This window comes from Amblyomma mixtum, chromosome 2 (genome assembly GCF_055824585.1).
Source record: "Amblyomma mixtum isolate Tamu chromosome 2, ASM5582458v1, whole genome shotgun sequence".
Lineage (NCBI taxonomy): Eukaryota > Metazoa > Arthropoda > Arachnida > Ixodida > Ixodidae > Amblyomma > Amblyomma mixtum.
This window is the reverse complement of record NC_143013.1, coordinates 248,911,486-248,973,873: the sequence shown is the minus strand read 5'-3', so window position 1 is coordinate 248,973,873 and position 62,388 is coordinate 248,911,486. Positions and strand designations below refer to the sequence as shown.

Here is a 62,388-nt window from a genome sequence, read left to right as displayed (position 1 = left end):
ATTATATCCCACGTTATAAACTCTCCTCGTGAGCTGTAGCACCACTATTTCCACAGCAGAAAATTACATATATTACAGGAACGAATGCAGGAGCTGTAGAAGTATAAATATGTCTACCAAACCTGCTACAATATTACTTTTATCATTGTTCTCGTAACGTTTCAAGAAGTATATTCGGCAGAAATGCTTTGCAGTGTTCGTTTAATTATTACGCTGTACATCTGAGAGAACGTAGTAGTGAGAAATCAATTTTTTTCTAGTTCCTCATGCGTTGCGAAAGAATTTGCTATTGCTTTTCAGCAACGCGATGTAACTGGGCGTGGCTATTTTCTTTTAATTTAGCCAAAGATTTCAAGTACAGCGACAGCGCATGCTATACACACATTTGAGATTCGTGCTACTGCCTCCGCTTTGGTTCTAGCTCACACGAGTTCTGAAGTTTCTAAAATGGGAAATAGCATTTCCGTTGAAAACGAAAGCACTTATCGGGTTTCCTCCACAATATATCAAGGTAATATATATGGACTCCAAGGAGCATTTAATAGGACCGGAGAGGAGGCTAGTAAGCCAGGAAAGGTGTTATGAAACGATGTGACACCACAGCTGCTGTTGTGCAATGCTTGTTTACACCACGGCCTCCTGTGCTATTTTAAGATAGGTTTAGTGCTGTTGCTGCCACCAGAATTATTAAATAATTGACTATCTGCAACCAGCTACTTACCAGTAAAATATTACTGATGCAGTCAATAACTATCCGCTAATCTTTACAGCTATGACTCATCTTTTCAGTACACATATACAGAGAGAAGTTTTTAATGAAAGTAAAGGTGGATAGGTCGACTGGGAGTAAGATGACCATGGCTTGCTACTTCACACTGGGGAAGAGGGAAAGATAAAGTAAGAGGTAAGATAGGGTGAGAATAGAGGGTGGTGTTTTCTTACTGCATAAAATACACGTATACAGGGAGTGTAGAAACCATTGTCCGTGATGTCTACTCTCCCTGTGTCTGCGTGTTTTACGTGCGCTGGGAAGATGAGTCAGAAAGTTACAAAGCATCATCTAGCGCCTGTCCCAGCGTCCGTGGTGTCCACTACTCCTTTGTGCATGTATTTTGTATGCGCTGGAAGGAAGAATTATAGGGTTATATACTAACAACTAGCCCAGCTGTCTATGCTTAGTGAAATCAGTACGTCATTTAAAACGCACAGCATGAATAGCAAGTAGGATATAGGACATCGTTTTAAATATGTTGTTATTGCCTTCTTTGGCTTGTCAAATTTGCTGTCCTTGGGGAGGTTGACGAAACAATTCAGAAATATTTTGTTATACTAAAACCAACCGTACAGCTCTATTTTTTGTCTAGAGCAGGATACTCCAAAATTTCACAAGAAGGACGAGAAAGAACACAGAAGAAAATAAATACTGACAAGAATTGTGCATTTGCTTTTGTGTCTTTATTTTTCACCTCTGTGACCACAAAACGCATTTTATGGCAAAGAGCAGCTTGATGTCTAAAGGTTGATGACTTGTTTCCGTACTTTTGATATCGAGGCTTGTTCTTGTATTGGTAAGGTTTGTTTCTGTAGAAAAAAAAGCACACAAATGAACAAAAACTTGAACAATTGCATTCTTTAGATACAACATTCGAACACAGTAACTTCGGTATTGTGATGCATATTACAACACTGTCGCTTATGGTAGAGATATACAGTGACTGCGGGGACTTAAGTAACGACAGAGTAGTTCACTACAATGGGCAGTTTGGCAGCAAACACCTACTTAAGGGGAATCATGGATATAGGAACCTAACTTTATCTGATGCGTGTACTTAGTGGCAGCTATGGTGTTCGAGCCTGAACCCTCCTTGACAATATCGCAAATGGTTCGTACAGAATCGCCTAGGTTGTCTCTGAAACAAGGTCATCTAAATGTTCGTTGCGGTTTCTTGGCTGCTTACCACTTCTTCAAGAAGGTGGGGTACCCGAGGGCGTTCAGTCCGTAGCCGTAGTTGAGGCCGTACGGGCTGAGGCCGTACACGTAGCGGACGCGCACAGGATGGGCGTCGACCCGGTGGCTGTAGCTGACGCCCGTGGTGCGGTAGCCGTACGGGGTGGCCACGTTGTGCACGGTGGGAGACACTGGCACTGCGTGGCGGACGGCAGTGACAGCGGCGGCTACGGGGGCGGCGTGCACGGTCGAGACAGTGCGCACGGTGGGGTAGCCGGCCACCGGAACGCCGTACGTGGGAACGTACACGGCGAGGGCATTGCCCAACAGAGCGAAGAGGAACAGGACCTGCAGGCAAAGTGTGGCGTGATCTACTTACGAAGGTGGAAGGAGAATGAATGGCCAGAAAAGGAGTTATTGAAAGAGAACATGAGAGGTTGGTAGACTAATTACCCAGCGGCGACATGAACAGAACTTAGGGAATCTCTTCACCATTAAATTTTGGTTTTTGTTTCTGGGAATGGTGCAGTAGTCTGATTATCCATACACTCTTTCCTACACTGTTTTCAATAGGGAGAACTGAGTGGGAATTCCGAAGTATCAATTATATTTCAGGTGCACTAGAATTTCACCGCTTCACGAACAAAGGAATCGATTGCTGCGCGCGGCATTAAGACGTTCGAAGTTCCGAGATTTTCGAGTTGAAGACAACGTAGTGAGAAGTTACTTACGGCAATCATGGCTGAATTGATTAGTTGCAGCTCTGAAGGGCTGGAAGAAATGATGCTTTTGCAGGGACGCTCAGCCCAGTTTTATACTCGGCGTCAGGAGGGAGACATACCTGTAGTATGCGCCGACCTGTATTTCTTCGTTTTTTTTTTTCCGCGCTATCCCAGGACCTGCTGGCTAGGGGCGGAGTCTGTCTTACTTGATTATGTTATTTTGCACTGAGATTACTGTCTCCCTACGGTTACTTGCCCTTTTTTTTATTAAGAGCAGGAACATTCTTTTCTTTGAATAAGAATGCCGAATTTAGCCATCGCCTCTGCAGTTATGTGTTGGTTCTGTCACTCTCCAACCTCGCAGTGAGAATCTTTGAGCGCGGACGTAGAAAAAAGATCATGGTGCATTTGCAGGTGCTTCGGGAGATATATGCAAGCCGTTAACGAGTAAAGACAAGTTTCGTACCCTCGAGTTAACCTCTCAAGGCCAGCTTTAATTTATTTCTGTACTCAGAGGCAGTGTCACCCGTCGTGTAGCCTTGAACTTTCATCGTGGTCGCGATCTGCATTCCGGCGTGCTTAGTTTAAAGCGCTTCCAGAGCTCTCGCGTATCTCTACGCCATCATTCTTGTGTTCGGCCTGCATTGATGTCGACACACTTTCAGCTACGCGGGCGTTACCGACCGCTCTGGTGGGACGCTTGGGCGTGCATTTATTTTCCCTGTGTGGTGACGCCTATGTGACAATTTCTAAGAGCTTGTAACATTAGGTTTTCGAACGGGCGTGAATATATTCGCCTCCTCTGATCATTGTGCAGCAAGTGTCGCTGAAGGTTGCAATTATGACCGCGCGAAAAAGACACAATTGATTCTGGCAACATCAGCACGGTGTTTTTGTGAAGTATAAGTATTTTACTACGAACAGGCAGGGAATTTAGAAATAGCCAGTGAAATAACTAGCTTCTACGAAAGAAAACAAGTCATATGTGTTTAAGCGCTGAAATATGTTTTTTTTCCTCCATCATCAAGTGAAATTCCTCGCTGTTTAAAATGAAGAGTAGAGAGCTGGAATTGATGAACAAGACAGTTATCGCTTTCGTTCGAGTCTCGAAGATTACTATTTGATGAGGGGCTTAAGATGAGGGCCTTATAGCGCATTATTTGATGCAGGGACCCATTAATCCTGTAGCGTTATATTGTCAACGCGGAGCTTTAGTGTCCGGTAAAGTTTATTTTCTTTGTAGAAAACCACGTATATTACGCAACTAAATGGGTACCTAGGACTATTAAATGCTTCCACTAAATCTGCAACTCATATGCGCTGTATATTGTTGTCATACTATTTCAACAATAATACTACGCTTGAAACACTCTACAGCCACCATTTAATTATTAAACCGTATATCTGAGGGAATATAGCAGGAAGAAATTAGGGCTTTATATTTTCACCATGCATCCCGAATAATTTCTGCAATTTCTTTTCAGGAACTAACACTGTCGTTGAAAAGGAAAGGGATACGTGGTATTCTCCACACTGCAGATATACGGCACTACGGGCATTTCATTATACCTGACAGATGTTTCCTAGAAGAAGCTTATCTTGAAACTGAGCCAGAAAGCATAGAAAAATGACAGAAACCGCACCAGTAGGATAAATGCAGACTTCTTTGCAACTATAGAAGCCTTAGAATCGATTGGAACAAGGTGGCGTGTTTAGAGATCAACCAAAAAGAAGAAAACATAATCCTGCCAGTTGCCATGGCGGGAAAAATGGAGGTTCAATGGAAGCTGTATCACATTCGTGACCGCTGAAGCAAGTTTCGCCCATTAATCATGAACTAATAAGAAATTTCAAACTGTCCTGAAAAGATTAAATCCGGTCTTACTGCTTTAAAAGTGGCTGGTCAAGACCGCATGATAAAAAAAATCTGAAAAGCAAGACCAAAAGCAAGCAAAGCAAGACGAAAACGTGCTCACATTGCCGTACGTGTTCACCGGTAACTCTGGAGTGCAACCACTGTGTGAAGGTGTATGGCAATAATATATAACAAAGAAATGTTTTCGGGGATAATATTTATTTGGTGCGCACTTGTCCCCCATGACACTCGAGCGGTTAAACGCAAACACGTGCAAAATATCGCAGCTTTTTCACAGGCATGTACGTTTGTGCCGTTAATGATCTATCACTTGGTCCAACCCGCCATCGCAGCTTACTGCCTATTGCATTCGGCTGAACATAAGGATGCGAGTTCGAATCTTGTCCAGGAGAGCCTCCCTTACAGGCAGGTTGGTTGGTTGGTAACAACTTTATTTATAGTCCTGCAGAGCTTTCGCCGACAGGGCCTTAGGTCTCCCACGTGGAGATGTCGAGGCAGCAGGTAAGATGTAAAAATTCCGTGTTCTGTGCGATGTTAGCTCACGTTAAAGAAACTGAGGCAGCCGAATGTATTTTGGAGGCCTCCACTGTGGCGTCTGTCATAGCCTGTGAGAAGGTTTGGGGTGTTAAAATTTCTCATTCGTACCTTACCATTTGGTGGACACTGAAGTAGAGATGTTGTTGCATAAGCGGCCTTTTCAGTACAAAAAACAACGGTATAAGACGAGGTAAAAAATCTCGCTCCACTTGACAGTGTACTGCAAAGAAGCCCGGCACTGAACATTCAATTAGTCTCCAAGTTCAAGCTCTTTGAAAAACGACGGCCGGTGCATGAATAAATTTAATTTTTGTTGTTTATTTTAGATGTCGCTTTTTCAACGCGCAAAACGGGGCGCTCCTGACCAATAGTTTTTACTACAGGTCTGCAGAGTGCATAAAATGTATTACGCCATTGAGCAAACTCTTAGTGTAAAAAGGATGTGGTAAGAATGAATTTGAACATATTGTATTAATTTCATATTTATTTCGTATTTTTTGTAGGTAGTAATTAGCAGAAACTTCTTTTCTAATAGCTTTAAGCTTCCTGTAAACAAACCTAATGTACTAAGAAAAGTAGAGCCGTTTAAACTTCCCAAGATATATACACACTATGGAAAAAGGTGCCGAATGTTCTACATCCCCTTCCTTTTAACCAACTTCCAACAAAAATACTGTCATTGCAGACTCTCAAAGATGTCAAATCACAAGTAAAATCCTGGCTAGTTATGTCTAAAACCTGTAAAACGGCACACTGACATAATGGCTCGAAAAACTCTGAAGGCCTTGTTGACGTGTTATGAAGCACGGTTGATTTTTTCTTTTGTTGTAACCTCCTAATCTATGTAATTAACCTACTTTTTCAGTGTGTGCAAGTGTGATTGTTGTTCCTATCAATATATGTTTGTTTTTCTTTTTTTTCTCTATTTTATATTCCAAACCATGTAATTTTGTCTGTACTGAGTCTGCACTTTTTTTTATTGCCGTGGCCCGCCCACAAGCGCCCTGTCTTGCGCTGCCGCGGGCACATATACTTCCATGTGTAAATATGACAAAATAACTATGTGTGTATATGTATATGTATATGTATATGTATAGGTCCCTGTGCCTTAATTGCAATACGAAAGCTTTCTCAGTATACCAGCAAAAATATTTTGAACGTTCTTACAAATACGTAAAAGTGCACTTTTGCCCGCTCAGTATATTTATAATGCATTAAAAATATACCACAGATATACATTAAATTACGTTAAAAATGGACTAAAAATATACCTTTACTCCATGAAAAATATATTTTCTTCGGCGTTAAAATAGTCTACCATTCGGCTTCACCGGATCAGACCGGTTAATGTTGTCAGCAGAAGAACTAATGACTGACCCGGCTATAAGCGATAAGCATAAACAGCCCATCCCTGAGAGACGCGGAGTTCTCATCAATCGAAGGTCCATGACATTGCAAACTCATGAGACGGAACTGGAGCAAGAAAGATGTCGCCTCACCGCAAATACCGACAGAAACTTGCGCAGAAACCAAGTGCTCCGACAAGTCCCATCGTTGGCTTGCCTTATATCCTGTATATACCAACCGAGAGACGACGCATTATCTTTGGTCTCGTTCGAGTCTGGGGGCGATCTAGAACCGAAGTACTGTCCGAAACTTGCGTGAGGCGTAGGTATGGAGTCGCACTGCGAACCAACAATAAAATTCAGGGGGCACTTTGGCTCTCTAAAGTGCTGCAAGGCGAAAGCGTTTCCTGGCGCACTGTTTGTTAGTAGTTACTTTTTATTTTTCAGATTTTTTTTAAATTTTTTGCTCCTTTTCTTACTGTTATTGTTCTTATTTTTATTTTCATCTTATTTTTATTTTGTGTTTATTTTTGTTTTTCTTATTTTTATTTTTTTCTTTACTTTATTCCATTTATTTTATTTATGAACCCATGCATTCACTAGATGCGCCTTTATTCATGCTCGAACCTTGAGCCTTCGTGGCGGAGTAGTAGCGTCTCCTCTTCAAATGCCAAAGGCCCTGGTTCGATTCCCACCCTCGGCGCAGTTTCTTTTTAAGCAGTGACGCCGAAAGGCGGACAAATCTGCCGACACGGCTGCCGACGCGTCTGCTAACGACAGTATGAGGCATTAAAGGCTTTTTCCTTAATACTCAGGCGTCTAAAGGAGCCGGTCGGCCTTGCCAGTCGGGATCCTTTCCGCTGGCATGTTCGGGCCCGAAGGTGCCCAAGGCGCCCCTGCCGGTATAATGCTATCACGTTATCTACACGTAATGTAAATAAGTGGTGATTGCCTTCCCGCTAGAAGTTACTATAAACAGAAGGACGACAGGAAAGAGAGAGTTTTCACTGTTCCCCGAAATGTCATTTCTAACCCTAGATTCTTCCACGGTAGCTTGATGTGTGAAAAAAATATCTGTACGCTAACTCCCCGTTTGTTACAATTGAAGTATACTTTGGAAGAATTAATCTATATTTGCGAAAGTAGACTTCAAAAACATTGACAACATGCGAATGCTATTTCCCGAAACTTGATTTCGAGAACTAGACTCTTCAAAGCAGCTTGATGTGTGCTGCGAATGTGCTTACGCGGACTTCCCATTTGTTAGAATTGAAGTATACTTTGCACGAATTAATTGCATATATACGAAAGTACACTTTTAATACATTGACAAGATGCTAAACCTGCATATATATTTTTCACATATTTGAAACGTGCTCGAAGTATGCTTTCATTTAGGTATTTTTGGCAAATTTTAATAATATATTTCGGATACCAAGCATGAAACTTCAGGAAGCTATTTCCTACATAATTTTAGGTCATTCATGATTACAAAATTCGTTTAAAATACAATATAAATATCCCACCGTATATTCGGAACGTATTAGTATTCTAATAAGGGAGTAATTACTCATTGACGTCCACCCGAGCGCAGCCATGCGGCTACAAAGGAAAGCTATGCAGCTTTCAAAGAAACTTCGTAGTTAAAGAAAAATTCGTCCTGGTCCGGGGTTCGAACCCGGGACCGCCGCTTCACTGGAGCAGTCGCTCTACCAATTGAGCTAACCGGGACGGCAAGCTCATGGTAGGGCGAGAACGAATTGATCAATAACTCGAAGTGGGAACAGTGTTGGTCAAATGTTTAGGAGAATCCCCCAAGGTGGAGTAGTTTTATAATAAGGGAGTAATTACTCATTGACGTCCACCCGAGCGCAGCCATACGGCCACAAAGGAAAGCTATACAGCTTTCACAGAAACTTCGTAGTGAAAGAAAAATTCGTCCTAGTCCGGGGTTCATATTATTCTCTTTATTCTCGTTTTATTCTCTTTAGTATAGTTAATATTCTCTAAGGGAAGACAGTTTCAAATAAAGTTGATGTGGCAACCTTCCATCCAGGATGAAGAACCGTCACTGAAGTTGTAGCTTTAGCTTAGGGCGGTTTAGCTCGGGCCTAATCACAATTTAATGTGTGCGAGCACGATTAGCTCTAGTTTTTCATGCTTTATCTTCACTTTATGCTGTTTTGCTCAATTTCAACTACAGCTTACCTTAGTTGATATAGCATATGATGGAAGTTCGCGCGATTTTGCATCACTTTAGACTTAAACTGCAGTAGGATTGGTCATTATCTGCATGCATACATTTAGGGATTCCCATCCCGCTCCTGGCGCAGTGGTGCGGCGGCTAAGTGACGCGACACTGCCCTGCGATGGGGTGTGCTGCGATCGGTGGGGCTTTTGAGACGCATGTCAGTAACTATCGTCTGCCACGGTGGGCAGTTTACTCACTATCCAGTGGGCAGGTTGTGATGAAGTCGCAAGGTCACGTGACCTGGGTGGCCCATCTGCCACTCAGGCGGTTGGCACTTAACTCTCGAAGTCGCGGAGGAACCGGACAAAGATGTAAAGGAAGGCTTTTCCGCGCAGTTGAAGTCTCAGTGCGAGCGCACCAAAAAAAGTCGAGGATCGCAATGTGAGCAACGGCTTCCTTGCGTCGTCGTCAGCACGTCTGTTCGCTGAAGTTAACTCGATGTGTCCCTGATTTGGAACGTATATTGAGCACCTGGTGATGGTTCACTTTCTTTGAAAGCCAGCATATGCACGATCAGGGGAGCAGAGTTGGCTGATGAACCATGGCGCGGCGACATTTCTCATGCAAATAATGGCTGGCTTAGTTGAACGGTCAAACAATGGCTCACGGACTCAATGAATTCTTTCCGTTACTTCACGGTGATTACTTCACGCACATTGACAATGTTGCCAGTATCGAGACACAAAATTGCTGATGGTTTATCTTCAGTTAAACCTGGTGTGTAACCGAAAGCTTCATTCCCTTGGCTAAGCCAAGAGTGCTGCTTGTGGTTGAAGAAATGACGAGACTCATAGTTTGGCTTAGGAGAGACACATTTATTCTTTGCTTTTGAATATTTCTATGAAGGCACTCCGATGGTCACTGAAGTAGTGCGGCTTGATGGTTACCTGGTTGGTAGAGAATGCCGAAGCAAGTGCAGGCTACACTAAGGTGGCCCATAATGTCATAAAGCTCTCACTACTATAACCATATAGCTAAACCACCAGCAATTTTTGTTTCACCTTCACTTGACCTGGACTCGTGACCTTATGGGTCACATTTGTGTAGCAGCATAGCAACACATGATGGCTCTAGTGTGGTTTGACCTCTGAATTGCTTGAAGGCGAAAACCGCAAGCACCGCGAAGAAAGCCCTAGATATCCCGTAGTAAAGCTTCCGCTTAAAAAAAATGGATTTCTGCAGTCTATGTTGAGCACAGAACAGAGAGCCACTAATTTTTTTTTTCAAACGACTGGGCACAAACCTCAGAATGATAACGCAGCCAACGGTAACAAAGCTTGGGTTGGGAAATTAATTTATGATAAAAAGACAGTTATTCTATAGAAGAAGAATTTTCAGGGGCAGTACGTCGCGACTAGCGCAAGGAAAGTGCGGTTGATTCCTTGTGCAGACGGAACTTGTATATATAGTGTGGGTGATTTATTGAGAATAAAAAAACGGGTTTATAAAAGCCTATACAAACGCACTTAAGAAATTCCGCAAGAAGACTAAGGCGTAATGCGCAGAATATGGTCGCACTCAAGCCAAACAAACTCAAGGAGGAGTAGTGATGTGGCTTTGCGCCTGTTATTTTCCAGTCCTTAAACCAAAACACAAATGCACGAACAAAAAGAGCTTTGTCCTGTAGTGTAAAACCCCGCTGTCCATCACTTAGAAATTGGAGCTTTCTTCCGGTGGCGGCGTTTTTATCTGTAAAAAAAAAAAGATGGAGATGAGTAAAAGAAGCGGTGAGCAACATCACATCATTAATGCATTAACATTAGACGAGTTCGTGCAAGCAGATTTGGCGACCACTGTCTCTCAGTAGCCAGGGGAAGGTAGCCCGCCTACCCCGTTGTCGAGGTGGTAGCCTACACACTGTGCTACGAACTGAGTATACCAGCTTAGTATGACACCTCGTATATGACCACCTTTCATGAGTTTATCTCGGTTATAACGAACGTTAAGAGCCGCCTAGGATACAACGTACTTAAATGTGTTACCCTTGGATACACTGAAACTAAACATGCCACCTCGGATATAACGAACGTTTGTGTGTTAACTTGGATATAACAAACCTAATTTTGCTTCGGATAGAACGAATTTTAGTGTGCCAACCTTGGATAGAATGAACGTTTGGCTGCTAACGCAGTCAAACGACCCACCGAAGATCGCCTAAGAGCCTTTCATTAAGGTGTATTGTCGAACATACAGGCATGGGACACAACATTCACGATATCGACGTGAATGAAGATCGACTAGGCCGAATAGTGGAAATACTAACTAATGTTTGCTCTCTCTCTCTAATCTAATGTCTCGCACTTTACTACACTGAAGCTTCGCTACTGTGACCCGCGTCATAAAGTAAAGTACACGTGTCTTAATGTACCCATACCCGGTGTGCGAAGCCATTATTTACATTGAATGTCCCTCCCTATGAAATCGTACGAAATAACATGTCAGTTGTTTATTTTCCCACAGCGTAGAAAACGCACGGAACGAATTATAAGCATCGTTTTATATATTTTGGAGCATCTGTAATGAAGATTTAAATGTTTAGACGCCATAAAATGTTTTTTTTTTGGCACCGATTGGCCCATCGCGGTGGCCTAGTAGCTGTCGCGTTCGGCTGCCGAGCCCTAAAAAACTAGAGTGAATTCCGGCCACGGTAGCCGCATTTTGTTGGAGGCTAAATCCGAAAACAATCGTATGCTGTTCGACATGAGTGCGCTTTAAACCGCAAAAGGTCGAAAGTCCGTAGCCGTTCATAGTCGTCTACGGCGTTAGTCATAAACCATGAACAACATTGGAACGTTAAACCCACCTAACACAGCATAACATAACACGTAGCATAACGTAAGATAACTTATAGCATAAAATGACCTATCACAACATAACATAACATAACATACAATAACATAACATAACATAACATGACATAACATAACATAACGTTTCTACTCAAAGCGACCAATAGATATAGCTTTGTTGTATAAGTTCAAGTAAAGCAAACATTTGAACCGTATTGTTTCCTGCGACATTGTTGTATTTTCATTGCGGTAGCTATTGCTTTTACATCAATGTTAGCGCCAGCACAAAAAAGCTAACTGGCGGCGAAAATGCAGGGCATGCTACAGCATGGTGACACGAAATGCGAGCCAATAAACTGCGGATTACTCCTCAGTAAAAAGTACCAGGGTCGTGCTGTGTCTGACTGAGAGAATTATTGTTAGGGCAGAACTGGAGGGTGTCCTCAGCCTAAGGAATTTAGGCTATGATTCTTGAGTTGTGTGATTCACAACTGAAAATTCTCTTGTGAGTGTCGCTTAGATAATGGTCAGTACATCAGGCTTGTATTGATATTTGCGTGCCACACTGGGTCTCATGGCAGAAGCGCTTATTCATGTCGACTGGCTTGAAATCGGCAGTACTTCCTTGCCGCACACTTCGCACAAATACCCCGCAATGCCTGTTCCGGTGCACCTGATATATCGCGTGTTCCTTTGACGCGGTAAAGTAATTTACTTGATCAATGTTTATAAAACTGCTGCTTAAATAAGATGATGGTGTTCAGCAAGCGTTATCGGTGGTTACCGCCTCCTCCAGACGCCGCCGTAGCCGTAGTTGACTCCGTACGGGCTGAGACCATAGCCGTAGTTGACGCTCAGCGGGTGGGCGTCATACCGATGCCTGTAGCTGATGCCGCTTCTGTAGGATCCGAACGGGGTGTCTATGTCGTGGTAAATAATGTTTCCCGGCTGGGCGGAGTAGGAGGCCCCCGACCAGCCGTACGTGGATCCGTACACTGCGATCGCGTTGCCCAGCAGAACGGCAAGCAAACACAGCACCTGCATAAAATTGCGTTCAGCGGTTTATTCAAATTGGCGACTTACGGGAAAGAAATAAGACACATCAAGTAGAATGTAAATTGGAGATGTATATTTTGAAAATAAAGCCGGTTACCTTGAGTATTTTATTAAACCGCTGATTACCGTTATTTTATTTACGTCCAAGAATTGATGAGTAGAAATGCATACACATGACGCGCGTTTTGGTGCGCGGAACTGAACAAGCCTATGTAAAATGAAGCAAATGACCTCAGTATGTCCACAGGGTGTTAAAAGAGCACTTTTTTGCCATAGCATTGTCAGCGGTATAGTACATCGGAGTACGGTCATGGCCTGATAACTAGCAGGTGGGTTCAATAATATTGAACAGTTAAGTTTTAAACTATTGCTGCTAGATTTTTTTATTGACAGGAATGTAGTCCACCGTAAGTAATACCCGTATCAGTTTTTGGAATTTCGAAAATGTGGTTACTCTCGGCGCAGTGACCCAACCGATTCGGGCTACATCGCGCGAAAGTACATAAGCTTTCGAGAAGATTGCAGGCAAAGCAGCCTCTCCTGTGTACGTAACTCTTCGAAAAAGGCAAAATTTGTTGGGTGACATAGCCGAGCGTAACAGCATTTTCGAAATTATAAAAATAATTTACGAATTTTACCCTCTGCTTTTCGAACCCCCGCTCTATTGGTTTCACCGCTGTGGGACACAGATACTGCACATCCCCTTTCCTCAAAAAAATCTCCGCCACTCCCGTAACCGAGAGTAGAGTAAGCACGAAATATTTACGGGCATAACACGAAGCGTACGCGGACACGACGAGACGCAGGCCTGACAAGAATGTGTACGCAGCGCGTTCGAAGCTGTCTAAAGTGCGTAGAGGCGAAAGCGTTTCCCGCACCACTTTGCCTATCTATAGTGCCTAGAATATACTGGCAGTATTCTAGGCACTATAGCCTATCTGACACTGGTGACGTCACCACTGCATTACGTCACACATAATTGATGACGAAGTAATGAAAAATTACTAATTAGTGACCAATTAGTGATTAATGACTAAATACTAATTAACTGCTAATTAATTAGCTTAAGCCTCGCCTTTAGGAGTGGAACGCGATAGCGTGTTGTAGCGCTGCCAGGCAGTCCACGGAACGCCACCACGCGTTCGGCGCGATGCCTTGCCCTTTGAACGCGACGCTTTTCGAGGAAAGTAAATTGCCCAGTAATTCTCTGTCATCTCGGTCGACACCCGAACCGCACTGTACAGGAAGGGAGGAAGACACCACCCGTTCGGCGCGATGTCTTGCCCTTTGAACGCAAGGCTTTTTGAGGAAAGGAAATGGCGCAGTAATTCTCTCTCATCTCGGTGGACACCCGAACCGCACCGTATAGGAAGGGAGGAACGCCACCACCCGTTCGGCGCGAAGCCACCAGCGCTTGTATGCCGGTGCTGTAGGAGGGCTTAGAGAGTCTCGTTAAATCTCGTACGGTGCCCGGATGTTCTCGTTTCAGTGCCCGGATAATTGGAATTCAGTGCCGGGATGAGTGGAATTCAGTGCCCGGATGTTGGCTCTCGGTCTCGGCGTGACGTCACCACATTGCCGACAATGGGAGCTAAAAGCATTTCATGCTTAAAAACTGATATGGATATTACTTACGGTGGCCTACACGCCTGCCAGTCATTAAGGAGCCTAACGATAATAGATAAGAACTTAAGTATTGAATGTTAGTTAACCAGCGTGGTAGTTAGCACATCTTAGCCATATTCCGATGTACTGCACCGCTGACAATCCAATGCAGATAAAAGCGCTGTTATTACTCCAATAGCCGATTTTTTAAAAGTGTCTAAATTCTCAGGTGAAACAGCCTGTATAGACGTCTGAAGTTGCCTCGAAGCTTATTTCACACATTTTCGCCTGCTTTGACAAAACTGCACAGAATATAGCCTTGCATGCTGCTTCACCAGACTCACACATACCAACACGTAAAAAGATGATACAGAGACGCTGTAAAGCACATTTTTGAGATACAAGGGAAGGTAAAGCAAGGTACTGAGTAAGTCGAGTGTTGTCTACGTACTTAAAAGAGACTTCAAGAGAGGAAAATATGTTTCATCTTTGAAAAAGACTAACTCAAAAATACTAAATAATTTTCGCTTCTGTTGTACTCCTAGTTTCGACAATGAGTGCAACCAGTTTCCGGAGGATTTACCGGTAATCATATCAAACAGATGCTCATCACAACTCGACGAACGATGGCGACTTCCGGAGCCTACCGCTGCCGCTGGTGTTTACAACCCCCGTCAATGCTATACAGCCCAAGGAGTTTGCTTGTGAGGCCTGCCGCATGTCTTTTTATCGATCTTCGCCGACGGTAATCTTTCGAAAGAGGAATAGCTCTGCGTCCTGAATCCTACAGAGGTTTGAAGGAGCCACGCTAGGCAGCCACGCTAGAAGAAAACCCTATGGGCTGTATACTTTTGACTTGGGCTGTACATACACCCGCGCGAAGCGACGAAACTTGGCGGCAGAGGAGCAGGTTTCAGCAGTGTTGCTCGGTTGCGGCCGACTCTTCGTTCATTCACCATGCGTTATATGAAGAGTACACCTCCGCTAGCGCATCGTCTTCAAGGCTTTACGCAGCATGAAGCTCTACAAAAGGATAATGGAAATCCTTCCTTGGTATTAATAAAATCTGTGGGCCTGAGGAAAGTCCTGAGACTTGTAATCAGTGAGAGACGGAACTTAGAATAACCATTTCTGTTCCAGAGCTCCTGTTATGCCTTAACTTAACTGTGTGGATGAGGTTGTAGAGCGTCGACCTTCTCCTCGCTAAAACCGCCCTTGAAAAAAGGTGGCAGGGTTTTAACGTGGTTTTGCTTTGCTGGGTTGTCGGTACGTCTGGTGACGATATTAGACTGTGATTAAGGTTGGGCTGATCCGATCTGCTCGCGTCGCAGATGGAAATCGATGAAGGCGACGGACTTGCATTCCACAGCGCGAGAGTGTGTTGCCGTTTAACACGAGGCGGGATCGGCTGAGGCGATAGCGTAGTTCCCTCGTGCAGTGGCCAGCGAAGATGGCCGAGCGTTCGAAACCCAGTCGCGGCAATATTGGTTTTATTTCTGCATGGGCTTTCGCCATGCTAGATTTTGCTCAGGTCACCTTCAAGGTCAAGCTTCACACAAACTCGCTGAGCCGTTTAGACCTCGTGAACGAGTGCTTTCGCACTAAAATAAACTTTGCTGGTTAAAAATGATCGGAAGTGACGTATGTACCCATAGCGCCATCTCTTATTTTGTATTTCGGCGAGCCACTTTCGAGCGATGGGCGAAATTTTCTACAAATGCGGAAACTGAGGGACGCGATGTGCGGTTAGGCGGCCCTCAGCTTGTCGCGCGAATCTATTGCGGAGCGTGTCATCGCGAGAGATTATCGTCTCAAGCGCTTAACGGTTATAATGAAAAGACTAATTTAGACTTCGACGCGAGTGTACTTACCTCTAAAGGTGTTCTTTTTAAACTTGTCTCTGTGAATGAATCGACTCTGCTCCTTAAAATATTTGAACCCCTCTCCTTATGCACTTCTGCACTTCTGTTGTCCCAGGGCAAACATAAAATATGCATTCTTGTTCAGCTACAGCAGGGTCGACCTGTATGACTTAATGACGTTGTACATTTAAACTGGTAACATCAAGAACAATATGCCTAGTAATAATTTTTTCACATGGTGTCCTCACCAGTAAAAACATTTCGAATAGAACCTGTGGCTTGCTTTTGCCAGGCATGGAGGTTTCTGCGCATACATTTGCTTGTAAGACATGTTTTAGTGTGGCTTCTACAGCCCTAATGTAATAAGCTAATTAGGCAGGAAAAATTCGTCGCAAAGCGCAGTTGTTGTTTCTGTCAGGTTTGTAGAGTAAAAAACTTTATTTTGTTAATGACCTTCAACGCTTGAGCGTTCTTTGCGCAGGTATGAGGCCTGACGCCTCCAAATTACTTTATTGTGAAAAAACCTTTTAACTTTCCTGAAATACGCATTAATTAATGTATTAGTTTGACAGCTGAACTTTATTCAAGCAATTTTGTATGACTAGTTGATTTCTGTGGGGGAACACCATACAGATGTTTTTGCAGTTTTTGGCTTCACTTTGTCGCGAGAAAGCCACGAGGAAAGCGTACCGGACAATACCTTCGCTTTGCCTATTGCATATGTGAGGTTACCGCAAATAAATTTACACTGCTATCATATACATATAAATTAAAACTATATCTGAGGTATCAAGCATCGCAAGGTCTTTAATACGTAGCAACAAAACAATGCCTGAGATGAACACTTGCGCTGTGTCGTCCGTTTTCTTGTCTTTTGTGCTTGTCTTCGTTCGCGCTGTTTATTCAAGATGAAATGTACGGCATAGCGTATGAATGTTAAGCTGAGTTGAACGCTTAAAATAATTTCAAATTTGAGGTAATTATGCAAAATCACTATCCAGTGGTTTTAGTGCCTTCTCGTGAATACCAACCGTTCAAACTGTGACAAATAAGAATTGGGTTTTCTAATTTCAACACATTTTTTTAAGGCCTAAGGAAATTCAAACTGCACGAAGGCAATGTTCCTTATTCACTCGTTTTCTTTAGGAGATCACTTTCCAAGGATTTTTCTTTTTTGGAACCACGCTGATGCTTTGTTATGCCCGCTTTAAGCAGTACATGTTTACTCACTTGGTTACTATATATATATATACTTTACAATCTTAGAGAACACTGGTAATGTATTATATCTTCCAAATTGGTTGCGCAACGGTTTCCAGGTGTTGTTAAATGACTTTGACCGTTTTAATTAACTCGTGCTGCATAATTAGGAAAAAGTGAGACTGGTTTTTTTTCCCGTGAATATATAATGACGGTCCGCTTTTATGTTCGTCATGAATATTCCAGAAGATAGAAACAGGAGATTTCTAGAAGAGCTAATTATCCATTTCCATTTGGTTTGGCGTGACGTCACTGTGGCGCAGTATCTGAGGATAGCGGGAAGCGGCCAATCGCAGAAATCAAAAAGTCGTGGGCCCCGACGTTCATGATAGCCTTCGCCGCTCGCCGCATTCACCTGCTCACCATTGGTTGTGCTGTGAAGTCAATGGTGAGGTCCGATAGCCAATGAGCCAATAGTCCTGTCGCTTCCCACGGGCGTTTGGAAGCCTAGGCTACGTCACCGAAGAACAGTCACTTATGCCGGGGATCCAAATGGATCATAAATGAAAAATGGATAAAATATCCTGATAGGATACGGCCCCACGCTTTTAAACTGATTGTATAGAGCAGCATCAAAAAGGTTTCGTCGTCTATCAACAACTACTGTGAAGATGTATGAAGCTTTCGCGAAATACGAGGGGGTACCCAAAAGAAACCGGACTTATTTTTGTTTGAACTTATTTTTTCACATTTTCAGCACAGACCTTCAATATCCTTCAAAGTACTCTCCACTTACAATGATACGTTTGTCGAATCTTTCATTCCATTTTTCAAAACATTGTTTAAATTCATCTTTTGTGGTGCTTGACAGTCCTTCCGTCGTTTTTTTCTTCACCTCAGCAACATCAGCGAAACGCTTTCCATTCACCTATTTTTTCATTCTAGGAAACAAAGAAAGTAGCACGGTGCAAGGTCGGGAGAGTATGAGGGTTGAGGAATAGAGGTCATGCAATTTTTGGTACAAAATTGTCATAAAGACAGGACAGTGTGAGCAGGGGCATTGCCATGATGGAAAAACCAGTTACCCGACCGCCACAAATCTGGCCACTTCCACCGCACACTGTTGCCCAGTCTTTTCAAAACATCCAAGTAGAAAGCCTGGCTAACTGTCTGACCCTGAGGAACAAATTCTCAATGGACGACTCCTCTCACGTCGAAAAAACAAATCAGCATTGTTTTGAGGTTTGATTTCACCTGGCGAGCTTTCTTGAGGCGAGGTGAATTTGAAGTTTTGCATTGGCATGACTGTTGCTTTGATTCAGGATTTAATTCAGGAACACTTGAGTTGTCACCATAGCATCGTCCTTGAACGTCTTTCTGAATATTTCACGAGTTTCCGTTCCACTTTTGTCGAGAAAAAATCAGAATTTCACCGGCGCACGCTGTTCATGAAAATCAGCCATTACAAAAACGACGCTCACACAAAACAGTCGTCACTCTAAAATTCTGCCTAAACTAGCCTGACCTCCTTCAGCGACGGCACTCGGCTTACTGACTCTGAAATGTTCGTTCTATACACTCCTAGCGGCAAAACGCGGTAAAACAGAAGCTGTGCCGATTCAAAAAATTATTCCGGTTTCTTTTGGGTACCCCCTCGTACTTGATTTCAGTAACGTCTATGTAACCTCTCATACTGGAAACAGCCTTTATGAAGCTGATCACGAACTATACTGCACGCGATTTCTCTTCTATAGGGACACGCTCTTCTCTGTATGGGGTTCTAGATTCATCTGATTCTTCGCACAATAGCATGCGGTGTGTCATAATTCAAAACACGGAAAGTGCGCCATTTGTAGCGAGTAAAGAAAAAAAAAGTCGATTTTACAGCAAGTTTCGGGGCATCTAATGTCTAGTTTGGCTCTTTCTTGGTGATAGGAACTGTCAGTGGTACTCACGGCCTTCATGATGGACAGTGTTCCTCGCAACTGGTTTCTGAAAGAAATGGCACCACAGTTGCCGCACTGCGACTTCTTTTATACTCATTGCGACGTAATGTGTTCGCTTAGATCAGACCTGCGCGGTTATCACAGGGCTTCTGTAATGATAGCTCATACGAGCCGATGGTCTCATTTGGCTTCCTCATTCCCTGTCGACACAGTGACTGTTAGCGTGGCGCATTTTTTTTTTTTTTCATGGAGGCTATGGAACCATGAGCGTTGGCGAGTAGCAATGCGTCATTTGAGGTTTGTTGCGACAGCAATGTGCCCTCTATCACAGCTGCCCTTTGTTTGTTTGTGATGTTTGTCGTATGTAGGCTTCACAGGTGCATCCTCTTAAGCAAAAGCCATTTGGCCAGTGTTCTGTGCGAGGCTGAAACCGGTAGCAGGTAACGACGCGTTGACGAAAGCGAAGTCTTTTCCCGCAAAGCAGCTCACTTTTTTACCTCCGTATATAGCCACGGCCACCCGTCGAGTTGCCTTGAACTTTCCGTCGAGTCGCTATCATCCCATCTTCTGGTCATCGACCGGCGAATCGTGCTTGTTCTGACGTTCGACTGCCATCTCCCAGTCGCTCTCAAGTAGCTCCGTCTTTGGTGTCGACACACTTCGAGCGATTCCCGTCATAACGACCACGCCGTTGTGCTGTCATTTATGTTGTCCGTAAGGGTACGCCCCCTTTGTGCGTTCTTTCGCGCTAAGCCCTCACGACCAGGATGTGAACGGAGAGTTTCGTCTAATTCGGTAGTTGTATGTCTTTGAAAGGAATTCCCCGCCAAATGGAGTCTGATTGAGGTGACGGGAAGCTTGGAGAGACCGTTGGCGAAGCTTAAGGCGCTTTTTACGGAGTTCTAAAGACACTGATAAGCCCACGCTTAAGCCCGGAATTACTGCTTGCTGTTAGGTTTAGGCATGATGAATTACAGCTGTTGACGCAATTTATGACTCAATTGGGGGGCTGCTACCGGAACTCGCTAACTTGTTGCACAAGTTTGGTTGCGTGTAATTGAGCGCGCACGGAACGTATGATTTACAAGTGCCAGCACCGAAAAGTTCCATGAAACGCACAATTGTGGCAATGGTGTGAACGAATGAATGAAAGAGCGAAGATTTATGAAGACGAAACGAATAACGTCAGCCGAAATCGTTATAAGAGGCTCGTAAGTTGAGGAATGTCGAAACGGAGCTCGAAATAAGAAGTCGTCCATGAGGGTTAGCGCTTTCAGCGCACAGGTTGGCGTATTTGGCACAAATAAAACGTATAAAAATATTTGATTGCTCTTGTTTTCCCGAATGTATTGGCGTAGTGGAATCTGAGCTTTTTGAGTTTTGCGAACGTATGGCTGAAAGCGAAAGTCGCCTTAGGCCGCGGTTCATCTGAATGCGTCTCTATGGGCCACCGCGCAACTTTTTTTCTGCTATGAAGTGCGAACGATTCGCAATTCATCAAAATGATCTTCTCGCAGTAATTGCACAGTGCACAAATACTCATCTTTGAGCGTGTCATGAGAACTTGTAGATAATTACTAGCTTGCAACCACTACTCTTTATTTGGAGTTGTAACTGCGATTTCAATTTCTTTATATGACATAAACGTATCATAGTTTGTATGTACCTGTCCATTTAGGAATTCATGCTTGAGTGTGCACCGAGCAATGCCAATCTCCTGGTGGTCGGCACACCATAAAATTGGGCAAGGATTTAATTGGAGTCGCCTTGCGATTGTGGTTTTCTCTTTTTTTCTTTGCGATACACTACTTGCGAGGCGTTGGTTTCGCTTTATGCATTCTCCACGCTGCATATCTACAGGCCTTAGTAAGGTCCCAGCCCCCGACTCATTGAAGCCGGAGTGAAAGCTTCAAGCCGGTGGCCAAAAGGTTACAGCTGTTGTCGAGTTTTGAGGTGTAAGGAGCGGGTGGAGTAGGTACGGTTTAAATAATTGGTAGCGCACACGTAACGTTTTAGGAGGATAAGTTAGCAGTTTATGAAAGCTGAGAACAGAAATGGGCAATCGGTGGCCAGACCTTCAAAAATTAATTAAAGCGGAGAAAATGTTATCTGCGCTGCTGGTGTGCTCGCCTGTACTTAACGTCATTCCGTTTCTTACAAAGAATGCTTTTACAACTTACGCTTTGTTTTTGCTTGTTCAAAGTATTTGCTAGATGTTCCCAACAACTAGGCATGCCCAGGCAGAGACACTTTCTTTTGAAGAAGAGAACCTTTTTAGATACTTTTCATTGTCAAGAAATGTAAATCTCAGTTTTAGCTAGCGCATACAAAGGAAACAATGCCTCAATACTACGTTTTGGAAGCAATAAAAGGCTGAATCCAAACAAAGTGCATGTTTGATAACTAACGTATTTCATCAAAACGCAGCACGTTTACCTTGGCGGCTGTTTTATTCTAATTAGCAAGAGCTAGGAGGAAGTTTAACACTATATCTTGCTGGGCTAGTTGTTGGAGCATTGTCGAAAAAAGATAAAAAAGCGATAAATTTATCACAAACAACACTGAAAGATGGTCAGGATGGGCGCTGACTCCAACTGCGTTTATTGAAGGCCACATGTTGCTTAACGTGCCGGAGAACATAGAACATTGTTAGAAAACGAATCAGATTCGTTTGAAGACCTACCAATCATTGCGGCTCTTGCATCGATAAAAATGACAAACAAAAACTGGGAACCACGACTTGGGGAGACCAAAATTCTAGCTAGCAGTAAAGACAGACTAGCTTGCGAACTAGCAGAAGCCTTTTTTATCAAAGAGATTGATTCATTGATTGATTGATTGACTGATTGATTGATTGACTGAACAACTTTCATTTCCATCATGGAAGACGTCTATCCCGCCCCCGGCACGCAGGTCTGGGAGACGGGGAATTGCGCATCCGCGGTTAGAGGCTGGTGGGCAGTCCTTGACTGGTAGCGGCCTCTTCCGCCAGATGGATGGTGGTGCGCTGGAGAGGCGACACGTGTGTCAGCACCACTTCTATCTGTCTGAGAGCAAGGGAATAAAGATTGCTAAAAAATACGGGATAGTGAGCAGTTTTCATCTGTGCTGTGTTTTATAGTGTTTTTTTTTATCATAATGGAAATTCGCATCTGTTCACCTTCTTAGGGCTGTATATATGCAACATGTGACCTTCAATAAACACAGTTGGAGTCGGCGCCCGTCCGTCTTTCTGTGTGGTTTGTGTTAAATTTAGTGCGCTTTTTACCTTTTGTTTGACTTGAAGATAGCCGTCCAAAAAAAAAAGCATTTTAGAGCCATCATATTCGGCGCATGTTTCTTAGGACGGCCTCTTATACGGGTCTTAGTAATGTAACATTTTTAGAAAATTCCATGGTAGCTTTGCTTTGTTTTTGCTATTCAGTTTTTCAAAAGCGGCTCTGCGCTCGAAGCTACTAAAGATTAGAATACAATTACAATGCTATTCTTACAATATCCAAATGCCTGATGAGGTTAAGGTGCTTCTTACGTCCGGCCACGCGTCTGAAGATTTGAGATTACGCGGCGCTTCTTTGCGTTCCAATGCGCCCCACAGCTCTTGCATGCAAGGGGGTTCTTGTAGGAAGCGTGCGAAATACTTAATGTACCATATGTCTTTCTCGGGTTTTGTATAACGGGATACCTTATATTTCAAAGTGACGCCCGTGTCCACACCCCGCTTGAGAATTCCCGCATCTTGCATCGAGACGACCTGTGTGAGGTAGCTAATGTACAAGAGGGAGTTGGAGATGTACGCCTCTTGTTTGTCTTTTTTTTTATTGCTACGCATGTAAACTCGTTAGTGCATGCTTTAGGAGCTTGCGTGTATTTTCTCACGGCAGTTTATGTTTGCTTTCGCAATGCTGACGTACACGTCCAAGAGCCACATTTGAGTTGCGGAACAAAGACCCTACCTTTACCTTTTGGTTGCAGTCGTCGACGCTTGTTTCCAGGACAGCATGTTATCTGAGCTCTGGTCCCATTTAACTTTGAACACTTGTGCCCTTCAACGTAGAATGTGGTATAAGAATGACTAGTTGCAGAAGTTATTTCTGAAATTGCGGTACATATGCGGATGGCAACCATTGAGGGACAACCAACTAGGTGGCTCGGAGGCCATGATATTCTCTGCTGACCACGAGGTACGAAAGGGTAAATTCGCACATGTACAGACTTCAGAAAGACGTTAGCGCAAAAAACGGACAAGGGACAGAAAGAAAGGACACGTAAGAAATTCACGAGCGTCCATTTCTCTGTTTCTTGTCGGTTTTTTTTTTTTGCGCTAACTCCTCTCGAAAAATGCATCACCAACTAGCCCGGCAGCTTGCTCTCCTGAACATACTTCAGTGTACGGTGAAGAATATACTGAGTGGTTGAACTTAAAGCGGAAGCATACTTTCTAGAATGCCTGATAACCAGTGTTGTTTCGCCACAAAAAAATCACTAAATGATTGGACTGCACAGCGTGCCGCCAACATAGCTTACATGTTTTCCAAGTGTTTCAGCCGGTTGCAGTAGGAGATGAGCTTCATAACAACCATGGGAGCAGCGTATTTTATCGGCGAAGGTATGCGGTTTGTATATCAACTTAGTAAATTCAGACCATATGTGTTGCTCAACTAAGTAAAAAATAAACATTTTCAATAAGCAAACCAGCGCAACGCAGAATGCCCTTTATAGCTGCATTGATCGAGGCGTAGACAAGTGCTTTAGTTATGTACTTTCTTCACGGTCCAGCAAAGTGTGTCATTTGTGTTCACTCAGCAGCATCGCGAGTCCGCCTTATTCTGCGAAGCTCATTGCCGCAGCGGGAGCGGGGATGATATTGCAGGCTGTTAATATAAAGTACCCTGGCTGCGTGAGGAAAATGTTTAATTAACACTTTGCCATCGATAAAGCGTCGTTGAATAACTTTTCTTGGAACACTTCTCGCCTCAACGCATGCTTTATCACGCTTCCTCATTTGACGCCTCCGCTTGCAACTTTGCCGTCACTACGGTGTTGGGGCGGGTTTTCTCGGTAGCTTGTCTAAGGCTGGGACGCATGGGGTAATCTATCGAAGCGCAACTATATATCATTCTGACTCTTTTAGCCCTTTTCAGTCCACCAGGCACAACGTTAGGCCTCTGCTGTCGTTGAGGCCGGCCTCTCGCCACATATCGGGACGAACGAGGAAGATAGTCGAAGAAGAATTGGTTTATTATGCCGGCCCTAATAAATATGCTATGAGCAGTGCGCACTCTGTCTTGTATCGCTTTTCAGGATTAATTACGATGTTGCTGCTTCGCCTTAGGGTATGCGCAGATATATCGTTCCACTCTCAAGTTGAGGCTCACCGGATACTTTTTGCGGCCAGCCACATTGCATTAACGAATATCGGTTCATAATTATTCCGAAATGCACCTCGCAAAGAACTGAACGGTGGCTTTTTCATTACTAGAGGAAAGTAAAATAGGTCTTCTATTTCCCAAGGTGATTTATTTAGGCAACGCCGAAATGCGGAACACTCAGAAAGAAACTTCATCCAATGCTTCTTTTACTTTGTAAAATTTGTTTTGTAATGTGGGGACTCGCTCAGTTAGTATGGACGGCCACAGTCCTTGTTCCAGCAGTGCTGCTCAGCAGGCCGGCGTTCGCAAGCGCGCACCCGAGCTTCATCACTTCTTCTTCTTCTTCACCTCTTTTGTCTTCCTTCTTCTTTCTCTCCTTCGACGGCGCTAGCCGCTGGGGTAGCAAACCCCCAATTCACTTACAGTTTGTTGGGTTCTTTGTGGCCCCATACGGCTTTTTTCGCAATATATGACGCATTTATTTGAAGTAATCGGGAGTTAAAAGTAAGCAATTTATTTATAAAACTGGACTTAGACTCATGAAGTAAGTGATAACGTCGAGTGCAAAAGGGACTCTGTGTCCACCGTGAATGACCGTGTGGTTTAGCCTCTTTCTCTCTCTCTCTCTCTCTCACACACACACACACACACACACACACACACACACACACACACACACACACACACACACACACACACACACACACACACACACACACACGCACACACACACACACACACACACGCACACACACACGCACACGCACACACACGCACACACACACGCACGCACACACACAAACACGCACGCACGCACACACACGCACACACACACACGCACACACGCACGCACACACGCACACACACACACGCACGCACACACACACATACACACACACACACACACGCACATACGCACACACATACACACACGCACACACACAGACGCACACGCACACACACGCACACACACACGCACACGCACGCACACACACGCACACACGCACACGCACGCACACACACACACACGCACACACACACGCACACACACACACGCGCACACACACACGCACGCACGCACACACACACACACACACGCACACACACACACGCACACACACACGCACACACACGCACGCACACACACACACGCACACACACTTGTCACTAGTTTCCATGCGAAGACGGTCTTGGTAAGCGATACTTGTATTTTCTATTATCTTTTGAGCCTCTTTGCTTTCTGAGTGCTTACTCTGTTCATATAAACTAACCGGAATTTCTGTTCAGCATTTCTATAAAGAAAAAACCAACGGCTGTATCTGTAAATGACGTCGAGAGGCTAAAAATGGATTCAAACGAATCGCTGCTTTTTTTTCGGCAATATCTATTTATTCGTCTGCAGTGGAACGAAAAACAAAGAGACGACTAAGACATTGTCGTGGAGAAAAAATAGCCTTCGTATCCCTTGATCCAGCAGAAGACGTGGTTGAGTCATCATGCTGGGCTACTTGTGTTGTTTCTGAAAATTAATACAAGGCAAAAATAAGCAAAACACGGAAATATGCTGAGTTGCAAATAGAATACGTTGTGCAACTTATATACCCGTAGCTTTTTGTTGTTTTAATTTAATACAGGGACTTCCATTACCACTGCATGAAAAGCAGGGTAATGCTCATACCAAACAGCGTGTAGATAGCACACAGAAAAGATATAAACGTCCCTCAGTAATCAATGGTTCTGTGCTACCTCGGAGACTGTGTAAAGCTGAGAAAAGCTCCAAATACTATTGCGAGGGATTTTTCATGCAATTAAATTTATTCTTAAAACACTTTCCAAAACCAGTATGAGGTGTCGGAAGGAGCATACTACTGGCTCACAAAGCAGCTTCTGGCTCCGCAGCAAACATATTTATTCAGAGAAACCCTCCCCTCCACCCTTCCGCGTGCGCGCACCCCAATACATGCATACAACACGCCCTTTATACGAGGAACGCCCCACGCGCAGTACATTGCCCCGTGGTGGTGACGTCAGTCCAGCAGTCAGGAAGGCCGTGAAATGCGCCCAGAAGAAACTATTGTGCTGACTTGCCCTCACAAAGAACTTAACAGCTCGGCGGCGTCAATAGCAACAAACGTGCTCGGCGGTCGTCGAAGAACTGTCACCACCGCTGTCGGCATGCTCAGTTTAAAGCTGGTGAAGTTTGGAGACAAGGCGTTCAGAGAACCTGAAATAATACCGAACCTAGAAGTAGCTGCTGCGAAGGGCTAAAAATAATTGCAGATAAGTCTAGAGGGGGGGGGGGGCGGAGTCTCCGGGCTCCAGTGGCCCTCGATTCTTCAGCAAACTTCGCCTAATAATGAAATATCATTGACCCTGTGACCCACCCTAAGTGCCTGGAGCCAGTTAAAGCGGCGTATGCACGTCATTATACACCTATATTAGATTTGATGTGGAGCGAAGCCACTATAAAGGGCTACACCGCGCCTTCTCCTAAAAAGCTTTCGGCCAAGCAGAATAGGTGCCTGTGACTGATGGCCAGATAATAAAAGTGAAGACGTTCCTTCACTTCCTAAGACCAGAGGAGACGGAACATAATTCATCCAGCCCTCTAATTGCCATGGCTGCTGTGTGCGTTGGACAAACATAATTTATTACGCCCAATATTTTCTGAAAAATTAGCGGCCGAATATATTTAAAAAGAGCGTCTCTGTTATCTTGCTCATGACCACTTCACAAGCAGCACACCTCAGAATTTAGTTGATTTAGAGGCATAGCTGTGTAGACGTTCGCGCCGCTTACCACTTCAGGATGGGGGCGTATCCGTAAGCGTTCAGTCCGTAGCCGTAGCTGAGGCCGTATGGGCTGAGGCCGTACGTGTAGCGGACGCGCAAGGGCTGAGGTTCGACCCGGTGGCTGTAGCTGACGCCCGTGGTGCGGTAGCCGTACGGGGTGGCCACATTGTGCACGGTGGGCTTCACAGGCACCACGCCGTGCACTGCAGTGACGGCGGCGGATACGGGGGCGGCGTGCACCGTCGAGACAGTGTGCACGGTGGGGTAGCCGGCCACAGGAACGCCGTACGTGGGAACGTACACGGCGAGGGCGTTGCCCAGCAGAGCAAAGAGGCACAGGGCCTGTAAGGAATGTTTACATATTTAGGTTTAAATAGGGCATCCATAAATGAAGAAGAAACATTTTGATTTTGCGGGTTATAATATCGTGAGGTAGTATAACCTTGATTTCATGTGGATGTAAGAGGTCGGCAACTTCAGAAATGAAATCCCCGAATGAACGATTGATTCGATGGATTGCTTTTGCTGCGTTGTGAATAAAAACTTGCTATAAAGAGAAATTGCACACAACAATGTTTTTTTCCAAAGCTCTGGGTGCGAACGAAAGTAAAAGAAGCACTGTATTAATCTCATTTAAGCGTTGGCACGCGGACACTGAGAGATACGATATTTACAATCTGGTCTTAGGTTTCTAGATGTTGGTTTTGAATAGGCATATATGCATTCAGAACAAACTAGAGTGGTGGCTTTACTGAATTCCTCATCCTATACATTTGGCCGAAATGCAAGCTGTAGTGAAGAGATCCAGATTATAGATTTTCTAGCGGCTGCAGCCCTTTAAGTTTCACCGAAATTAAATTTATGAATGTTCATATAGTGCTTCTTCTATTGAAATGTGGAAGCTTTACCAGTACTAACCCAGGACCTAATGCTTTGCACATTAACACGACAGCCACCGCTCCACAGCGACGGAATAAAAATAAGTGGATTTGAAGACGAGAAGCATACAGAAATGTTTAAATTGAATCAGCTGAGTCTATAGATGAATTTCATTCCATAAAAAAATCGTTATGGCTAAGGTGGCAGAAATAATTAGTCTGATGTTAGAACTAAACGCAAAGGAGCCACTTACGGCAATCATGGTTAACTTGATTTCTCGCAGCTTGCTGGTGCTTGAAGAAATTGTGACTGTAACGCGGTGGCCGGTCTCCTTTTATACCCACTGTAAGGACTTGAAGTCCCTCTCTTTGACCTGTTTTTTTTCCTCTACTAGCTGATACACACACAAATGACCGCGGTTTAGCTGCCCGTTAGTGCTCTTGGCGCCCTAGTGTCAAGGTCATGATGGCCGCGGCAGTCCACACGCGTGAGAAGCTGAGCTTTGGGATAAGCGATCTATTTACGACCTGTGCGTATGCTCCGTTTATTGCTACTGTTTTCTGAACGCACTATCAGGCGCGCGGTCCTCGTGCTTCGCATCTCCAGGTGCCGGATGAACACAGCAGCAAAACCACTTTCATGTATTTTGTTGGAGAGAAGACGTGCAGGCTTCCAATATGCGCGCCTTCTTTCCCAGCTGGATCACGTAGTTCGTAGCACCGGAGGTAGGACCCTTGTCACCTTGAACTTTGTTTCAAGACGTTAGGTCGCAGTCGTCTGGTCGGTCGCTAAGCGGTGCTAAGCGGTGCGAAATTTGTATGATGCACCTCCTCCGATATGCTTCGAGCAAATCGCATTATGTACACACAGGCGCTGACATGTATGTTATGTGCAGGTGCTTTTTGTGCTCTGGATGGTACGCTATCTTTAACCCGGTGTTTCTGCTGAGTTTGCAGGGGATAGAGATTTCCATACTAAGTGGCGGGAATACGTGTCAGTTGCTGGAAAAAGTGAGCGCAAAAAAGAAATAAAAACGCGCGTGTTCAGTAGTTATAACTTTTCCTCTGTAAAAAGTGCCGCTTGCGTCTAGTGCACTACTGTTAACGGAAACGAAAAATAAGGTGTTTTATTGCGAAAGCAATACTAGTTGCACTTTCAGCCCGTCGCGTAGCGAGGCCGGTAGCTACCATTATAGGATATTGGATTGGATTGGATTGTATAACCGATGCATCACCACAAGTCTAACCACAAGCACCACCACCAGCTACACTACCAGCTACGGATATTGCTTTCGAAATTACCGGGCTTATAACCAAGCTAAGCCACAGCCATTTTTTTCCGGATATGGCGCTTTGATGCACACAACAAAAGCAAAGAGAAAAAGAAACTAAATGTGGATTACACGTGTAGCACTGTGGCAATCAGCGCTAGCTTGCATGCGACAATCACTGCGCACAGAAAAGTTGCATCTCATGTGTAATGCTCAGGCGGGGTCACTCAAGTGTATCTGTTGTAGTTTGTATGGATTTATCTTTATAACAAGATGGATTTAAATCTGATTTTTCTAAACTTTTCTTGATACCCGTAACACCAGGAAATTTTCACATCAACGTAGAACGGGGTGGAGTATTGAAAATATGAGGAATAACGAATAAACCCAATGTCCTGGTTCGCGAGATCGCGTAATCGGAATCGACTATTCAGCCAGGCAGCACAGTTCCTGCTTGTTGCCTTTGCTTGAGGCAAAAGCATCGAATGCGCTGCGCTATCGAGTACATGCAAACGGCATTATTTTTGCGATCAGTTTTCTGATTTTTATTAAATTCTGTCATTTAAAATACACTGACACTATGCAGAAATCCCAGTGCTGTTTCTTAGCTGTTCTTTATATATAGCTTAGCCTCCGAAATTCCGTTGACAATTCCATGGCGCCTTTTCCAGCAGCTCTGTGTATTTTCACAGGCTCACAGTTTAAGCACTCTTTTGGGAGCGCAATGCTAAGGGAATTGCGATGAGACGGCACGGATGTAATAAGTTGAGCTCAAGTAACAACACTGAAAGACATCTGAACAGCAAGTTTCGCTGAATGCAATTCAGATATGTTACCTAATGAAAAGCCTTATTGAAGTTCTACGAGGGAGTGCAGTGTCGAAGGCTACAACGTGGAAGCAGAATTAAGTTGCACGTAAAACAGATAGACGAAATAAAAGTACTCCAAATACAGCAGGCGCAGTGTCAATGCTTTCATGCTTCAGCATATACCTGTGATAATGTGAAAACAATGTCTGTGAGAATGAGAGGCTTTTCATGGCGGAGGGTCTCCAAAGGGCACCTTGACCAAAGTTGTTCTTGGCTGCTTGGACATTTAATATCAGGACAGCAGCTACACTTAATCGTAAAAAGCGTGCATATTGTCAAAGAATAACGAAACCTAACGAGGGATAATTGAGGCCAATGAGACTATAGCCCGATATCTGTCGGTTTGCCTTTCGCATTTGTTCTTCAGAAGCTCTTTTCTTGACCTTATTAGAGACACTGAATGTTCTTAGGGCTAGGGACACTGGTGTTGTGCTGTTTTATGAATTATATTTTTTGTTACGTTTTTTTTTTCAGCTTTTGGTGTTGGTTCAATTAATCGTATTTCTATCTTAATGCGACGCATATATATAAAAATGGCTGTGGTTTGACCAATGGCCATTGAGAGTAGAACTGCGGAAGCAATGGCGCCGCAATCGCAGCGGAAGCGGCACCTCTGAGTCATCCGCGTAGTGACTCAGAGGTCATAGCGCCGCTGCTGTGCTCCGTGTGACGTCACTCCTCCTGGGGAGTGCACTGCTGGCGCAGTGTTGACGGCACCTCGGAGTCACTCGCGCAGGAGCCGGCGGAGGCTCCGTGCTGCTTTGACTTCACTTGCTCCTAGCGCATGCGCAGTTGGGGCTCTCCGGGGCTCCGCGAAATCGCTCATCCCTAGCGTAGTGTTGCTTCCGCAAGAAAATAGACATTACATTTGGCAAGGTGTGCGTGCTTCGTGGTCTGCTTGCTCTAACCCTCGGCACGCAAACATTTCTCATTTCGTTGATATGAAGTTCCTGCTGTACTAGTAAGGGACTGTAGGACCTGCACTAAAAATTTCTCACGCAAGAACATAAATGGAGAAAAAAGAAGTAAAATCAGATTCATCAATTCTTTAATGTTCAGCGGTTGTAATATCGTTAATCCTGACCACCTACATCTTTTACTATCACGAAGAAAAACAATGCACGAGAGTGGCCTATAGCGTTTTGTGTTTTCAATTTACTTCACATTTCGCTGAACATGAGAAGGAAGCAGCTACCATTGGAGGAATTTTTTTTTTTACGTGCAAGTGATTGGTTGTTGCAGAGTGGTTTATGAAAGATTTGATAAATGCACACTAGTGGTGAGCACTTCTTGACTCCGTCGGAAGCGTATTCACGCTATACATGTTACAATGGTAGCCTAACAAGCATATTCATTTTTCAGGAGTCTCTGTCTCGCTAGACTAGCGGTCTGCAAAGAGAAATAGCAGCAGCTTGCCTTTTGCAAGTGTTTGTAAATTTTTGGGAATGAAATTTTTAAAGTCAAATATTACAACTAGCATTTGAGCAGCGCGTTATATGTTATACAGTGTCGATTAATAAAATAAGCTATCAAAACTGCATACGTCGATCGGACCCTTTAATTTGAGAATAAAATGGCTGTAGATATAGATGTTAAGGCCGTGTAGGTTTAAACATCACCGACTGCATATTTTCGGTATGCAGGTAAAAAAAATGAGGAAATAGCAATATACGCATTCTATCACCGTTAGTTTATTGTACAGGATAAAGCTTGCAAGGTGATCAACGTAGCTCATCGAATTTTGCTGCATGCTCTTATCTGGACGACAGATACCTTGTGCAGTTGATTTTGAGGTCTACTTTTTTTTGAGCCGAAGAATTTTGGCAGCGCATGCTGCCAGGGATTTTTTGTTGAAAACTACAGCCAATTTTTCACAGGTAAGCTGAATGGAAGACAACTAATGGCACGCGCCAGAAGCAAGAAGTGGGTGTCGAACACCTTCTTTAAAGCAACTTAAGCATACATATTCCGCTAAGAAGGCGCTGGGAGACGTTTTGTTGAGGAAAAACAAGAAATTATAGACTGGTGATGTACTGCAGACCGGGAAATGTCATTTTTAAATGTTTCATTCCTTGCTGAGCGATAACCCGCGCTGGTGTATAAGCTGCACTCAAAACAAATGCATTTTGGTGGTCTGTGAAGCCTTTACCAATCGTTTAAATCATGGAAAGATAGATTTTAGCAGCTGGTTAGTTCGAAAAATTAAACAACTAGACACTCAAGTACAGCGACAAAACAATAAAGCATCTGCTGAATATGTCTCCACCTTCGCGGATATTTCTAAAAGGTATGCGCAGTTAAACTGACGTCCCAGCATTCGGAAGGTGACGAGTTGATACCTAGAAGGGAACATCAGCAAGCATGTGGGCAGAGTGGAATCTCTAGATACGTAAAAAGGCAATACACTGCGTCCTAACGACTTTCAATAATAACAGCTCTTTCTCAATTTTTTTCCTCCTCTTGGCAAAGTAAAGTATCAGGTGTGATGTTTATTAATGATGATGAAAGAAAGTGTTCATTACTGTTTAGGTAGAAGTATGCCAGTTTTTATTCAGATTGCGATTAAGACTCACTTGCATGAAAGACGACCGGAAACATTATGCGGCGCTGATGTTATCGCTGATGCCATTGGTGGTTCGGAAAAGAAGTAATCGGAAACCGTGGAATAATGGGTACCGCATGAAGACATCGGAAGCGTTGCTAGTGTGTTGCAGTATTTGAACTACTCTATGATGAATAATTGCATCCTGATTCGGCACATAATTATTTCTCGGAAAACTGTGTAGTTGTTAAAAAAATATCAGAAGTATGAAATGTCTGCTACTTAACTACGCCTTTGCCTTATGACGAACTCTTTGTACGAGAGACATTCACGTGTAGATAAAAGATGAATAATGAATGTTCACATTAGTCGGCCTACCTACGGCCTCCAAATATTACTATTCAGACACTGTTGGACTGCGCCTGTGCTACTAAAATTAGAGAATGACCAATGCTTGGAACCGGCGGGGGTTGTGAACGAAAGAAGCCGGTATCAGTACCTAAGCGGCACGGACTTAAATCCATCCCCAGTTCCGTCTGTATAGCACCATCCTTGACAACTTGTGCGTACTAATAGGCCACCGATGCTGCCCCTAACGTACACAGGAAGTCTTGCTGTGTACCTCCAGACTTGCTGGCAATATAGAAATGCAGGTGCAGGTAAAAAGTGCCTTTTAACCTTTCTTAACTGCAGGTGCTAATCATTTCTCCTTGTGAAAATGGTTCATAAAACCAGCGCTCAAATGAAAGTCGAGAGTAAACAGCAAGTAAATTTGAAAATTATTGAAAAAAAAAAACAGGGCAAGTTTCTTCAATGATATTTATTTATTTATTTATTGGAAATACCTGCAGCGCCCGTAGGCATTATTGCAGGGGGGATGAGAATACATAACAGAAGAATAGGCCAGAAAAAAAAGAGAAAGAAAAAAAGCAATACAACAAGGCATGACACAGGAAGTACAAAATGAATGAAATATGAAACAACAACAAGACATGACGAAAAAAAAATAAAAAAGAAAGGAAAAAAGAAAGCCAACTGCGCACTCATACATCCGACAGCAACGCGCGGAACATGAAAGAACGGAAATATTTATCCAGTAACGGCATGACAGAGAGATATAACTTGCCACTTTTCTTTCGTATAAAACAGCTAATACTGAAGGAACGAAAATGCCTTTAGAAATTTAAGCACTTTCAGTACTGTCGGTGTGTCCGAAGCGTCTTTCTTCTTCCCGTAATGCTGGTAGGTTTCCTATTCACTTGACCACATTAGTAGTGCAATTAAGGTAAGTTACGTTTACTGCTTGCACTTAGGCTTTAGCACTTATGACATCGGGTGCTGCTAACAGCAACGGCCGACTGCAGCAAAATTTTTCGCCCCTTAAAAAGACGTTTTTCTTGTATTATATCAGCAGAGTAAAAACGATAAATAGTATTCATAGCAGGAGTGGATGTGTCACGAATCGCTCGCGAAAATTGCTGTTTTTGAAAATTAAGGTCGAGAAAGGGCCGCTATTACTAAATGCCGGAAATAAAGCGAAAACGGACCACTCGGCCCAAGGAAGTGCTACTCGGCAACGTTGCGGCGGGGTTTCGAAAGCTCACGGCTGTCCGAACCACAGTGAGCGGGCACGCATTTCAAGCCTTTAATGTTAGAGACGAGAACGCTGATCGCAAGATGTTCCAGCGCTGTGAACAAACTCATGCTAGCGGCGATCAGATTTTGTTTCAGAGCGCCTGTTTTCGTGTCACCGAGGAGATATATCGCTGCTAGAGCAGCTTTAGCAAAAACTCTCTTGTTGGACCGGAATCGCGACAACCATTGCGGACTTCCTATTGAATTTGACCAATCGAGGCAAGGATCTCAGAAGACCGTTACGTAGAAGAAAACAGATAGCTATATCGTATCGCTGTTTGCCGTACTTCGGAAACATATGCGGCCCGAGGGTTCATGGCCCCGACGGCAACACAGCGTTTTGGCATGATAATCTGGTCTAAAATATCGATACACTTTCAAATACAGCGCCGTGGTGGCTCAGTTGTTAGGGTGCTCGGCTGCTGGCCCGAAAAACGCGGGTTCGATCCCGGCCACGGCGGCTGAATTTCTATGGAGGCGAAATTCTAGACGCCCGTGTACTGTGCGATGTCAGGGCACGTTAAAGAACCCCACGCGGTCGAAATTTCCGGAGCCCTTCACTACGGCGTCTCGCTTAGCCTGAGTCTCTTTGGGACGTTAAGCCCCATAAACAAAAACACTTTCACATGCTACCACAGTACGACTGCGAAGCCACATTTGAGCAGCCAACCCTTCAACCACGCCGTTTGTAATCCATTAATTTCTAGTTGGTACATCTTGGCTAAGCTTCTCGCTCGTAAATAGCAGTGTCATGTCCAGTAATTTCGCTAAAAGCGCGATAACCCCGGCCCTAGGTGCACGCGTCGTCTGCTCTAAAGCGTCTTAAACGCACAGTACACGAACCTCTAGAAATTGTGCCAAAGCACAAATTCATTTGGCCTTTGAGAAGACTTTGTCCTTAAATATTGTGGTGAAGGAAATGTGGCTCACAGATAACGAATGTGAAGTCTGCCGCGGTGGCTCACGGCTTATGGCACCCGGCTGCTGACCCGAAAGACGAGGGTTCTATCCCGGTTGCGGCGGTGGCATTTCGATAATAGAGGCCCATATACTGTGCGACGTCAGGGCACTTTAAAGAACCCTGATAGATCAGAATTTGTAGAGTTTTCCAATACGACGTCCGTTATAGCCTGAGTCGCTTTGCGACGTTAAACCCCAATAAACCAAACAAAACGAAAGTAAGCCAGCTCTCGCACCTCTCGCATATCAAAAAGCGGACTCAGGATGTGCGGTTTATCGTTACACATTATGGTGGCGGCGGCTAATCTATTAACAGTAGAAGTAGGCTTCGTTCCGGCCGTATAAGCGTCAGAAAAAATCTTAGTACAAAGCATGCGGGCCCATGGCTCAATGGACGAATGTTAAGAGCATCCCTCTTACGAGATGTTGGCGGGTAACACGAGGCTTGGCATTTGTTTTATTTTAATCGAATATTTGAGGGTTCGATGAAAGAATTTTGTAAGTGCTATGAAATGTGAGTTCTGTACAAGAAAGGCTACTGAGCTTTCGTGCCACGTACAAGCCATCAACATGAAGCCAATGATTTAAAAATAAAATTTTAAAGTTCAGATTCTCGCGCCTCGCTTCGCGGCTACGTCCGGTGCCGACATCTCGCGCCGATTCCGCCATTTAAGATCGTAAGGCACGTGTGGCGTCAGCGGTAAGGCGCTGGCGTACGCTCTCCAAAAACCGCAACGATCACGGAAGACGATGCAGACGGGGGCGCGTCTCCCTGCTGTTCTCTCTTATATTGTTAGCCATTGCAAGGAAGCCGGCGATAAACAAAATAAGGGAACAACCGAGCCGTGCTGGCTGAGTGAAGCTTTCCTGGGCGGAGTCTGGTCCTTGTCTGTAATATACACTTTTCTCTCGCTCGCTGAGGTGGGGAAAACGCGGAGGCCGTTTCAAATCACCGATATCTCGGTTGCTGTATATGCTCAATCAATCGAGAATTTTTGCTGGAAGGTGATAGGCGCTTAAAAATTTATCAGTATTTCGGGTTTGATCATCCTGGGTAGACACCGTTTCAATAGCCTATAAAACGTAAATGCTAGTATAATGGTCGAAGCTTGGTAAAGTTCGTTCATGCTAAAAGATATCGGAATGCGGCTTTATCACTCGGTTTGTGGAGACAGATGGCACCACACTTGTCTGGAATGTTTGCAGCCCTCCGCAGCTACTTATAAGTTGCTCGTGATTGTTAAAGGTTTAGAGGTTAGATGCTCGCAAGCTTTATATTCAGTCCAGCCGAGGGTGGCGGTGACTTCGTTTTTCAACGACCGCCGAGTTTTTCTCTTGTTTGCGTGCGCAATTCCCCCAATAAACAGTTCGTTTCAATGACACCTCAGCCTGCTTAACTATTGTCCCCGGCGTTGTAGCCTCCACATGGGAATAAAGTAGTTCACCCTTATCAAATTCTATTACAGTTCTCTTTACACCACACCATTTTGCATCCTGAACCTCTACCTTTACGTCACCACCTCGCACTTAGGCTACCCAATCTCCCAACTATTTCTTTCTAGCGGTGACCGTAGATGTGTTCACCTTATGCCTTCGCTATCCCTGAACCATGCGGCCCCAGGGATAATGATGAAACCTGCGTTGACATCTTTTTTAGATATTGCCACATTTTAGCGAAAGATGTTCAGTTATTTCCTTATATTTACCGCACACCGCATATGAGGCAGCAGCCGGTGCTGAGCTTCGCACTGGCATTCAAGAGAATGGACGATGTCGCTGCTATAGCTTTCCGATATCTCGCTACTAGTTCACGTTTTGCTGATCTAGGAAGAAAGTAAAGGATTTAGCATTGCGCCGTCTTGTCCCCTTCGATGTTGTGGTCTTTGCCGCCTGCCGAAATGATGTATAATGAAATGACAGTGTTTCGATGTGCGGCGTGAAAACAATGTTTATTTGTAACACATAAATTGCACCAATTTAGGCAGAAAACCGATGCTTTCACCGTAGGCTCTTAGACAGGGTCAGTGGCATCCGGGTCGATGATTCATTTTGAAAGGATCGCAGGAAGCGCCACCTCTGTAGAAACATACAAGAAAAACACAAAATTGCTGAGCATTTCATGTGAACGCCTTGTACTCACTAAAAAGATGCATCCTTATGACAAGAATTTAACATGCATTCCTTGTACAGACCAAGAAGGTGCATCCTTATGACAAGTATTTAACGTGCAAATAATGCCTCTAAACAAATGATGGGAAGGTCAGACATTTGATGTGACAATTCTGCGAAAACACTTTGTATATTCACTAGATAATTTTTTTTATTTTTTTTTATATTCTACTGAGTGCTTTTACTCGAAGCCGATTCTTTTGCATGTGGCAGAAGATTTTGTGGAGGCTGAAGGCGGGATGAGTTGATTCGATGGTGGTTGTGTGTGTGCGAGCAGCCTTCCAGCTTTGGTGGTCAACGGTGCGGAGTTGACGGGAGGGCAGCGATTCTGGAGGGCAGCTGCCTTTCCCATTGTGTCTTTGTTCGATTTCGCATTGGCTTTGTTGTTCCGTTGCTGCGTGAGGTTCTAGTGGGCGGAGTCCTTTTGAGGGTGGAGGTAGATGATTGGGGTGGTGGTTGGCGCTTGAAGGTGGGCGGGGTTGGGGCGGTAGGTGTAAGAACAAAATATAACGATATGCGCTGAACAAAAGTGGACTTACATTTCACGTGTGGCCGGACGTAGGTGTAGGTCCCCAGTCCGTAGCCGTACCTGAGTCCGTACGGGGCCAGGCCGGTCACGTAGTGGTAGCCCAGCGGGTGGCCCGGATAGTATCCGTAGCTGTAAGCGGGAAAATGGCGAACGACGCCAGGCACATAGGTGGGCACAGAGGAGTGGACAGTGTGCACGGTGGTTTCAGCGGGCGTGTAGGTGGACACCTTGGCCACAGTGTGCGGGACTCCCGGACGCACGGACTCGTAGCTGACCACTCGGCTGGCCTTGGACACGGCAGGAGTGTGGTGGTAGGTGGTGGACACAGCAGGGACCACCGATGCCACTGGGACCAGGTCGGCGAATGCCGTGCCGGCCAGGGCCACGACGAAGCACAGCTGGAAAAGGCCCGGTGGCGAAAAACAATTAGGAACACAACGGAGACCTTCACGAATAGGTTGGGAGAAAAATGAGGCTAACAATACACCTTGCGAGCTGTCTGCAGGCAACCTGGTTCATTTTTAGCAAGCTTAGCAAGCTTAGCAAAAACAACAAGCAGTGCTTGACTACGCCACTTGCCTGCGTTTAAGGCATAGCTTCGAAGCGACGCGGGGCGTGTACCAGCGAACTGGATAACTGGGCTGCGTCAGGAGCACTCCGGCAAAAAACGCTATCAGCCACGCGTGTGTACCTCCCTCTTATAGAAAGGTGTTCTCGGTTTCTCGTCACCAAAGCGGCTAACGGCGGTAGCTTTCAGGGGCGCAGTGGAAAGGCTGGAGCACCACCTTAACATCGAAGGTTACCTACAGCTTGCCGGAAGTCTGGACATCTGTGCCTCTCTTAGGAGGAATCACAGTCTTGTGAAACGAAATGACGTGCTGCGCAAGTTGTGTTTGATCTTTGTACTTGGCAGGCCGGCACGTGCGGGCGCTGGCGAATGAAAAAATTCGTACATATATAAGCAGCATTTGAAGAAGTTCCTGCTAAACGAACTAGAATTTTTGTTTGGAAACTTACTGCTCTTGCTGCAGGGTGGAAGCAGCTCATACAGGTGAGCACAAAGACAATAGAATCGACAGCGCCGGTGGTGTATACCAACCTGCACGAATTTATTAAAGATGCCATGTTTTGATTTGCTTGCTCACGATGCAGGTGTCAACGCGGGATGCAAAATGTTGCAGGAAAATGTACTTGTGATGCCTGTTTTTGAAAAAAACTGTTGCTGATTAGAGTGCTAACGTTTTCCACAGTAACACTGACAGCTCCATGCATGCAAGACTAAATGTTACGCTGCACGATGACATGACCAAAGCAGAACTTACAGCGATCATAGTGGTTCTTGGAGGATCTGAGGGGGCTCGCAGAAGGAGGTTTGGTGCGTTGGGGCTCCTGCGATTCCTTTTATAACACACCGGTCTCGTGCTTAAATGCAGGGTTAGGGGCACGAAGCGTGGGAACGGACTGACAAGGAGCAAATGAGTTTTATAATGAATAAAACATTGAGAATAATGTTTGTTAATTTAGACTCTTTATGAAGAAAATGCGTTGAAGAATTGGAGAAAAAAAAACTGACGAGAATCAAGCGTAATAATTCCTCCGGTAAGACTGGAATAGATTAGCCAAATCTTTGAAAATGCGGCTGAAAACTCGCAGAATGCGAAGAGTTCAAGTAAGATTTTCGCATAATGAAAGCCAAAGAAACCAATAAACACAATGTACCATCCACTGTTTGGCCACTGCTGACGGCTAGCCTGAGTAGACGAATTAAAGCAGACACCTAAATGTGACCAGCCCTGTTTCATACTCCCCCACTTTCCCTGCGATAGACTGCCGGCGTCTGAGCACGTAGAAAGACGGGCCAGTGGCCCCTGACTTGATATCGGGAGTCCGGTATACCACTTGCTCTGAATGCGTGATGAGTTTGGACGTCAGCCGGTCAGTGCGTCCTCAGGACTGCACTATTAACGTGTCCCTTATCGTCTCCTTTTCCTTTCTTTATTGCCGTACTTAGACTAATTATAGCTTTCGGTTGCAGGAATTTTCCATTCCGGGGAGTCTTGCGGCATGAGTCGCTGGCACGCAGCAAGATGTTTCACGTGTACCGCTCTGTGGGTTTCCTTCGGAAGACGTGAACGAATGCGTTGGACGAATTACTTTTGTGATGAATAGACCGGCAAGCACTGGGCAGGAAGCTGCCACTGCCGGGCAAGATCTGGTGTTTTACGGTATTGCGATAATAATTACGACTTCTGAGGTTAATTATCTGTGATAAACAATTTACACCTCTTTGAACTTGCCGAGGTGAACATAAATTGCGTTTTCCCGAATGCAGCTTTACGGCCAGAAGGCGAGTGAAAAACATGCAGCATACTTGTTAATCTGTGCACCGAAAGCGCTAGCGCCGGGTGTCACAGAGTAGGCTCAAAATGAACGCTAAATACAAAAGCACAAGATACGCACATACGAAAAAAAAAGGTGCGTGCACGCTTAAAAAATTATCTTCAGGTCATTGTTACTTCAGGCGGCATTTTGGCGGCATGTTCAACGACGACAACCAAGGCTTCAATATGCGGTCTATGGTGCATACTCCACTGGGAGGCTCCGGATTAGTTTTGACCTCTTTGAATGCTTGTGGTGCACCGAAATATTCGCGAAATATTGCCACCGTTTGAATGCGGTGCTAAGCTAAGCACCACAGCTGCTTGGGCAGAGCGACGAATGGACGGAATGGGCTGCTACAAAGAGTGGCCAGTGTTTTTCAGCTGCCCCGCTGCATGATTTGTTCTTTCTAACCTTTAAGAATGTTTTGTGCCAAGAAGGCCGTGTCTTCAAGAAAGTACTCTCCTTGCAGGAAAAAACGCTCCACACCTGTTACTCTCATCTGCAAAGGCGTTGGTGCATCCAAGGGACAACCGTGCGGGGAATGAAGCCATGGTCTCTCACACCGAGCTTCGGAAGAACCAACAGGACGACGATCAGGCCAGTGCAAGGTGTACAGTGAACGGGGGCGACTCAACGGTCGTGGTCAGCGTGGAGGTTGTGACCGAAATGGCTGACTTTGAAAACGAGAAACGTAAGCTGGTAAGCCATCGCAAGCAGCGTACTGTCGGCGTGCCGGTGGTCATATCGCCATTGCAATGTGGAATTGGCTTAGAAAAGTTAAACCCCATCACAATGTTCGAGGCTTAAAAACATCTGCTTAGCTCAGCCCCATTATGTAGCGCGTTCACATCTCAATGCGCGCTTCCCCTGGATCCACCGTAATGAGTGTCCATACGCTCCTGCTTCGCTGTAAGATCTGTGACATATTCAAGAAAACTTTGCGCAGAATAACACAAGACGGAAGGGAGAAACACGCACGCACACACGTTGCGCTCGTGTGTGTGTACGTGTTTCTCCCTTCCGTCTTGTGTTATTCTGCGCAAAGTTTTCTTGAATATGTCGCTACATCAACTGGCCCAACGTTCTGCTCTACTAAGTTTCATTTCTTCTCCATTAGGCACTTTTCTGTGTATTGTGCTCGTGTGTCTGTACGTGTTTCTTCCTTTGGTATTGTATTATTCTGCGCAAAGTTTTCTTGAATATGTCGCTACACCAACTGGCCCAACGTTCTGCTCTAAGTTTCATTTCTTCTCCATTGGGCACTTTTCTGTGTATTGTGCTCGTGTGTCTGTACGTGTTTCACCCTTTGGTATTGTGTTATTCTGCGCAAAGTTTTCTTGAATATGTCGCTACATCAGCTGGCCCAACGTTCAGCTCTACTAAGTTTCATTTCTTCTCCATTGGGCACTTTTCTGTGTATTGTGCTCGTGTGTCTGTACGTGTTTCACCCTTTGGTATTGTGTTATTCTGCGCAAAGTTTTCTTGAATATGTCGCTACATCAGCTGGCCCAACGATCTGCTCTACTAAGTTTCATTTCTTCTCCAATGGGCACTTTTCTGTGTATTGTGCTCGTGTGTCTGTACGTGTTTCTCCCTTTCGTATTGTGTTATTCTGCGCAAAGTTTTCTTGAATATGTCGCTACACCAACTGACCACCCAAAGTTCTGCTCTAAGTTTCATTTCTTCTCCATTGGGCACTTTTCTGTGTATTGTGCTCGTGTGTCTGTACGTGTTTCTCCCTTTCGTCTTGTGTTGTTCTGCGCAAAGTTTTCTTGAATATGTCGCTGCACTAACTGGCCCAACGTTCTGCTGTACTGAGATCTGTGACGTCAGTGTTGAAGCGCAACGGCCTCACATTATACGAAAAACACGTGTACTATTACTTGTGTTCCAGCGTAATGCAGCTAGAAGGACCGCCTTAACTACTTCAAGCCTCAGGGTGCCCTATATGTTCGGTGTATCATGCGCCGCGTTGATTCGACAGCAAAAGAAAAGAATACCCCCGAATTGTGTTTGGTTGACAAGTATTCCAAACCGCAAAGCCCGGAGGAAATCAAACTGGGTTTTGTGAATTATCACACCATAGAGTACAACGAGACGCCTGCATGGTTTCAGGAGCCAATGGTTCGGGCATGTTGCTAAGATCTTGAAAAATGATCTTACGATAAAACCGATGCTATGGCGCGTACGGTTTTAAGCTTGCAAATTGGACTTTGCGCCAAGTGTGGTGTTGACTACCAGCCAGCGACCGTGCAGCCCCTTCCGTGTCAGCGCGCTGCATCGTTGAAAGGTGTTTATGTAAAAGGTGCCTGAAGGAGTCGAGTTTTATGCGTTAGAGTCATTTGTTCCTGTAGCTTCTACAAAGAGTCCACATGTAGCTGAAGTGCAGAAAAATAGCCCCGCATGACTCAGAAAGATTTCCCAGGCTTCACCACCAGCTTCTACTTCATTTAAAAATTACCTGAGTAAGCCCAAACGCACATTCTTTACTGACGTTGTGACGCTGTGTGTCCCGAGAACGAGGCTAAAAACTACATCTCCGAGCTTTTGCGCGTCTTGTTGGCCGCCTTGCATTCCCATATTTCAGTGGAGTCACATAGCTCCATCAAGAGTTTATTCAGGTCATGTTATATTTTTGAGCCTGTGATTATCCTATCGCAGCAAACTCTCTTTCCTTATAATATGGCTAATGTAAATACGCAAGGCCCATCCAACAACTGCAAAGTGCATTTTTTAATGCACTTGAAGGCTGCTGGATAAATTCTGTACGGTTCTGCACTAGGGTCTCAGTGGAACAGGTGAAACTGTACAGTGTCGACATTTAATGTCAACGTTATACAACAAGTTTTTGAGGATTATGAACTTTGGTATACGGCGCAATACGTGAACAAGGTGAAAAAATATAAGAAATTTTTTTTTTAATTGCCGCCACAAGTTTTCGCTGCACTGTAGTTTCTAATTTTGCGCGACAATATCTCATTATCTATAGACCTTATCAACATGACTTTGTTCATTTCGATAAGGATGAGTGTGTAAAACACAATGCATAATTATGACAGCTTTAGCGCACCCTTTCATGAGCTAAAAGGCATTGAAGCAGGCAAAATAAAACGTTACTTGAGTGAAGTGTGACATATTCCAGCGAGAAGAGGGAATTCTTGGAAGAAAAAAATAAGAAGGCGCGTACCACAAAGGCTACATGTCTGCTCTAAAAAATGCCAGGTACCTACGTATGGTTTTTTTTTTTTTTGAATTACCGAAGTTCGAGCCGCCGCGGTGGCTCAGTGGTTATGGTGCTCGGCTGCTGACCCGAAAGACGCGGGTTCGATCCCGGCCGCGGCGGTTGAATTTCTTTGGAGGAGAAATTCTAGAGGCCCGTGTACTGTGTGATGTCAGTGCACGTTAAAGAACCCGGGGTGGTCGAAATTTCCGGAGCCCTCCACTACGGCGTCTCTCATAGCCTTAGTCGCTTTGGGACGTTAAACCCCATAAACCAACCAACCAAACCAACCAACTGAAGTTGGTGAAACCAGCGGAGGGCACAAGTGTAGAACCCCACTTCTTCGCGATCGAAAATTTTGTGTGCTTTGGAAAAATTTTATGGCAAAAACAAATTGCAGAACTCTTTATTCTAGTGGTCAGGCTAGGCATATAAACAAGTCACGCATATTTTACAGGCGGACCAGCACCCCTTTGGTTGATCTTATCTGGAACCACACAATAGTGAACCGAACGAATCGAAACTTTTCTTGAGGAAAAAACTCATTCCTATCTTGGCGATGTCGGAAGGTGTACTGAATAAAAGATCCGCAACTCCTATGTTCCACATAAAAACCTGTTGTGCAAGACACTTTCACTAGCTCTAGTGTCCTATATATACGCTACGAAATTCCGCATGCGTGTACAGCTTAAACGACCTTTCCTTAGACGACATTGAAGTCGTTGCTGTGGCGGACGAATTAGGCGTATTGAAGCTCCTTGTAACATACGCGGAAGAAAGTGACGCTGGATAGGGTTCTAGAGCAGCTTTCAGACTGCTCCCCAACTCTTCGAATTTTCTGCAATGACTTCAGTGTCAAAAATGTTACCTCGGATGACGGAAACACAGACTCTAGTGGACGGCAATCGACAGACATCAAGGAAAATCTGGACCTATGTGTGCTTATGAATGAAGGCTCACCTTTCTTTCTTTCTTTCTTTCTTTCTTTCTTTCTTTCTTTCTTTCTTTCTTTCTTTCTTTCTTTCTTTCTTTCTTTCTTTCTTTCTTTCTTTCTTTCTTTCTTTCTTTCTTTCTTTCTTTCTTTCTTTCTTTCTTTCTTTCTTCTTTCTTCTTCTTTCTTTCTTTCTTTCTTTCTTTCTTTCTTTCTTTCTTTCCTTCTTTCTTTCCTTCTTTCTCTCTTTCTTTCTTTCTTCCTTTCTTTCTTTCTTTCTTTCTTTCCTTCCTTCTTTCCTTCTTCTTCCTTTCTTTCTTTCTTTCTTTCTCTCTTCCTTTCTTTCCTTCTTCCTTTCTTTCTTTCTTTCTTTCTTTCTTTCATTCTTTCCTTCTCTCTTCTTTTCTCTCTGTCTCTCTTTCCTTCTTCCTTTTGTTCTCTCCTTCTCCCTTTCCTTCTTTCTTTCTTTTTTCTCTTTCTTCCTTTTTTTCCCTTTCCTTCCTTCTTCCTTTCTTTCACTCTTTCCATCTTTCTTCCTTTATTCCTTTCCTTCTTTCTTTCTTTCTTTCTTTCTTTCTTTCTTTCCTTCTTTCTTTCTCTCTTCCTTTCTTTCTTTCTTTCTCTCTTCCTTTCTTCCTTTCTTTCTTTCTTCCTTCCTTTCATTCTTTCTTTCTTCATTTCGTTCTTTTCTTTTCTTTCTTTATTTCAATGACCTTCTTTCGTCTAGCAGCATGAATCACCACCATGAACATGACTTTGCATTTCTCTGATGTTAGGATGAAGTGGAACGGGGCCCCTGAGCGGCGGGGAATGACAAATTTTAATTTTTGCGTTTGTTGCCGATTTCTGCTTAGCTGGTTGAAGTAAGTACCAGCCATGTTAACGACTGGCACAAGAACAACCAGTTCTAAGAATACATTTCTGAACGCATTAATGTTAATTTTTTTAAAGCAAATATCAACATCGATGGTTACGTTAGCAGACCATTTTCCGACTCCAGATCTGAAGCTTAGGACATTCTCCACTGCGCGGGGGTGGGCGGTGCGGCAACTCAAGCGGAAGAAGAATGACAGAGGGCTGACGTCAACTTTTAACAGGCTGAACTCTGCCATACGAGATCACACAAAGAAAGTGCGGAAGTTGCAATGGGCCTCATATTGATCCAGATTCTCTGTGTTCTCTTCTAGTACAAATGTATGGTGGACATTGGGATTCTTGCTGGTGGTTCTCACCCTTTCAAGCATTAATAATGTTCGCGCTTTGGGCTAGAAGAAGCCTCTTGCTGGCCTGACTGATAAATTTGTATATGCATTTGTGCGTATAGGAACTCTGCAAGGGTGTGCTCTCCTGTCCCAGATTGGCACTCGTCTGTCATGGACGCGCCGCTCGCTGTTGAAAAAGTGCAGACAGTCCTCAACTGCTTGCGACATCGGTGTGCGCCTGCTCCAGCCGGCATCACCAGCCTACTGCTGCATAACCTCTTTCTGCACCATGGAAAGGCTCTACAGAGTCTTAGATCAATCTTTGGAGGCCAGCGAAATACCGCCGTCCTGGAAACAGACTTTCGTTGTTCCGGTGCTGAAGCCTGGCAAATACAGATGACGCCGATGACTTCGTTTCGCCCTGTGTCAGTTATATCCTCTGTAGCTGAGCAGATAGAAAGGCTGGAAAGTGCTTGCTAAATATGGTGCGTAGAGGAAAGCAGGGCACATCCGCTGTGCTTGACAGGATTACGGCTTGACAGGATTCAGGTTAAGCTCCGCCTTAAAGCGGAGCTTAACTCTGAATTATGACGGCGGAATTTTGACTCTTGTGAGTGCTTGTGTGCTTGGACATGCCTCGGAATTGTGACAAGGCTTTTTTTCTCAGAATATTATTTAGTGCGTCCATGCAGTGAAGCCACTGCTGGCCGATTTAAGGCAAGGCTAACCCCGAATTCTACCCACAACAACTTCAACCTCAACAAGGGGTAATACACGAGGCGATTAGAGCGATGCCCGTAAAATTCAAGTTGTTATGTCTAGCTTTGGCGGGGAATCTATGTAGCTAGGAGCATATAAAGTGGCTATAAGTAATTTCATTGGAGGTACCCTTTCGTGGAACCCGTTGCACTCGTCATTTATTTCCATCGCACGATGCAAAGCAATCAAATCCAGTACAAAGAAGTGTTATTTTGATTGATCAGAAAAAGGAAGTTTTCGCGAGGTATCTCAGTGAGAAAGGGTCGATTAATTTATCCACGGAAACACCTTTTGGAACCACTCTTGAAGATGCCCGCAAGTTAATTTTTTTAAACACATCGTGTTGCGCAGTTCATGCCACTCGGTGCAGACCGGGATATAATGGATGAGAACTGCTGCGGCAAATCGACAACAGGTTACCTAAAAAATGAATGGGTTCTGACGAATTCGTCACACTCAAGTAAGAAGACGAAGGTTGGTTTTTCGAATGCCTGTTGGGAACGTAGGGAGCATGCTGGCAACGTTTCATCTTCTTCTACATATACTCTGTATGCTCGTCGACGGCTTGAGTAATGTCTAGAGTTGTGACCCCAGTCTTAACAAAGTGCTACCTACCCCAGTTTGATTTTCTTCTTCCAAGGAAACAAATGACGAATACAGTGCATTGAACTGTATTGTTTTTAACGGCGGGCAGCGCTTACTTGCAGACAAAGGCTGCGTTTCGCTGGCAGCTTGCGCATCGTGCGGTGAGTTTGTTGAAATCTATCATCATCAGTCTGACTACGTCCACTGCCTGACCAAGGCCTCTCCCATGTCTCTCACTCCAATCAATATTGTAAAGCTTGCGCATGGAATTTGTTTTAGGCTCACCGCCTTTGTTTCTACGCTCATAATCTCGTTAACTTTGTGATATTTGTTTTCAGCAAACAGCTCTACGACTTCCTGCTTGGAATAGTTATTTTTTCTATATAGCAAGTATGTCAATACTTCGTCTGCGGAATTTCTTGTGTGAAATAGACGTTTTGTACTTTTCACGCTGTGAACTTCGTTGAAGTTGTTAGGTTTTGCTCACATATTAAGAGCCTTTCATAATTCGGTATTCGGGTGCTCGCGCTCGCAATTTCTTTTCAGCCACGCAGTGGCGTAACCAAATAAGTGAACCTATATGCGCTACGCGAAGACACGAAGCCTTCAATCAAATACCTGCGCTTTTGATTTCGCATTCAAGTAAGCGTCAGAAATTGAAAAAAAATTGAAAAAATTAAAATAAGAAACACTACAAAAATCAATCGTACCACTGCGAGTGCATTTTGAATCGAGTATGCATCTTAATAATTAAGGGTGTATTCTTCAAACTTCAGATTGCAACCTGTGGGTTATAATGTTACTGTCAAGCAAAAAGAAGCTGCATATCACAGGAAGTGCCGCCGCGGTGGCTCAGCGGCTATGGTGCTCGGCTGCTGACCCAAAAGACGCGGGTTCGATCCCGGCCGCGGCGGCTAGAATTTCTTTGGAGGAGAAATTCTAGAGGCCCGTGTACTGTGCGATGTCAGTGCACGTTAAAGAACCCCAGGTGGTCGAAATTTCCGGAGCCCTTCACTACGGCGTCTCTCATAGCCTTAGTCGCTTTGGGACGTTAAACCCCATAAACCAAACCAAACCATATCACAGGAAGTGTTAGTTTTTTGGCAGAGTGAACGACTGTTTCGCGAATAAATAAGACACGTGGGCGAGCTGAAGCTGAAGTTAGTTGCTAGGCATGGCCTACGTCGATGTTGCTGGCGTCTCATGGGCAGAGCGTCATGTTTATCCTCATGTATGCTGTATAAAAACTTGATGAGGCTCATTATACCGCTCCCGCCTCAACCCCCTCCCTCTGATTCTCAACCAGTGCCTCGTTCATTTACCACTTTTGGTCTTCTACGATTGGTGTTTCATTTCGTCTAGAACAGCCTTTCATAAAACTGTAGTACGCTTAGAGGATCGCATTTCATGTTAGCTTGTCTGGCCAGCGAACATGTAGTTCATGCATATTGTATATTGAATGATTGGTTTTATGGGGTTTAACGTCCCAAAGCGAGTTAGGCTATGAGGGACACTTTAGTGGAGGGCTCCGGGTAATTTCAACCACCTGGGTTTCTTTAACCTGCACTGACATCGCACAGTACACTGGCTTCCGGCATTTCCCCTCCATCGAAATGCGACCGCTGCGGCCGGGGTCGAGCCGCCGTCTATATTGAATGATTGATTACCTACTACCTGTGTTGGTTATCTTTCTGAGTTTTAATAAATGTGCATTGAATAAGATAATCCACGCATGCTTACGTTATGACGAAGAGGCCATGCATTAGCACAGACAAAAGTGAACATGACGGAAAAAGAACGACAAGTGGAATGTAATAAATGTTCGACAAAACTGTTTATTTTTTTTCTGGTGACTTGGTTGCAATCTTGATTTTGAGGCTGACGACTGGTGTTACGACGCTATCACATCCGACGGTGCTTGAGCCGTCCGGAGGAAGAAGTCAACGGTGCCCTTCCTGTAGTAGAACGCAAGAGAAGAAATCAGACGCTATATGACACGCAGTACGAGAAACACTGCAGCCCATATCTTACAGGATGCGTTCCGGAAAAAGCGCGTAAAGCTGAAAATGGGCGATAAATGACGTGCTACGCCGTAATACAAGCAATGGTGAGAACCATTACTGTGCCTTTGTGCTTGCACAATCTTCACAGCAATAAAACAGTGCAAATGACGTCAAATGTACGACTGATAGGAACGAGAGACGAGCAATACAAGAGTTGCGCTAACCGGATTAGCCGAAGCCAACGTAGCCGATAGTGTCCGCTCCGTAGCTGAGCCCGTAGGGGTTGAGGCCGTAGGCGTAGCGGTAGCGCAGAGGGCTGGCGTCATAGCGTTGGCTGTAGCGTGGAACGTAATTGTATGCGGGAACGGGGTGAACAGCTCCAGGCACCGCCGTGGGAACCGAGGTGTGTATGGCATGGAGGGTGGGCGCGTAGCCGTACACACTGGCCACGGCGTGCGGGACCCCAGGCCTGGCGGTTTCGAAGCTGGTCACACGGGAGGCCCCGGATACGGTAGGTACCTGGTGGTAGGCGGTGGGCACGGCGGGGACAGCGTACGGTGTGGTTGCCACGGTGGGGTAGTATCCGCCGGCGACCGCGGGCACAGCAAGGGTGCGCCCACTGTGGACACTGTCGGACAAGGCAACGCCGGCAAGAGCAACGACTAGGAAGAACTGTAGGAAAAAAAACATGCTCGCAAAATTAGTCGATACTCTCGAAACGTCGACATTTTTCACCATTCCCAGTGCATAAAGGCAGCTTCTGCTATGAGCGAATCACATGCAGACCGCGTGATTTCGCTTTGGTGATGTATGCTGCAGGGAGGGGCTTATTATTTTTCATTCTTTTTAGTTTCTCCAACTGAATATATGTGGCTGAGAGCCCTGTTATGAGAAAAATACCTACAACATAGGCGATGACACTGCATCATACAACACTGCAACGTTAACTAGTGCTGTTAACGTTGTACGTGTAAATTTTTGCAGGACTTGTATAGTCGCTAAAAATGGGTTGAAATAGAGAGAAGCAGAAACGATATGCGCATATTTTTAGCCGCCTCTGCCATTGCCCAGAGCAAACGAAGCATAGACACTGTGTTGAAGCGGTGGAGAGAACTGTTTATGTTTTAAACGCCTAGTTTACATTCTGTTGCTCCCTCAAATGCCTGGAGGAGTGCAGCACCTACCAGCAATGAAATCACGATATTTAGTGTTTGCAGTCAGCTCCTTGTCCTGTCGTCGGTATTCTATAATAACGCTATGAGGCTTATTCGACTAGCGCTGAAAGCAAATAGCCGATACTAATCCCAATGCCGTCACGAAACGTGATTTCGTCTTCGACTTTTTTAGTACGTGGACCCTTCGCGTACAAAGTGTTGACTAAAGATCACTGCACGAGAAACGCTTCTAGAACTTACCGTTAACATGGTCATGCTGCTTTGAGCTTCGAATGATCTCCGATGCGGTCTGGAGAACACAGCCTCATAGCTCCTCTTTTATACGCTGCGATCAGACGATTATCGTGGACAAATCATTGGATTAATCGAGTTGGCCGGAAAACAAGAACTCAAGAAGCTGTGAAATAAACAAGTTGTGGAATTCAGCGACACTATTGGGGGCTCTGGACAGAGATTATGTTGAGCAGCACCTAATTCCCGAAAATGAAAGTGCAGATGGTAAATGGAACAATCAAAAAGAAATAATATGCGAGAAGAAATTAAGCTGTCACACGTACTGCCCTCGGAGAGTGATTTAGAGAGTTTTCCGGCGTGATGCCCTACGTGACAAAGAAAAAGAAAAACTCGGCTTAGTGCTCAAACTGCTTTAGGAGATCTGCTTATTTACGCACAGACCGCTCTTACAATCTGTCAGTGAAGACCTGTTTAGCCAGTAAATCTGACCGCAATGACGCATACAGGTTAGCAGGAGGAGCGGTGCCAAAGGGCCAACGAGCAGAAAACGCGTGCATTGCGTTCTTAATATTAAGATAGGCGTGATAGCTGGACACACCTTCATTTGGATTAGTGGGTAGCGTGTCACTGCCTGCATGTTTTGGTGACACGTATCAGCGGGTTTTGGTCTAGAAAAGCGTTCAGCTACAACTGCCTTCGTGTTTATTGAAGTCGTCTTGAATTAAGGCTCTAGTTTTTATGCCAGCCAATGTCCGTCCCTTACTTTTTTTGTGAAGTCAAGCCTTCAGTTGGAGCAGAGTTTTAATGAAAGATGTCCGGCTAAACACCTATCAGTTGCCAGCGTCAAACTCACTACTAGCTGCTGCCTGTCTGCAAGTATTTCTCGGAAGTAAAGGTTCTAAAAAAAACCTGCCAGCATTCACTAGGAGCATGCTTCGGTGAAAAAGTTATTGACTCATCTTGAGTGCATTTATATCAGGAAGTTTGATTATTTAAACATCACTACAAAGCCTTCAACATTCGACGCCGGTTTAAAGTTCATGTTCAAGTCCCAGCGATGAGTACGGCTCCCATAGGAATGAATAACACTGTTTGAATTTACCACCTTTTCAAATTTTTGGGAACCGGTGTGTTGTGGGCAACCTCAAAGATAAAACGCAGCGTTCAGATGCTGCATTTAGAGCTGCCTAAAGTTTCGATGCTAGCACTCTGTTGATGGAGGGGCGAGTAACAAAATAGTTCCTATGACTGTCAAAGGACTACCAGCCAAGCCGAGAAATAACAGGTGATTTCACAAAATGCACGCACAACACACCTTGCCCGCCCCCCCTCCCCCGCAAAAAAAGAAGTCAAGCGAAATTTATGCAAAAAAAGAACATACTTCTTCCCCTCTTGTCTCAGGGTAAATAAGTCGCAGTGTTACACACAGAGGGTGGTACAATACAAAGAAACAAAGAGAGCAAACATACAACATTAGAAACATGCTAGTAAGAATTCTTCTAATGATAATGAAGGGATGTTGCCTGCTAAAAATTCTGAACTTGGTTAGTTTATGGGGTTTAACGTCCCAAAGCGACTAAGGCTTTGAGAGACGCCTTTTCCGAACTTCAGTGGTATGAGATAAAACGCTGCTTTTCAATGGTAAGAGGGAAAAAACGATTTAAGGCTGTTTCGGAAATTCCGCGCCGGAGGCGCTCTACTGGGCGCAGCCGCTGCCGCTATAGCCTGGTAGCTGCGGCCGTCTCAAGGATCTCCGCTGCATTGTGCACTAGTTCGGAAAATGTTCTTAATTTGGGTACCGTTTCGAAGTTATCATTTTTGACATTTGAGACCTACATGTTCTGAAATCTAGCATTTCAAGTATCCTAAGCGCTTAAAGGGCTAATTACGCATTCCTTATAAATTACAGGCAATTGGAAATGCAAACTGTTCCTCATTATAAAATTTTCATGGTACTGTAACAAAGTTACGAAAGAAAATGCCATAGTAACGTAAGTATGGAGAAGCGAGGATACGGTGGCCGTACCATTCGTTGCGCCTTTCATTAGTAGTGAAGACTGAATTCCACCACCAGGCGGCAGCACATGTCAGCGCCATCCATTCTGTGGTTGCCAGCGCACTTTCGCCCTATGCGTGCCACTAGCCATGCGGACAGCATGGATAGTGATCTGCAAGGGGAGCGTTAGATGCGGAAGCAGGATATAAGCTCTCTGGAGAATCACCGGTGACTCAAGACAGTGTGTGGTGAGAAGGCAACATTGAATAGGTTGGGGCAACCGAAAAGGAAATAAAAATAATAGGCCCCTGCCTGCACCGTTTACACACAACAGGCTTAACCCAATTGAAAAATAAAAGAGGAGGCCCGTAGGCAAGTTGTAATTTGACCATCCGTGGGTGGAAAAATAAAATATTAGGGAAAATGCTACATTAGCGACCCACAGCCGAGAGAGCGGGCCCGGGGAGGCTCCCCTGACCTCCCCTGGGAAGTAGCGGAAAGGGAAATGCGACGTGGGAAGGGAATGGGGACAGCGAGATTTTTGCTCTGATCCTTCAATTATCTCGACTCCATTACTGGCCCGCCTGGCCAGGGCAGGGAGAGCATCGAGATTGCCCAATGGTGCGGCCCCACTCACGGGATGCCCGACCACCCACCATATACGCAACGGGCTCCGACCGTCGAAGACAGGAAAACCTAACACGGGGTCAGTAGCTACCTGGGGCTCCTCATCGCTCACTAGAAGGCTTTTCCCACCTGCCGGCTACTAGCCGTTGAAGGTTTTTCGCGGTTTTTCGGACACCGGAAGTATGTGTGATAGTCCCGGCCAGTGGACGCCCAGTTCGTCAACGGCCTCGCGGCCTCAGAACCGGTCAGACTCCGGGGGGTCCATCTGTGCTTCCTCCAACCACCCATGCACTTATTTCCTCTCCTAGCTTACTCTTCTCCTACTGAGGAGAGAGTGTTCAAGGCTGGGCGACCGGGCCACTAACCAAGAACGTGGCTTAGGATGAGATGACCCGGGCCTACTCCACCGGTACTCCACACATCTTCGGTTTTCGCCAGACTCTTACGAGGCAGTACTAAGCCCTCATCCCCCGGCGTCCCGCAGGCGGTTAAGCCTGCGGCCGGCCGTAAGGCCGCTTCCCCGAGGCGGCGGTCCTCAGAGCCTGGCCACTATGAACCCCCGCGCGGACCTGGTTTCTCCGTAACCAGAAACCGACGCGTCGGTAGCCAGACTTGCACGCCCCCGCGCGCAGAGGAAGGAAGGTAGCATGTATTCGAAAACCTTTTGGCGTTTTGACATGCCTTCCGGGCCGGATTTCGTGGGTCCAACCTGAGTATAAACCCAGGCCTGCCTCCGCTCAGGCATCGGACCTCACGTGCACGACTGGCCCTCACAGTCGTCTGGGAGTCGCTGCCACTCCCATTGGGGGTTTGCATCCCCAGAGGATGGGTCCCGGCCATCCCATCCCCACTGCTGGCATTGCACCGAAACAAAGCCTAGTAGCCGAAACTACACCGGCCCGTATTCGGTGGCGGAGGGGGGGGGGGGGGGGGGGGGGCCCGAGCAGGCTGCACAGTCAGATTCCCCCCCCCCCCCCCCTGAGAAGGCAACAGTGCGAAGAACCATTTTCTACTCCGTGCAAGGTTGCCAGCCCTGACTTCCACCTTGGCGAAGTAGGAACGTGTTACCACACTCGGCCACCGTCCTTCGCTTCTGACGTGCGGCCTGATTTTTAGCCTTCCGCCCAGTAGAAGACATTTCTTCGGGACTCTGCTTGCTTGCTTGCTTGCCACATACTGCTACAAGTCGATAGGGATTCTTTAGGGAGCTCACACGCTCCGTCGACAAGAACCATGTCGTCTAGCTCTGCCTTTGACAGTTACTTTCCATCCGCTCGGCTGCTGACACACACAGGAAGAACCTGTGACAACCACGCTGACAACGACGCAATGAGTGGCATCTACTTGCGCTGCCGTCTCGTAGTTGAACACAGTTCCCACTAGTAATGGATGGTGAAACGTACGATACTGCGGACGTTAGGTGCAAATGTTCAAATAAAAAATGTATGGCCCTCATATTTTGTCTGTGGTTTGGCAGAGGTAAACAGTCTGAATTATGAAAATAATCTTAACTGCAAACGCGTCCTTCGACCAATGTAAACGTTTGTGAGCTCATTCATGTTCCGCACATTGAATAGGGATTTGAATGTGTAAAACCTTTGAGACACTCGCTGTACCTCATCTGGTGTGCTTTTAACCCTGACGCAGCTGATCATTTACAAGGAACGCAGTGAGAGCTCAGAATGTAGGAAGTACACCTTGGGCGGGCGAACTGCTCAGGTTGGTCATTAAGGCAGCAGTTTCTTCCTTAACTAATAGAGCGAATAATAGCAGCCAGACGTATGCACTAAAACCTGAGCGGTTGGAGTCCATATCCTGTTTTTTTTTCTATTTCCACGAAAAGAACAAGAGCTTGTTCGCCTGCAAAGTTAAGAAAACCACACGCTGTTTCCGCCCGCACAAAAAGTGCAGAATTAGGTGCAAGAGACTTGAATGCCCTGGCTCACTTTAAATTAAGTTTGATTGTACTCTATTAAGTGCAGTGTGGTAGTGAAATTTCAGCTTTATACATATACACCCTCACTGTTCCCAGGGGCATTCGGATGTATGCAATGGGCAGTGATTCTAGGCAACGTGTTCGCGTATTTCTTTCCAGAAAGCTGACAGAAAGACGCTTAACACCTCCCCTTTTTCATTGGATTTGCAAATATCCGTAAAACAGAACTTCTCGAATATATTTTCCGGCGGACACTGTCGCAAGGTAACAAACTCCATGGTAGCGCACGCGGCGGGGTACTTCGCTGCCTCGCCGCAGTGTGTCATTGATTCGGGGGAAATCGCTAATTGTTATTACCCGCAGCGGCGGCTTAGTGGCTTCGGCATTCGACAATTGATTCCGGGTTCACGAGAAGGAATCCTGGCCACGTCGGCCGCATTTCAGTATCTGTGAAATGGCAAAAAAGCCTTTGTGCTTTGCGAGGCCAGTGCACGCTGATGCACCCCAGGGGGTTCAAGATGAGAAACCTGTCACAAGAGCATCCTTTGCAAGCCATGAACCGCTCTTCTCTGCACATTACATCATACATACATACATACATACATACATACATACATACATACATACATACATACATACATACATACATACATACATACATACATACATACATACATACATACATACATACATACATACATACATACATACATACATACATACATACATACATACATCATACATACATACATACATACATACATACATACATACATACATACATACATACATACATACATACATACATACGCCGCCGCGGTGGCTCAGTGGCTATGGTACTCAGCTGCTGACCCAAAAGACGCGGGTTCGATCCCGGCCGCGGCGGCTAGAATTTCTTTGGAGGAGAAATTCTAGAGGCCCGTGTACTGTGCGATGTCAGTGCACGTTAAAGAACCCCAGGTGGTCGAAATTTCCGGAGCCCTTCACTACGGCGTCTCTCATAGCCTTAGTCGCTTTGGGACGTAAAACCCCACAAACCAAACCAAACATACATACATACATACATACATACATACATACATACATACATACATACATACATACATACATACATACATACATACATACATACATACATACACACACACACACACACACACACACACACATACATACATACATACATACATACATACATACATACATACATACATACATACATACATACATACATACATACATACATACATACATGCGCATATACGTGCATACCTAGATATATATACACTCGTACATGCAGTCATGCCACACACATACGTATAGTTTACTTGTGCTGTTTTAATACTAACCTGTTGTGATGTCTGCAGATGGGAGAATGACGTAATACAGAACACAAAAGTTTTGAAAACAACAACAATGCGTTTATTTCTCCTGGGTGCCAAACGGTTCGCCGCTGGTACTCAACCAGGAAAAGAGGTTTTGTGTATGACAATATCACACTTGGGGGACATTTGAGGCCTGCAGGCGGAAATTCCTTTCCAGGCGGTGGATGCGTTCCTTCTGTAAAACAGAGCCGACATTCGAGCATTAGTTGCTCTGTATAGCAGGACAAGTAGGACAAGTTCATTTGCTACTGCATACGTAATCGTACCAGAACTATCTGGCTATGTATTTGTGCGGTGAAAACTCAAACAACGTACAAGTCTGGAATGGAAACAATACATGACAATAGACTTCAAGATATTCGAAGTTGTGGGGGAATATAAATACATAGGGCAACTAGTGACATTAGGTTTAGACTGAAGGAAGCAGAATAACGTGGAGAAAAAAGTGGAATTCAATGAAATTTGTAGGTGCTCCTAAGAAATCAATAGCAGCTTACGAATAACTGTCAAGAGTAAAGTGAATAGCAGTTGTATGAGCACTCACATATAGGGTAGAAACAAGTAAACTTACAAATAAGACTGAACTTACATTGCAAGCAGGAAAGCTAGTTATGGATAAGAAAATGAGAAAGGAAGGGAGCCAAGTTTGGGTTCGGAAAGAACGAGAGTTAATGACATCTTAGCTGTGATCAAGAGGAGGAAACGGGCATGGACATGGCATGCATTGACAGTGACAGATAACCAATGGTCTTTTGGGTAATAGAGCGGATTCCAAGAGAAGGCAAGAGCCGCCGGGGGCGGCAGGATAAGGTGGGCGCAGGACATAAGGAAGTTTGTGAGGATATCCTGAAACCTAGATTCTGTTGAATTGGTACGTACTCCTTTATGTGTGACAGCTCTGCCGTTTGTTTTTGTTGTTACACTCGGACACAATTACTACTCGGAGAGTGTGGCCGTGGCCGAGGAGTATTTGGAGAGACATTAGCTTTGCAGTTCACACTACAGGGCTCAAGGGAAGAGCTTGGCGACACACACAGGATGATTAGGCGCATTGAGTGCGTTTCACTAGAACGCTGGGAACCGAATGAGCATTGTTTAATAGAAGACATGGTCAGAGATTCTTCATTCACTTGTTCCTAAAAGCTAGGCTTAATAAGTATATAGCAAATCTGTTGAGGTAGAAACTTCTGGTCTTAAACCTCTGGCGGAAATGAGTGGTAAATGTACTGCTCACAGGAATAATGACGCGACTAAAACTCACATTTCTTAAGAGGAGTCACATAACCGAGGGCAGCCAAGCCGTAGCCGTAGTTGAGACCGTATGGGGTGAGGCCGTACACCTGGCGGTAGCGCAGCGGATGGGCGTCGTAGCGGTGGCTGTGGCGTGCCAAGTAGGTGTAAGGTGAAAGAGGGTGGACGGCTCCGACCACCGCGGTGGGCACGGAAGAATGCACGGTGTGGACGGTGGCGGCTGCCGGAGAATAGGTGGACACCTTGGCCAGTGTATGTGGTACGCCTGGGCGGACCGTCTCGAAGCTAGTCACCCGAGTTGCCTTGGACACGGCTGGTACATGGTGGTAGGCGGTAGATACGGCGGGAACAGCAGCAGCCACATAGGGAGCTGGAACTACGGCGTGATGATGGTAAGTGCTGGCGACACTCGCTACTGGGATGCCGTGGATGGGTACGTGGCCGGCAATGGCAGCGCAAGCCATAGCGATGACAAGGCAGAACTGTAAATAAGTAATAATGCGATGAAAAGAAATACGCGTATGAAGGGTTTCGTATAGATATTGAACGTCATGTTTTGTAAACACTGTCTATCTCGGTAAAATCAATGACCACTGAAATTAAAATGTTAGTAACACTAAAATCCTTGATGGTCTTTTACCATACGATAATGACCTGTGTAGGCGAACACAATGCAGGAACTTTGATAAAAACAATCTAAAGAATTGCAAAAAGCTCTTAGAAAAAGCTAAGTGATGGCCAATTGAGTTAGCAGTCATTTATCGCAGTCTGCGTGCCCTTAAGTTTGTGCCTGAAAACCGTGAGAAATGCGCCTTGAAAGTGTACTCACAGTGCGCATGATTGCAGCTTCTTTGAGGTCTTGGAGGAACTTGTAGAAGATGATCTCGAGGAGAGACGATGACGGGCCTTCTTTTATACACCTTGGTACCGGTAATGTGAGCCTGGCTTGTGCACGTGCGCCGCTGGGAGAGCGAGAAGGGTGGTACCAGGGGCAAGATTTTAAGCCCACTAAAAAGTCAACAGCAGTGGCATTACCCTGCTGATCATAAAGATTGTGGACATGGTAAAGGGGCAGTGAAATGGAAAGGACAACATCTGTGATGTTAACTATCCAGAGGGTTCTTATTTTTAGAATGCGTTCACATCCACGTGGAGATAGACGGAAAAGTACGCGCACAAAAAACGAATACAACTTAAAAATGAGCTTGCCCAGCTTGCTAGGCGAAAGTTTGGCGTTAGTATTCAGGCCCTTATTTCGCCGCACACAGTGTAGACAGCGATACACAGAGAAGAGACATCATAACGTCCACGTGGTGATGAGAGGCGGTGAGTCAGCAGCTCGAGATGTCGATGCACATCGCTCAGAATGAATGATCGCTATCATAATGCTCTTGGACGGGAGAAAACACGATGGGTGCGTTCGATACCCTTTTGAAATGGGCCGCTTATCGGCGTTGCTTTTTCCTGTCGTCGCCAGCGTTCGTCTAGTCTGAAGTTGTCGATACATTTGGTTTATGTTGCTTCTTGGTTGTTTTATATTTTAAGGCATTTAGCAGTGGAATGCAGTGGCTTTTAGAGGAAGTTGCACGTTCGGCAATATGATGTGTTATAAATTATGCTCCCGTGTAAGACTTAACTTGTTTGAGAAAGATTCGAGCATTCGTTTTCTTAAAACATGTCGATTGCAGAATTCTATGCTTGTTGCTCCGCATTTTTATTTCTGCGGCAAGTCGTCTGCGAAGATGAGTGTTTCCAGAGCTCTGCAAGTGTTGACCTGTGTTGGTAATCGTGCTCTTGCTGTTTGCATTCTACTTATTGTAATAATTCACTTGTGTGCTTCGTGGCCAGTGCAAAAATGCTGATTACTGATCATATTTTTCTTTTATATGTTGAAGTTATTCTTCGTGCTGCGGGTATTTTCTCATCGCGGGTTCTCGTTTTCCACCCGTGGAAAGGTAAACTCCGTCAAAACGTTCACCAAGTCTGAGCAAGGAAGAAACACTCATGCCCTTCCCAATGAGAAACGCTCATGTCCTTCCTAAAGGGGCAATACTCATCCTCACGGAACTAAGCCAGTGCATCTTTTCTAGCGTAATCTGAGGAAGTCACTGTTGAATGGTACGACGAAACAGCGCTGACGGACGGGACGGAAGAAGGGGCAGACACATGCGCTGATTGTTCGCGTAGCCGTTCATTGACGCACCGTCGCATGCGTCACGCATGCATCAACACACGCAGGGCATGCGCCTGTCTCTTCTTCTTCCGTCCCGTCCGTCAGCGCTGTTTCGTCGTACCATTCAACATGAACCAACCAGCCCGACTCAGCCCTCTCCTCGAAGTCGCTGTTGCGTGGTTCATTGAAATGCTAATTGATAAGTTGATAATTGGTTGATTGCTTTCAAGTGTCCTAGATGGTACCATTTAACCGACTGCCATGAAAAAAAAGCCGATGTCAGGCTGCGCTTGGTATCCACAGCAGACTAGCGTTAGAAATACCTGTCACCATGAGTCGCAGACGCGTTTGCAGCGGCATTTTTTTTTGTGCCCAGTTATTGCTGTATTTGGCTACGCTTACTAACGAAAAAATAAAAGGATGCAATATTGCCACCTTGCCTTCCTCGTCATTCCAGTGCCAGTTAGAAATAAGACAACCAAGCCGTCGTTGTCACGGTGACATGCGGAAATCGGAACGACTGAATCATCTATGCCGCCGGCAGTGATTTAGATCGGTTGATTTTTTTACTACCACGCGCCTCCTAACAAGAAAAAAGCAGCTGTCTTCTTTTTCTTAACAAGCCCTGTCCGTCTTCTAAATGACAGTGTAAATGAATATTTTTCAAACAGCGTGTTTTTGCCACCCACAAAGGCTCTAAATTTTCTCCTTTTTCATAGACACCCATTGTGTAAACTTGGAATGGCCTTGAAACAAATATGAGACAAGGCATGTGCAGACGCCGCTGCCTTTCATGCATGCGGGAGACCAAAAAGAATATAAATGCAATGAAAAATCCCGTCGGCTGTCTGCACGACTAACTATATTTATGAAAAAAAAACCTTCTCTGAATGAAACGTCATAGGTCGTAACGAAGCGCTAACTAGGAGCCGCTGCAAATTTTTGTTACAGACGGGTTTACATTTAACACTTTTTTATGCACAGGCAGTCACAGACTCACTAATTTTTTTTACCGTTAAAATTATGAGGTGGTACGTGGGGTCTAATGCGCCAAGGAGGCACATTAGCCATGAGGGACGGTGTAGTGGAGGGCTTCGGGCCAATTTGGACCACCTGGTGTTCTTTAACATGCACGGCCATGGCACAGCACAGGGCAGTTTGCAATTTCGCCCGGATATAAATGCTGACGCAACGGCCAGGAATGGATACCGCGACCTTGGTATCCGCAACCAAGTAGCCAAAGCCGCTGAGCCACTGCGGGACGCTAAAGTATGTAATAATACCGGCCAGTCATCCGAAATTATTCCCCGTACCAATACCTCTGCACCGAAACTGCTCATTAAGTCGCTCCTCCGTAACATGCATCCCGAACACCATGATCAACGCTGTAGAGCTCGAGCTAAAGCACTCTACCGATATTACGGCTCCGAAGCGGACTCCGTATGGGTGGAGGCAGATTGCACGGGCGATGAAGCGGTCGCTGCTGGGGTGGATCACGCTCTTTCCCCCTATCGGTACGCTCAGTCTCAAACCAGACACCTGGCCCGAAGGTGCAGAGGAAGCCGCCTTTGCCCTCACCATCATCATGCCAAAAGCAAGGTATGTTTTATGTGGCTCCAAAATTGCAATACTAAATTTCGCACGAGGCCGAGTCCACATCGCTGCTTTTTGCGTACCGGACACGCCCGTTGGATCCCTACCACGTCACATGGATTGTAGAGCAAGGCGGATGTTGTGCACTTGATACTTTTAATTAAAAGACGATTAGACAATTAAAATTAACTAATGAAAGTTTTAATTTTGCCAGTTTGGCACAAGATTATACTGCTAAATTTAAGAGTGCCAAAATACAATGTAAGCCAAGTTTTCTAAATTTCTGAAACTGCGGTTAGAAATAAAATAAAATTGGTTTTGGTGCTGAGAACAGGAAATGGCGCAGTAATTGTCTCACATACCTCGATGGACACCCCTACCTCGCCGTAAGAGAAGAGATTAAGAAAGGAGTGAAAGAAGAAAGGGAGAAAGAAGAGGTGTAGTGGAGGTCCCCGGAATAATTTAGACCATCTGGGGATCTTTAACGAGCACTGACATCGCACAGCACACGGGCGCCTTTTGCGTTACGCCTCCATCGAGCCGCGGCCACTGTGGTCGCGTTCGAACTCCGGTACTCCGGCTGAGTAGAGGAGCGCCGTAACCATTGAGCCACTGCGGCGGGTCAGGTTATGAACATCCAAAGTCAAAAATACGCTTTTGAAACATAGCGCCAAACACTGGAAAGGATGAAAGGCTAGAAAAAGGAGCATAAAGGGCGGGTGCTGTCAAGAATGCATAGAAAAGTGCACTACGTTGTTTCATCGAACAGTATTGCCACAAAGAT

General features: G+C 45.1%; 2 protein-coding genes and 1 non-coding gene across 3 annotated transcripts; all 3 read right to left on the bottom strand.

Annotated features, from left to right (window-relative positions):
* Positions 1-1,954: 1,954 nt before the first annotated feature.
* LOC149363408 (uncharacterized) lies at positions 1,955-39,483 on the bottom strand. Its single transcript, XM_089568524.1, has 3 exons — positions 39,475-39,483; positions 38,213-38,550; positions 1,955-2,024 (listed from the first exon to the last, which is right to left on the bottom strand). Exons 1-3 carry the CDS (start codon positions 39,481-39,483, stop codon positions 1,955-1,957), a joined length of 417 nt encoding a protein of 138 aa, XP_089424650.1.
* TRNAT-AGU (transfer RNA threonine (anticodon AGU)) lies at positions 8,087-8,160 on the bottom strand. Its single transcript has one exon. It is a non-coding gene; the product is annotated as a tRNA-Thr (tRNA).
* Positions 25,970-28,440, bottom strand: LOC149363409 (uncharacterized). Its single transcript, XM_089567498.1, has 3 exons — positions 28,432-28,440; positions 27,307-27,641; positions 25,970-26,026 (listed from the first exon to the last, which is right to left on the bottom strand). Coding segments are annotated over exons 1-3 (345 nt in total). The 3' UTR covers positions 25,970-26,025.
* Positions 39,484-62,388: the final 22,905 nt, after the last annotated feature.

Excerpts from the sequence above, each read along its gene's own strand:
- LOC149363408 (XM_089568524.1), bottom strand. Across the intron at positions 2,025-38,212 it reads CTGGCCCCGTACGGACTCAG|CCCGTACGGCCTCAACTACG; the intron begins GTACGGCTACGG and ends GTACGGCCTCAG.